Here is a 72,089-nt window from a genome sequence, read left to right on the forward strand (position 1 = left end):
GTAGAGGGTCACTATTTTCAGCCGCACCCACTTGGAATTCATTCCAGGATGTTGTCAAGGAGTAGTACCACCCTGTCAAAAGCTATGAGGACAAATACATAAAGTGGACCACGCTACGGCAGGGAAGGGACTAAGATGTGCCATAGTTCACAAACATTTTTCATACCCTTTGCACACAGTTGGGTATTAAGGACTCTGAGCTACATTTGGTACTCAAGTACTGCGGCTGCCTACACAGATACATCCAAGAAGAGATGGAGTTCCTGAACATCTTCTCGCTCGGCACGGTGTACTGATACGCTGTCAAAATTGAGCAGAAGTTCAAACAAAAGAAGTGAGACTTTGGATCTGCAAATCTAAAGCAAGGGAAAGGCTTCCCCAAATCGCAGAACCAAGGACAAAGCCAAGACAGGGCAACCCAAGACAACCCATCGAAGCTGCAAGAAAAGAACAACACCACGAAGTCGAAGAAGGACATAGGAAAGTGGTGTGAGTTCCGCAAGAGCCCCACTCACAACACAAGTGAGTGTCGGACCAAGCAGTCGCTAGTGGCCAAGTTGAAGGCTTCAGAATCAGATGCATGTTTCGACCCTCAGTTAGAACCCTACAAGGGGAATGGAAAAGGGAAGCAGATCATTGATACAGAGCCCAGCGTCATTGTTTCCACCACCAAGATCCAAAAGAATGCGCTTGAAGATCCAGAGGAGGGGGAACGTCTTTTCCACTCACAGATGTGGGTGAAGGGTTCACCGCTACAATTCATTATTGACAGTGGAAGCCAAAAGAACCTCATTTCAACAGAGGTCGTGAAGTGGTTTGGCCTACCGACTACACCACAACCGCAACCGTACAGTATCGGGTGGCTTCACGAAGGATGAGATCTCCGAGTTTGCCAACAGTGCCACCTTCCCTACAGCATCAAACCCTTCACAGTCGAGGTATTGTGTGATGTTACACCTCTGGATGTTTTTGATGTATCATTAGGCCAGCCATACTTGTGGAGGAGACATGTTGTGTATGAGTCAAGGCCTCGCTCTATTATTATTTCTTTGGGTAATTCATTATACAAGATACTATAGGTAGCCCCACCTACTACCACCTCTTTGATCGCTGCTAAGAAAGGCAGCAAGCTCATCTCACAAATTAGGAAATTTATTTTCTGTCTGGTTTGCTCCCAAAGTAAGGGGAATATCGTTGCCACATCCATGACCCCCGCGAAGGGTTCCTTCACGCAGCAGTAGCAGCAAAGGGATATGGTCATGATAGAACATAGGAACATCTTCTCCTCACCCACAGGGACACCATTTCATTATCAGGTACCACGCAAGTTTCAAGTGGGCGACAAAGTCTGGTTGCATATACAGAAAGAATGCCTTACAAGAGCCCATCAGAAGCTCAGACCATTCCGACATGGTCCTTACAGCATTACCAAGGTTATGGGAAACAATTCTTTGGAGAACAACATTCCTCCATTCCTTCACTTGCACCGAGTGTTCAATGTGGAATGCCCTCAACCATGCTTCCCACCATTACTGGACACGTCAAAGATTGCAGAACAACACACTAGGGACCAAGTTCAACAGATGGAGGAACTCAACACAATGGGGACCATTTCTTCCTAAGGGGGGAGGAATGATCTAGGTGGATGTTTGTGGCCACCCACCTATCCCACTTGGACCCCCACAACTATTTCTTTCATTTTTTTAGTTTCTGTAATTGTAGCACAATTTACTATTTTTAGTAGGTTTTCGGGTCTTGAACTTCCAGAGTCGTTTTGAGGCCCTAAACGATGTTTTTTGGAAAATATGGGAGCAACATGGGTCCATCGAATCATTTTTCTCTTCCCAAAGTTGTAATGCTCGAATATATCTTTCTAACGAGCTATTGTATGCATCAAACTGAGATCAGGTACCAAAGTTACGACCCCGGGAAGTTGATGTACCAACTTACCCAAAACGGGGCCCACAATTTTGGCGTTTCATCTTATAGGGTTAGGTTTCTAGATGTTTAGGGTTTTCCATTGTTTCTCAACAATAAATAGGCCTTCCAGCCTCATTGTAACACAGTTCAGAGGCATGTAGCTGACACATCTCTTCTAAGAGATAAACTACCATCGCCCTAACTAGTTCATTTCCATTTCTATTTGTAAGCATATTTCAGTATTTTACATTAATGAAATGAAGTATTATTTCCACTGCATCTCTGTATTTATGGTTATTTCTGTAATTTATTGCGTTCCTACTTAAATCTGGATTAGTGGTATCAAAGCGGTCTGCTTTTCCTCTGTTTTTCTTTGCATGTCCCCAACGAGGTTAGGATATGAGTTAGGGCTTGAACTGGTCGAACCTTTGCAAGACCAACCTCGCAAATCCCGAAAACCTCCCATGGAGAATGAAAAGAAAGACAAGGGGCAGGAGATCCTATCAAAATCTTGCTCGAAGAAGCCCTCAAGTGACAAAGGAACGTGATGATGGACAGTTTTGCCCAGATCCTTCAGCGGCTACCCAGGGGCGATGCATTGACTTCCAACAGCTACTCTGGAAACGCCACACCATTTAAGGTACAAGTTAATTTTTAAATCCCCATATTCGAGGGTCAGATAGACACAGATGCCATAGATAAATGGTTAAATCTGCTAGAGGGTTATTTTTTTGTTCATGATTTTTCCAGTCGAGAAAAGATTATTTTCGCTCTTCTCAAAGCAGCCCCCCATGTCAAGAACTAGTGGGAAACCTACTGCGAGCAGAAGGATGAAAGTACAGGCTCACTATTTTTAGTCACTCCCACTTGGAATTCATTATGGGATGCCATCAAGGAGCAGTACTACCCTGTCAAAAGTTATGAGGACAAATACATAAAGTGGACTACGCTGCGACAAGGAAGGGACCAAGATGTGCCAGAGTTCACAAACATTTTCATACCCTTCGCACACAGTTGGGTATCAAGAATTATGAGCTTCATTTGGTACTCAAGTATCGTGGCTGCCTACATAGATACATCCAGGAAGAGATGGAGTTCCTGAACATCTCCTCGCACGGCGTACCGATACGCTGTCAAAATCGAGTAGAAGTTCAAACAAAAGAAGAGAGACTTTGGATCTGCGAATCCGAATCAAGGGAAAGGCTTCCCCAAATCACAAAACCAAGGACAAGGCCAAGATGGGGCAACCCAAGACAACCCGTCGAAGCCACAAGAAAAGAACAACACCATGAAGTCAAAGAAGGACACGGGAAAGTGGTGTGAGTTCCACAACAGCCCCACTCACAATACAAGTGAGTGTCGGACCAAGCAATCATTGGTGGCCGAGTTGAAGGCTTCATAATTATATGCATGTTCCGACACTGAGTCAGAACCCGACAAGGGGAATGGAAAATGGAAGTAGATCATTGACCCTTTAACGGATTTCTTTTCAAATGCTCTGGTGACTCATAAGCTGATTGATGTGAATATCATAAAAGCCAAACCTACTTGGAGAAACAGGAGGACTGGAGAGTATAGAATTGCAAAAAGGTTGGATAGATTTCTCATCAGTGAAAAACTGGCAGCTTTGGTTCCTCTATTCAGGCAGTGGGTCGGGGAAGGTGGAAACTCAGATCACTTTCCTATCCTCCTTGAATTCTCAAAACCTCCAAAAAAGCCGGCCTCGCCTTTCAAATTCAATGCCCACTGGCTCCAGGAGGAATCATACAAAAAGCTGTTCCATGATACTTGGATTCATCCGAGGCCGGAGTACGAGGGAAGTTTAGCTGGGAGACTCATGGAAAATTTAAAAAGACTGAAAAAAGCAACCATTGATTGGGCATCTGAAAGAAGAAGGAAACAATCTGAGGTTTTAGAAAGCATTGATGAAGCTTTGAGGGTCCTTGAAGAACCTGAGACTGATGCCTATGCAAATCCAGAATCAAAAGAGAAAATATTGGAGTTGGAAAAGAAAAGGGCGAAGATATTACTGGATAAAGAAGAAGAGTGGAGACTGAAAAGCAGAGCTATCTGGTTAAAAGCAGGGGACGAAAACACAAAATTCTTTCACAACTATGCAAAAGGGAGGAGGAATGCAAACACTATTTGGAAGCTGAGGGACTCGGAAGGTAGAGAGGCTTCTTCTTTTGAAGAGTTGTCCAATATGGGGAAAAATCACTTTCAGTCCCTTTTTGCGGATCCAGGGGATATCAACTTACCAGAAATCATCAGAGCTGCTCAGGCTTTTCCCCGCTTTGTGGAAGAGGAGGAGGCAGAAGACCTTTTCAGGGAAGTGACAAAAGAAGAGGTTGAGGGTGTTATAAAGTCTATGGCCAAAGACAAAAGCCCTGGTCCTGATGGATGGACTATAGAACTTTTCACCCATTTCTTTGAATCCATTGGGGCAGAACTCACTGAGGTGGTGGAGGAGTCCAGATTAAAAGGGGAAATTTATGGGCCTTTCAATGCAACTTTCATTGCTCTCATCCCGAAAAAAGAGGACCCTGGTTCGTTCGAAGATTTTAGGCCTATATCCCTATGTAACACCATTTACAAGATTATTGCAAAGATTATCGCGGTTAGATTGAAACCTATCCTTTCCTGCCATATATCCAAGGAACAATTTGGTTTCCTGGATGGGAGGCAGATTCATGAGGCTATAGGGGTAGCTCAAGAAACAATACATAGCCTCAGGCAGGCAAAGAAAAAAGGAGCAGTACTAAAACTTGACCTAGCAAAAGCTTATGACAGGGTCAATTGGACTTATCTCAAGTTGCTCTTGATGCACCTTGGTTTTCAAGCTGGTTTCATTAGATGGATCATGGGATGCATTACAAATGTAACTTTTGCTGTTCTGATAAATGGTGCTGCTTTCCGCTTCTTCAAAAGTCAAAGAGGACTTCGTCAAGGGTGTCCACTTTCCCCTCTGCTTTTTCTTCTTGCGGCTGAAGGTCTTAGTCGACTCATCTCAAAGGCAAAAAGTACAGGTTTGATCAAAGGTTTGGAGGTTGCTGTCAACCTTTTCATTACCCATTTGCTTTTCGTTGATGATATCTTATTGTTTACAAATGGGAATATTACCGAAATCTTAGAGCTAAAGTCTATTCTAGATCTATTTCTGAAAGCAACAGGGCTCAAAGTAAATGATAGAAAGTCTCAGTTGATTTTTGAAGGCTTCAGTAGACAAGAGGAGATGGCAATTGAGACCCAGCTGCCCTTTGGCACTTGTAATATGGAGCATCCCTTTAAATATCTTGGCTTTTGGCTCAAGCCATCTTCTTACAGGAAGCAAGACTGGAATTGGTTGGTTGCGAAAATTGAGCAGAAAATCGCTCACTGGAGCTATAAATGGTTGTCGAGGGCTGGAAGATTAACTTTGGTGAACTCCGTGTTACAGGCTATACCAGTTTTCTGGGCAGCTTTAACATGGATACCCAAAGGAATACTCCACAAAATAAAACAACTCTGCAGCAGATTTCTCTGGTCTGGGTCCAAGGAGGAAACTGTTCTCCCTTGGGTGGCTTGGGACAAAATTGCAAGGCCAAAAGAATGGGGTGGTTGGGGGCTAAAAAACCTTGTGGATTTTAGTCAGGCCTTAGCTGCAAAAGCAGGATGGCGTATCATTACTTCTGAGAACCTCTGGACGAAGGTGGTTACTAGGAAATATATTGATCCCACTCCGATTGAAGATTGGATAAGAAAGCCCATTAAGAAAGGGAGGAATTGTTCGGTCATCTGGAAAGCCACCACGGAGGCTTTCAAGATAATTGAGCGAGGACTGGCATGGAGGGTTGGGAATGGAGAATGCTTGAGGATTGGCAGAGACCCATGGGTGGGTTGCAATGAAGATTTTGCCCTACATCCGGATTTGGTTGCTCATTTGGAAGGCATAGGCATAAATAGATTAAACCAGATAGCTAACTTGGAGCAGACCTCTATTTGGGGCCAAGCCTGGAAGGCTGGAGAGGATATTGGCCTAAACGCCTTTTGGGGTGATGATTGGCAGCGCTATATTCAGGAGTTGAAAAGATCAAATGTCAGATTATTGGATAGGCCAGATAGTCTGGTGTGGGCACATGCCGATTCTGGGCTTTACTCCCCAAAGGCAGGCTATTCTTTTCTGGTGAAAAACAAGGGGTGGACCATTCCTGCTTGGTGGTCAAAGCCCCTGTTAAAGCTAAAGTGCCCAAAAAAAGCTCGTATCTTCTTCTGGTGTGCATTAAATCACAAAATCCCATCCTGGGATGTTCTTCAGGGCCGGTTTAAACAGGGACCTGGCAGATGCCCTCTGTGTTGTGCGGATGAAGAAACCATCAACCACCTCTTTCTGTTTTGCCCGTTCACCAAACAGACTTGGCTAGAGGCGGAAAAGCTTCTGAATACAAAGCTAAAATGGGAAGGGGTCGATCTAATGGCATGTTGGGAATACTGGTGGAACAACTTTCAGGGGAGGAATCTGAGGAATTTACCCCCCATCATATGCTGGGGTATCTGGATTGCAAGAAACCGCAGCATATTCAGAGAGAAGCTATCACCCGAGACTGCGGTGGCCATTCAGAGCATTGCCATTTTTGACAGCATCCCACTGGATGAGGAGAAAAAAAATCAACAACAGAGGTCAGCCCCATGTATACGGGAAGGGGTCCCTTGGGCTTTTTTCGATGGGGCTGCTCAAAACAACATCGTGGGTGCCGGGATCTGCATTCATCTCAATAGCTCACACTCTCTTAAGGCCTCGGTTGGCATTGGAACGGGCACAAATAATTTTGCCGAGCTCTCGGCTTTAAAGCTTCTGCTGTGCTGGCTTATTCAAAAGAACATCCTCACCATTCAGATTTATGGAGACTCATTGAATGTTATAAACTGGGTTATTGGGAAGTACAGATGTCAAAATTATATGCTGCTGCCTCTTTTAGAAGAAATACAAATCTTAAAACAGAGGTTTAATGTTTTTTTCATTGAACACATTTACAGGGAATTCAATGAAGTCGCAGATGGGCTTTCTAAGGCAGGTTTACAACAAGATATGGGCTCGTGGAGAATAGCTGAACAGATACAGGATCAGATCCGTGTGTCGGATCTCCCTCCATACCCATAATTCCATCCTTTGTTTTCAGACGATAGTTTTTTCCTATTACTGTTTTCTTAAACTGTTAGTCATAGAAAAACTCGGGTTATATACTGTTTTCAGATACTTTTCTGCTCCTTTTTGATGAGCTGTGTGGCTATGATGCTGGTTTTTGCATGTGTGGGTCGTTTTCCTCTTGTAAGGAGGCCCAACAGAACCCAGATCAAACTTGTTAATATCTCTCTGCTTTTGGTTCGGCTGTCTAGGCCGAATGTTTTAGTCTGTTCTCACATGCTGCAAGCGTTAGTTGCGCTGTTGTCTCTCTTTAGAGGGGCTGGCCTAGTTATTAGGCGGTCATTACAGAATGTTAACTCATCTGCATGTAACCTTTTTTATTTCTTATAAAAAAAGTTCGTTTTTTTCTGTGGAAAAAAAAAACATTAGGGATCATTGAAAAAATGGAATATATTTCAGACCAGAAATAAATTGATTGCAATAATAATTCTTTCGACATTCTCATATTTTCTTTAATTCTATCTATATTCTACAATAATTCAACCTTTTCTTCCAGGCAGAATTTTATGTTATGATCTACCTGAATGGATCTTTCCCATACATCAGCGTCAATTTCTATGTTTTTTAAATTTGAGAGCTTCTCGATTCCTACCGACAATCTCTTGAGTGTCGGGCAACCCTGTATCAGCAAGAATTGAAGCTTGGGCATTGTACCCTCCGTCCACACAACATTCGATGATGATGAGGATCTTGATATACTCTCTAACACGGGCATGTTCTGTATCTCCAAGTGCTCCAACATCGAAAATCCACCAACGCTTCCCCTGATCCCTAACTCCCTCACTTTATTTAACACCTATAATTTCAATACCCTCAAATTTGGCAATCTCTCCAATGGTGGAAGCTCTTCCAGTTGGTCACAACTGATCAACCATAGGTGTTCCAGTCGTTCAAAGTCACAAATACAATTGGGCAAACTTATTCCCTGATATCTTAAGAGACCAAATGTCTGCAGGTTCTTCACGTTTTGCATGTCCGGGGGAAGATCCTCCATTACCTTAAGCTCATTCCTATAAAATTGCAATACCAAATGCTTCATCTGCAACCAAGTTCCCATTGGACCCACTTTTATTCCCCACCTTTTTCCATCTACTATCTTTCTCGCTTTGACATGTACACTGAGCTCCATCAAATTTGGAAAATTTGTAAAATCCTTCAAACTGCACATACCATTCTCAGCTTCGTCCATGCCCAGCACAGCCTTTCCCATTAACAAGAAAAAGCCTAGCTTGTTCAATGACGTAAGTTGAGAGATCCCACATGGAATCCCCGCTAACCTCTCACAATAATTTAGATCTAACTGCTTGAGATTTTTCAACTCTCCTATTGTACATGGAAACGATTTTAGCTCTCGACAGTGTCGAAGATGCACAAATTGCAATCAAGAAAGATTGCATACCTCAGCGGGCAGAGTACTGATGTTGGTGCCATTCAACCCTAGAAACTCAAGCTGTTTGAGTTGCCACATCAACTCTGGCAATGATGTTATATTGGTGTCGCTAAGATCCAAAACCCTTAGAGAGGGGAGATTGAGCAAGAAAGCATTTGGAACTTCTCTTAAACCCTTATTTTGGGCTTAGATCAAAGTTCCAAGTGTTGGACATCTGAAATCTGTGGGCAGAAATGCGGTATTATTATAATAGCGAATTGCTATTCTCTTGCAATTGTCCATCACTTGTTCTGCAGGAAACTGGTCCAGCATTTGACTTGTTCTAAATAAACATTTCTCTTCCTTTTCACCAATATGGACCGCCATATCACGAATAATGTCATGAACTTTATCCACTTCTTTTGGCCAATAACAGTGTCATTGCTAACATGCTCAAACAAGCAACGTTCTACTAAAATATTTACATACCTGCCTCCTACTACCATTAATTGGCTTTTGTCTGTGCTACTAACCAATCCCTCCCCTATCCACATCTCCACCAATTGCTCCACTCGAATGCTTTCATATTCAACAAAGAAAACACTAGCAATACACGTAGATGTCAAAGAGAATTGCCACAAATGCAATACACTACATGGAACACAAATCATGAATCATACCACTTGAGCTAAATTCCTTTGACTATTATTTAAATAAAATGAAAGATATAAAAACATCAACGTTTTAAATTATAATATAAAATAAATATAATTTTAAAATAAATATTGGTTAATATATTATTATTTATAAAATCATTTAAATAAATAAAATTACATTTTCAAATATTTATTTATTTATATTAATAAAGAAAACAATACTTCACTTTATTAAAATTCAAATTTTTTCTATCATTATTTAAATGGATGAAAATCACAAATCTAATTAGATTTTTTTTATCACTTATTATTTAATAAATTATTAAATATAAACATGTTTTTTATATTTTTACATATAAAAATTTGAATCCAATTTCCTTTCCAAATATTAAGTATTCTAACATTCTATATTAAGTAAATTCCTTATGTAAATAACACATATAAATATAAATAACTTCTTTATATTTTGAATGCAACGTGAAAAATGTAAATACACATTAAATATGAAAAATTTAAATACACATTCAATTTTATTTTGGCATATTAATTCCTCTCTCATTTTAGATTAAATAAATGTTCATAAATAAAGAAAATCATTTTTATGGAGTTAATAACCTATTAAAAAAAGTTATAAAATATTAATTAAGATAGAAAAATTAATAAAATCATTTTTACAGAGTTGATAACATATTAAAAAAGAGTTATAAAATATTAATCAAAATAGAAAAATTAATAAGAAGTAATATGATTTATATATAGAATAATTAAACTATTTTATTAAAATATAAAATAAAGAGTAAAAACAGAAATTAATATTAAATATAATATTTAAAATATTTATTAAAAAATTTAAATGAAAAACTTAATAGTGATTTTTTTAACAACCTTTTTCTTTAATAACATTAAGGATAATTGTGAAAATGGAATATATTCCATGCCAAAAATAAATGAGTTAAAATAATAATTCTTTCTTTAATTATTCATTTACATATGACATTCTCATATTTTCTTTAATTCTAACTATTAATAACATTTATTATAAATGTTATTATTACAATAATTTGAGCTTTTCTTCCAGGCAGATTTTTATGTTATGATTTGCCTGAATGGATCTTTCCCATACACCAGCGTCAATTTCTATGTCTTTTAAATTTGAAAGCTTCTTGATTCCTACCAGCAATCTCTTGAGTGCGCTGCAATATTGTATATTCAAGAGTTGAAGCTTGGGCATTGTACCCTCCATCCACGCAACATTTGATGATGAGGAGGAGCTTGATATATTCTCTAACACCGGCATTTTCCACATCTGCAAGTGCTCCAACATCGGAAATCCACCAACGCTTCCCCTAATCCCCAACTCCCTCACTTTATTTAACATCTCTAATCTCAATACCCTTAAATTTGGAAATCTCTACAATGGTGGAAGCTCCTCCAGACGGTTACAACTGAACAAGCATAGCTGCTCTAGTCGTTCAAAGTCACAAATACAATTGGGCAAACTTGTCCCTTCATAACTAAAGAGACCAAATGTCTGCAGGTTCTTCATGTTTTGCATGTCGGGGGAAGATCCTCCATTACCTCATGTTCATTCCTATCAAATTGCAATACCAAATGCTTCATCTACAACCAAGTTCCCATTGGACCCACTTTTATTCCCCACCTTTTTCCGTCTACTGTCTTTCCCGCTTTGACATATATACGGAGCTCCATCAAATTTGGAAAATTTGTAAAATCCTTCAAACTGCACATACAACTCTCACCTTCGTCCACGCCCAGCACAACCTTTCCTGTCAACAAGCCTAGCTTGTTCAATGACGTAAATTGAGAGATCCCACGTGGAATCCCCGCTAATCTCTCACACTCATTTAGATCTAAATGCTTTGAGATTTTTCAGGTCTCCTATTGTACATGGCAACGATTTTAGCCATCGACAGTCTCGAAGATGCAAAAATTACAATCGAGAAAGATTGCATACCTCAACGGGCAGAGCACTGATTTTGGTGCCATTCAACCCTAGAAACTCAAGTTGTATGAGTTGCCACATCGACTCTAGCAACGATGTTATATTGGTGTCGCTAAGATCCAGAACCCTTAAGAGGGGAGATTGAGTAAGAAGCCATTTGGAACTTCTCTTAAACCCTCATTTTGGGCTAAGATCAAAGTTCCTAGTGTTGCTGGACATCTAAAATCTGTGGGCAGAAATGCAGTATCATTATAATAGCGAATTACTTTTCTCTTATAATCGTCCATCACTTGTTCTACAGGAAACCGGTCCAGCTTTTGACTTGTTCTAAATAAACATTTCTCTTCCTTTTCACCAATATGGAGTGCCATATCACGAATAATGTCATGAACTTTTATCCACTTCTTTTGGCCAATAACAATATCATTGCTAACATTTCGGCGGAGCTCTGCTAGGGTTCGAGACAGTTCGGCGGCCTCGGCCCTCTGCGGCTGAACCGGCTTCCTCCCCGTGTCCGCTACTCTCTGTAGCGCTGCGTCTTCAGCTGGGTGCATATCTGAGCAGCGTAGATTGTTTTCTTGGAGTTGAAAGGGCGCTGGGGTATCTGAGATCCCAGGTTGCGCTCCTGTGTGGCAGTCATGGGTGATCCTGGGGGTGGGGAATCCTCTCCCACCCCTCCACTATCCTCTGAAGAAGCCTTCCGGCGATTATTAACGCAGAAAGGAAAGAAACGCCCTGCCCCAGATATCCCAAAATTCATTAAAAAACTCGAGGAAGTGCCTGAGATAGCCCTGCAAGAAGATCAGCCGATCAAAATTGCTCTTGCCCTTGCTGATAGAGGATTGGTCGGGCAATTCATGGGGCGTTGGCCCTCTACTAAAACCACGGACGATTGGATTCAACGCAACTGGAGGCCTCAGCTGAAGAACAGTGTGATCTGTTATCCGGTAGGGAGAGGTTTCTTCATTTTCGAGTTCACCACCAAAGAAGACCGGGATCTGGTTTTCAGGAATGGACCGTATTTCATGGGAAACCAGGGTCTGTACCTCAATAAATGGACCCCGGACTTTGATCCCTCAGTAGATGTTCCGAAGGAAGTTCCAGTCTAGGTTAGGCTCCCTAACCTTCCGATCCACTGCTGGAGCTATCAGTCACTGCAAAAGATTGGGAACGGTCTGGGCAGATTCATTGACAAAGCAGACACTAAAGGCCAATACACTTGTGCAAGAATCTGTGTGGAGGTTGACTTAGAGGCTGGGCTTCCCGAAGCGATTAAAATCACAGTGGGAGAATGGCATCACTATCAAAAGCTGGACTACGAACAACTTCCGTTCAAGTGCAGAACATGTCATGAACACGGACACTTCCAACGGAATTGCCCCAAATCCCAAGCCGGGACTAAGGAAGACGAGGAGGGATGGAAAGAAATCAAAAGAGGAAAGGCTATCCCAAGACCAACAGAAAAGAAAAATTCTGGTTCAGGGGAGAAGCCGAAGTCCAATCTGAAGAACAATGAAGATCCAAAAGTGGGAACCTCCTCTGGAGGGAACGCAGAAACCATCGAGACTCAAGAAGCACCTGAAAACTCAATGAAGGAAGCAAAAGAAACAGGTACTGAAACAATCACCCCCCCAGCCTCAGGAGGCATTGAAGGAAATAAAGATAATGAAGATCACATAAGCCTGGCCTCCGAATCGGATGAAGACTCAGAAGGAAGAACCGATGAGTCAGACAGCTCTCAAGTCACTCCTATCAAGTCAACCAGGGGTCGAAAATCCAAGAAGAAACTAAGAGAGGAGAAAACCTATAGGGATGTTCTCCAAGGATCCCAAAAAACTCTCAAGGGAATGATGAATACAAGGTCTGGGCGCAAGCATGGCTCGGCTCCAAAAGGAGCCACATTCCCCCAAGCCAATAAATAATGAAGTACGTCTCCTGGAATTGCAGAGGATTAGGCAGCAAGCTAAAAGAAGATGCCCTCAAAGATATAGTCAGAATGTACTCGCCTGAAATCCTACTAATCCAGGAGACAAAGATGGAGGAAAATTTCCTCCTTAATGCCAGCAAATCCTTCTGGCGAAAAGGTATTGGTTGTGCTGTCAGTGCAAGAGGCGCCTCCGGTGGAATCGCTACCTTCTGGGACAGCACTATCTATGACCTGATTCAAAAAGAGAACTCCACCCACTGGATATTCACGAAGCTCCTCCACAAAGACTCCGGTCATCAAGTAAGTTTGTTCAATATTTATGCTCCTGTTCTTCCTTCTGAGAAAAAACTATGCTGGGACTCAATTTCGTCCTATCTCTCGCTGAACAACCCTGAAAACATTATCATAGCTGGGGATATGAATGTTACTCTTGCTGCAAATGAGAAAAGGGGAGGGTCCCCGGTCAGGGACCCAGCAAGAGAATGGGTTGAAGATCTCATATTGGGATGGGATCTAGAGGATATCAAGCCCTCATCTGGGAAGTTCACATGGTCCAACAAAAGGGTGGGTCCAAATCATATCGCAGCTCGGTTAGACCGTTTTCTGGTTCAATCCTCTTTCCTGACCTGTGGTCTCATGGCTTCGTCCAAAATTCTGCCAAACAGCACATCGGATCACAAACCCATTATTCTTGAGCTTTCCACGGAGGAAAATCTTGGGCCCATTCCCTTCAGATTCAGCTCATTATGGCTTCAGCATGAGGGGTTCCAAGAGATGGTTTCAGAAGCCTGGAATAGACCGGTTCAAGGTTCCCCCTTCTATGTATGGGAAGAAAAGCTGAGGAGGCTCAAAAGAAGACTCAAGGACTGGGCAAGAACGCTGAAATCCCCCTCCTCCAACAGAAAGGCGGCCCTGGACAATCTAGCTATCCATCAAATGTCTTTGGAAAATACTGTAGTCACCCAAGACCTTCTTCAGAGAGAAATTGACCTGCAAAAAGATTTTCACAAAGCAAGCAGGGAAGAAGAAGAATTCTGGCGGCAGAAATCCAGAGCTCTCTGGTTACAAGCTGGGGACAAAAATACCAGCTTTTTCCACAAGCAAGCTGAAGCCCGCAAGCAATTCAAATCAGTTAAAGAAATTCACCAACAAGATGTGGTGGTCAAAGACTTCGAAGAAATAAAGCGGGCAGCTCACACTTACTTCAAAGATCTTTACTCAGCCCCGGATGAACCACCATTGGATCCTCAGGTCTATCCGATGAATTTGATCCCTCATTGTGTCCAAGATCCTACCAACGCTATGCTGACGGCTCCGATCAGCATGAATGAGCTCAGAAATGCCTTGGATAGTATGGAACCGGACAAAGCTCCGGGTCCGGATGGGTTCCCTGTTAGATTCTATCTTTCCTGTTGGGACATAATCAAATCTGACCTACTGAGAATGGTTAAGAAATCCCAATCTTGTGCAAAGATCGGAGGCGGCATCAATTCAGCGTTTCTGGCCTTGATACCAAAGGAGAAAGGAGCAGCTAATTTCAGCAGATTCAGGCCAATCTCGTTGTGTAACTCCAGCTACAAGCTTATAACCAAAATTATAGCCAACCGCCTCAAAAAAATCCTACCTGCCATTATTCCTGAAAATCAAGGTGGTTTCATCAAAGGGAGGAAAATTCTTGACAATATAGTGCTGGTGCAAGAAGCTGTTCATTCAAGCTATCATCGAAAGGAGAAAGGTATGGTGATTAAGCTTGACCTGGCAAATGCGTTTGACAGGGTAAAGCATGAATTCCTGTTTATGGTTATGGAAAAAATGGGCTTTTCTCCAGCTATCATTAACTGGATAAAAGCCTGCATTGCCTCTCCTTGGATTGCGCCTTTAGTAAATGGGCGACCTTCAGATTTCTTCCAAGCCTCTAGGGGCCTCAGACAAGGTTGCCCTTTGTCCCCGCTTCTTTACGCGATCCAAGCCTCAGTTCTCAGCTTTCAACTGGACCATAACCTCCAGACTCAAATCCTTCCTGGACTCCGAATGGTTCATCAGGTCAAAGACATAAATCATGCTCAATTTGCCGATGATACGCTTTTGTTGGGTGGGGCAAGCATAAACTCTGCAAAATCCTTCAAGAAGGAGCTGGACAGCTACAGAGAAGTCTCGGGCAGCAAGATCAATTATACAAAAAGCACAGTCTATAGCTGGAATTGCTCGGTCAAGGAACTATCTGATATTGCAAGGATTCTCCATATGGAAGGGTCCTGGGACTGGGACTCCTTCAAATACCTGGGGATCCCTATCTTCAGGACCATTTCCAAAGTTGCCCATTGGATGCCCTTGCTGGACAAGATCAAAAACAGAATTCATGCCTGGGGAGCTTCATGGCTGAATAACGCGGGGAAGATCATTTTGATGAAAGCGGTCCTCTCAAGTCTTCCGTTATATCAGCACTCTATCCTCCTGGCCCCTAAAACCTTCATCAACAAGATGGAAGTTCTTCTCAGGCGCTTCCTGTGGGAAGGGGGGAAAAACAACGAAAGAAGGCTGCACCTTGTTAAATGGGATACTATTAAAAAACCATTTATGGAAGGAGGATTACAAATCCGCGATCTGGCTGCTCAAAATCTGGCCTTGGGAACCAAGCTGCTCTGGGACATTGTCTCTGGGAAAATTAGTTGGAGCAAGAAGGTCCTGTGGAGAAAATATTTCCATGGGAAGCGCCTCAGATGTCTGGATCATCCGCCTCGCTCCACCAAAGGTTCTCCTGTTTTTAATCTCTGCATCAAAGCTTGGGAACATTTTAGTCATAAACTGTATTGGATTCCAGGTAATGGGCGAAAAATAAGAATTTGGGATGATCCTATTCTAGGTGACCAACCGTTGAATCAGGAGGAAGAAATCTCCAATATCAGAGACTGGCTTCAAGATCGCAACCTGAACACTCTTTGGGATATCTCCTCTTGGTCGGAGGATGGTCTCTGGGAAAGCTGGCATTTGGGGGAGGTCCCTCAGTGGCTGGAGGGTGAAGCCTCTGTTCTATTGGATAAGCTACAAGGGAAAGCCCCTGTAAAAGCTTCAGCAAAAGACAAACGAGGGTGGGGATCTGTCACAGGCTCGTATTCTGCTGCTGAAGGATACAAAAGCATCATGGCCATCCCGAATGTTCCCCCAAACCCGGCTCAATGGCATTTTATTTGGGATTCCCCCTCTCTTCCCAAAATTGATTTCTTCTGCTGGACATTAGCCCACAATAGTATTCTCACTCGAGATAATCTCCGTAGGCGCGGAATGGAAGGACCATCCTGGTGTAATCTGTGTAAGTCAGAGGAAGAAACAGCTGATCACTTGTTCTTAACATGCCCTTTTGCATCAGAAGTCTGGAGGGGAGTCCTCATGCTAAATGCTGATAATTTCGAGCTCCCCAGGAACATCCAAAACCTTTTCCAGTCCTGGAGCAAATTGTCGCCGTATGGTCTCTCCAAAAATATCCTCCTCAAAAACTGCTGGCTCTGGATCCCCAAGTTCGTTTGTTGGAAGCTGTGGCTGGAAAGGAATAACAGACTTTTCAGAAATGAAAGCTGCAATCCGCTCAAAGTCATCACCAAAATTAAAGCTCTTTTAGGAGAAACTCTGGATGCCAACACTGCCAAAAAATCTGGGAAAGCCCTGAATAGAGAAGAGGAACTCTGGCTGAATGGTTTGGTCCCAAATCATAAAGATTGTGCTACCATCGCTATCAACGTTCCCTCCAATTGGGAAATCAGGCTGGAGGAGCAAGAGTTCATTAAATGGAGGTCGGCTCTGAATGAGCATTGCCTGTTTTTTGATGGGGCCTCCAAAGGCAACCCCGGTTTCGCAGGAGGAGGCGGAGTTCTATTGTGTCCGGATGGCTCTGAGAAGTTAAGGTTTGCTTGGGGATTAGGCAAGGAATCCAACAACAGAGCGGAGGCTCTGGCTCTGTGGCAGGGGCTCTCACAAGCGATCAAAGGCAACGTCCGTTCCATTTCAGTCTTCGGGGACTCCAGAATTATTATCCAGGCTCTGCATTCCAAAAAGAATCCTTCTCAGCTCCACTTATCAACCATCCTCAGGAGAATCAGATTTATTTTGCCCAAATTCCACAAGATCTCCTTCTATCACATCCTCAGGAATTTAAACTCCCAAGCAGATATGGAAGCCAACCAAGGCGTTTTGCGAAGCAAATGTTCGCTGTCAGTTAACCAGGTCGATTGTTTCTGCAACATCCCCTAAAAAGAGCTCTCTGGATTTTTGCTGCTGACTTATCGCCCTGCGTTTTTTCTCTGCTGTAAGGGCATCCAAAGGATTAATAAGAAGAACGATTATTGAGGAGTTCTGGGACTGATGAATCCGACTGCGGCTATGGAGAGAGCTATTGCCTCCGGGCCCATTCAGCAACCAGCGAACGGCTACAAATCCGAAAGGGCAGCGCTATTGGATCCGTTGATTTCTAACAGTGTTGTGTAATAGCTGGAGAAACAGGTCCTCGGTTATTCTCCAGGAAAGCGTTGTATACACCAATTGCCTTATTGCTGGCGCCTGATAATAAAATTAACCGTTTTTGTCTAAAAAAAAACAATATCATTGCTAACATGCTCAAACAAGTAATGTTCTACTAAAATATTTACATACCTGCCTCCTACTACCATTATTTGGCTTTTGTCTGTGCTACTAACCAATCTATCCCCTATCCACATCTCCACCAATTGCTCCACCTCAATCTCTGTGTCTTCGGCAAAGGCACGACAATATAGAAAATAGTTCTGTAAGTTACGATTGTAACTCCATTTGAGTCACCCATAGATATCTTCATCAATAGCACTATACAACTTTAGAAAATCAGGATCTACATTTTTCATTTGAGTTAGAGCAAAACTCCACTCATCAGCAGAAGTATTACCTTTCATTGCTGCTGCAACAACATTTATTGCCAATAGTAGACCTTTACACTCTTCTGCAATTTCTCTAGCAATATCCTCTACAATTTTCTTAGGAGCATGGCTTGCATTGAAGGAAACTTTGCCAAACAATCCCCATCCTTCTTCCATGGATAGGGGTTTTATCTGTATGGAGTAGTCATCATTTGCCCCCATTTTTCGAATCACTTCTTTGCTGCGGGTAGAGATTACCACTCTACTACCTTTATAATTTCCCAAGGGGATTCCCAGTTCTTCTTCCATGTGGATTTGATTCCACACATCGTCCAGAATGAGCAAAACTTTCTTCTCCTTGAGATAATTAGAAAGTTCCCTCTTTCGCATATCAAGAACAGCAGAAGTGCTCTCAGCATTAGAACTGCCCATCCCCAAGTTTAAACTGATTTCTTTCACAATAACACTCTGCAACTCCTGAATGTTAAACTTTTCTGAAACAGTTAACCAAATCACGTTTTCAAACACATTACCTTTCTTGTGGGTGTTAAAGACCATTCTCAGCAATGTCATCTTGCCAACGCCACCCATCCTAATGATGCCTATTACCTGAAATTGATGATCTTCCACATCTTCAAGCCTTCTATTCAGCCACATCTCCGCTTCTTTTATCCTAGAGCCCACAAAGCCAGACTCCGGTACTGGCTGAAGGAATGCCCCTGCTTCTAGTGGCTCAGAAGAAATAATCCCTTGAGTAGAACTTCTAGTTGAAATGGCATCTTCAAGATTGATGCGGCGCTCAATGATATTTAATTTGCATTCTCTAATTTTCCCACACAGTCTGGGCTTGCAGAATCGGCAATCTAAGCAACCTTTCCGTTGTTGGGAGCGTTGTATGACGCTCTCCGCATCTTGCAGGGAAATTCGGAGCCTTTCCAACCCATCATTCAAAGGGGGAGGAATAATGCTTTGCTGATGTTGAAATTGGTTGACCATGTCATCTAAGAAGACTCTGGCACTACTTAGCTTTTCTTGCAGAAACTATGTGTTTCTTTCCAAGTGAATAACATCATCTATGGTTTGGACTAGTGGAGAAATAACAACACTAACAACGCTGCTTATGATGTTGGCTACTGCTACAGTGCAAACGACCTCCATGGCTTTTGCAACGACGAAGCAAGCAAAGGGAAAAAGCAGAAAAAATATGGAAAATAAATTTTGAAAATAGAGAAAAAGCAAAAACAATATGAAAAATCAGTAGATATTTGCAGATAAAATAATATGTATGGAAGGCGAGGTGAATAGGTACAACAATGAATCCAATAAATATAGAGCAAGCAGTGGTCGTTTCTCCTGATTTTCTTTGGGCAGAATGTGACGGAAAAAAGGAAAAGTGAGAATAAAAGGAAGGAAGGAAGCAGTATGAGTGTGACCAAAGGAAAGAAAAAGCAGGAGAGTTGAAAACCATGAAGGCACATGAGTGCGACCGAAGAAAGAAAAGGGGGAGAATAATAAACAGGCAAGGCTAGCAATGCAACGAAAAACAAACTTGCAAACAGAGCAAAAGCAAAACGAATATCGAAGGAAGGAAGGAAGGAAGCAAGGAAGGAAGCAATATGAGTGTGACCAAAGAAAAGAAAAAGAAGGAGAGCTGAAAACCATGAAGGCACATGAGGGTGACAAAAGAAAGAAAGAAACAAGCACATCTTGAGATGGACAAGGAAGGAAGGAAGCAGTATGAGTGTGACCAAAGAAAAGAAAAAGCAGGAGAGTTGAAAACCATGAAGGCACATGAGTGTGACTGAAGAAAGAAAAGTGGGAGAATAATAAACAGGCAAGGCTAGCAATGCAGCGGAAAACAAACTTCTTATACATACATACATACATACATATATATATATATATATATATATATATATATATATATATAGGAAGGAGGCGCGATGGCTCTGAAACCGCGCTCCACAGAAGACCGTGATGGTTTCGGGAAAAGCGACGCATCGGACGCAGGACCACAGAACGGTTGTTTTCGGTCGGGAGTTAGGGTTTCTTGAACAGGTGACAGCTCGACGTCGACGGTTGCTATTCGCTCTCGGCCGCTATGGAGGACTTTCCGGTAACGGACCTCGTGGATTATTCCGAGGATCCGCTATCCGGACAGGCGGTGTTCACCGACCCTATATTCTCATCCCCGTTTCAGGCAACTGTTACAGATACCGACCTCCTGTCTAGGGCAAACTTGTCGTCATTCTCCACTGCTGATCAGGGTCTCGAGGCACCTCCCCTATCTCCTGCTACCGCTTACTTGCTCGCATCTTCTTACCCAGAGACTCTGACTCTGGATGACATCCCCCCCACACCGATTATTCTTCCTTCCTCGCTCCCGGATCCTAGGGTTTCTGTGCCCCCGCTGTCGACCCCGGCTACCCCTCTTGCGTCATCCGGGCCAAAGCCCTCTGGATGTTTTGGCACACCAGTGATAAATTCTAGCGCTCCGGGGTCCTCCTCGGCGGGCATTACAAATCCCCTCTCTGAACACCCATCCGCCCCGCGAACAAAGAAGCCGAAGGCAAGATGTGTTAGGGCTATCAGGAAGGACACCACCGTTACTTTTGGGAATTCGACAAGCTTCGAAGAGACCATGGCGCTCGCCTGTACCGTCTTGGTGGGTCACGTGCGTGGGCGCACATTCTCGGTTGATCGTTTGATTCGATGGGTGAAGGAAATCTGGGGCTCTATGCTTCCAAAGCTCCCAGAGGTTGAGGTACTCCCACGGGGATGGTTTACACTCCAGTTTGCGAACGAAGATCACACGAACATCGTACTTGAGAACTATTGGCACATAGAAACAGCTCCTGTACTCCTAAAACGTTGGACCCCGCTATTTGACCCTGAAAGGGAGCAGATCGCTGCTGGACCTCTATGGGTAAGGTTGCCTGGACTCCCTAGGCAATATTGGAATGAGGAGGCGTTCATCAAAATTGGAAACGCTCTGGGGACATACCTGGATCATGACCGCTCATACATAGACACTCGGCGTAGAACTTTGGCTCGCATCCTGGTACATCTTGACACCAGGGAAGGATTGGAGGAGGACATCACCCTGCAATGGGGAAGGCACAAGCGCATCCAGATTCTGGACTACGAGGGTGTCCCATTTCGGTGCAACAGATGCCACCAGGTAGGGCATCTCTATAAGGATTGCCCTCTCAACAATCGTGGGATCAGTCCTCCAAAGCATACTCCTATTGTTTCTCGAAGATCGGCGCCACAGATCTCCCCGCCTCAGATGGCTTCATCAGCACCACAGGGAGGGCTTCAACATCCACCGTCTTCTGCAAAGGGCACAGCCACTCCTCCCATGACAAGGACAAGGGCAGCTGCGGCAGCTTATCAGAAATCGGGTACTGACTTACCTCCCTTATCTCATTCTCTTTCCTTTACATCTGATTGCATTCACTCTATCTCTGTATCTAAGGCTCAATGCTCAATTCCGCCGCCCCCTCCTACTAATGCCGCTATCCCCCCTTCCCTTACCCTTGATCGCTCCCTGTCCCCATCTCGCCCTAATGTGCCTCTTTCTGGATCAAATCCGCCTCACCATTATTCTCTCCGGCCCCGTCCCTCTCAATCTGTATCTGAGGGTACCTCGGGGTTGTGCATTATTCCCCCTGAACCTGGTCACACCTCAACCAGGGGTCGCAAATCCAATTTGAATAAAGCCATTAGGCGTGCTGGGGCTGAAGTTGCTTCGGGACGTCAATCCACCATTGTCGGGGCCCTTAGAGCTACAAACCCCCCTCGGAGGGTTCCCCCATGAAGTGTCTCTCATTCAACTGCAGGGGTCTAGCTAGCACCCCGAAAAAGCTAGCCCTAAAACGACTTTTTCAGGTCGAAAATCCCGACATCATCCTCCTGCAAGAAACCCTGGGTTCTGCAGAAGCCATATCTCTTGCCTTGAAATCGATTGCGCCAAAGTGGCAATACATAGGGTCGGATGCTATGGGCCGTTCGGGTGGTTTGGCCATTGGACTTAACCCTCTCTCCATCAGATTGGACTCCTCATGGGGCGGACCAGGATATTTGGGTGCTGACATTTTTTCAAAAGACCTTGGGATGCCACTGCGCATCATCAATATTTATGGTCCTTGTCAGCAGAGGGAAGGATTCTGGCGCACCCTCCTTGATCGTTCTTTGCTGCAAGAGGAAAACCTGATCATTGGAGGCGACCTAAACTTCTCCTTGGGATATGGTGAATCATGGGGCTCATCTGCTCAATCAGATCCCATATCAGACTTCATGAGGAATCTGCTTGAACAGCACGATCTCATCGACATCCCTATGCAACACCCTCTTCCCACTTGGAGGAACCGAAGGATCGGATCAGCAGCCTTGGCCCGTCGGCTCGATCGTTATCTGATCAAGGGACCGTTGCTCCGCAATCTCCATCACTATAAACAGTGGGTAGTTTCGGGGGGAATCTCGGATCACTCTCCCATCATAATGGAAATTCTGGGCCCTCTCCCTAAACCAAAAGCTCCTTTTAAATTCAACCATCATTGGTTACAGGACCCTGGTTTCTCTAAGCTGGTCACTGACTTCTGGGCAGCTCACCCTATTGACAGAGAACCCTCTTTGGCTAGGGGATTTGTAAAAAATTTGACGGAACTCAAGCATATTGTGATTGAATGGGCCAAGAGGAAAAAGGCAAGGGAAGATGAACTGCTCACCTCGATAGAAGCAGACATACACGCTCTGTTGGATGAACAAAACCTGGGCTTTATCTCTGTGGAAAGCAAGCATAGGCTGGTTGATCTAGAAGAGCAGAAGTCCAACATTCTCAGACTCAGAGAAGAATCGATCAGGCTGAGGAGTAGAGCTACTTGGCTCAAGGCTGGGGATGAAAACTCCAGATTCTTCCATAATTTTGCAAATGGGCGGAGGGTTGCAAATACCATCTGGAACCTCCCCTATCCGGATGGGGGTCTGGCAGACTCTTTCAACAAGCTCTCTAGCCTGGGTACCTCCTATTTCAAAGGCATCTTCAAATGCCCTGAGGGCTCCAACCTGGCTGAAATCTTCCGTGTTGCTTCCCATTTCCCGAGGTTCGTTAACAATGAAGACTTGGAGGATCTTAATGCACCTGTCTCCATGAATGAATTGGAGAATACCATTAAATGGTTTCAGAAGGAAAAGAGCCCGGGCCCTGATGGATGGACCATTGAATTCTACCTGGCCTTTTTTGACATCTTGGGTGAGGACATTTTAAGGGTGGTAGAGGAGAGCAGAACCTCAGGTCAGATCTATCATGCTATAAATTCTACCTTCATTGCACTTATTCCCAAGTCCGACTCTCCATCATCCTTTGCTGACTTTCGTCCCATTTCGCTATGCAATGTACTCTACAAGATCATATCCAAGATCATAGCCAACAGGATCAGACCCATCCTTTCCAATCACATTGCTCCTCAGCAATTTGCTTTCTTGGAAAACAGGCAGATTCATGAAGCCATTGGCTCTGCCCAGGAAGCCATTCACTCTATCTGGACCAAGCACCTCAAGAGTATTCTTCTCAAAATCGATCTCTCAAAGGCTTTCGATAGAGTCAGCTGGCTTTACATCAAAATGATTCTCATTCACCTGGGCTTTCCACACCAGCTTATCACTTGGATTATGGCATGCATTACCACTCCTACTTATAGTATTCTAATAAATGGTGCTGCATCCCATTTCTTCCACTCTGAAAGGGGACTTCGTCAGGGATGTCCCCTTTCCCCCCTCTTGTTCCTATTGGTCACAGAAGCGCTCAGTCGTCTCATCATTGATGCAAAGAGGGAAGGATCTATCCGGGGCCTAAAGATCTCAGAAGCCTGCTTCCTAACTCACCTTCTATTCGTGGACGATGTCCTTATACTTCTCGATGGAAGTATTCGGGATACCTCATCTTTCAACAGAATCCTTAACCTTTTTTCACATGCCACGGGCATGGTGGTCAACCATGAGAAGTCTTCCATCACTATGGCTGGTACATCTGTAACTGAATCTCAATCGGCTATGCAGGCTTTTCCATTTATCACACAACCTCTGGATCGAGGTCTTAAATACCTTGGATATTGGCTAAAGCCTACAAACCAAAAAATTGCCGACTGGGTATGGCTTGTCACCAAGATTGAAAAGAAAATAACATGTTGGTACTTCAGATATCTATCCAGAGCAGGCAGATTAACTCTGATCAAATCAGTGCTGGAAGCAACTCCCGTATTTTGGATGGCTTTAGCATGGATTCCCCGAAACATTCTCTCAAAGATTCAAAGACTCTGCAACAGATATTTGTGGGCTGGAAAGGAAGAGAAGCGCACCTTTGCTTGGATCTCCTGGAGTAAGATTGCCCTCCCCAAGAAGTGGGGGGGCTGGGGACTAAAGGACTTGGCATCCTTTGCAAAAGCCCTCGCTGCTAAAATGGGTTGGGCATTGCTGACTTCCCACAGTTTATGGACAGAGATTGTATACCATAAGTACATCTGGCCTCTCGACATCATCGATTGGGCCAGACTCCCAAGCTGGAACAGAACGGGCATCTCTTCCATTTGGAAAGCCCTCCTACACTCCCTCCCCCTCCTCAGGAGCAACATCATATGGCGTATAAAAAGTGGGAACAGAGCACGCATCGGAATGGATCCATGGAGTGGATGTGGAGGAAGACACAGACTTCACACAGACCTGATTGCCCTCCTAAACTCCCGTGGCATTAGAGTGCTTGCGCAGATCGCTGACCATGAAGGCTCGGACATATTGCATCAGGCTTGGAAATCTGGCACACAGTTGGACATCCCGATCAGATGGCACGAACCATGGAAAGCATACTGTGATGCCCTCTCAGAATCCCATATCAGAATTGTGGAAGGACCGGATGAACTCATCTGGCAGATTGCTGATAGTGGGGTTTACTCTCCTCGTGAGGGATACAAAGTCATTATTTCTCACAGAAAGCCGGAGGTGCTTGATAGATGGTGGCACCAGATTTGGAAGCTTAGTGCATCGCCCAGGTCTAAGTTATTTACTTGGTGTGTCCTTCGAAACCGCATTCCCACTGACGAACACCTCAAGCGCAGGGCGGTATCCGGTCCTTCGCGTTGTGTGCTGTGCAAAGCAGACACAGAGACCACCGAACACCTATTCTTAAGATGCCCCATTGTAAAACAATTATGGCATCATATCAAACATCACATTCAGTTCTCGGGCGATTGGTCTGGTACAGACCTTATCAACGCGTGGATGGATTGGGGGAACAGACACAGTGGTTCGAAATCTGTAAACCTTCCGATCATAGTAATTTGGTCTATATGGAAGACTAGGAACAGAATGATATTCGATGGATGGGAGCCTAGATGGACTCTCGTTGAAGCTGGTATCATTACAGCATATAACGTACTACCGAATCCCCCTCCTCCAAAACAGCGTCGGCCGTCCCCTCCTCCCAATATAGACATGAGCTCACCATGGGCTTACTTCGATGGGGCTGCAAACGAACATGGCTGTGGAGGGGGCATCATTATACACAAATCCTTGAGGCACTTCTATCACATCAAAGTAGGACTGGGGGCTGGCACAAACAATTACTCTGAGCTCATATCTCTCCGCCATTTACTTCATTTCGCACTCAGCCATCATTGCACCAGCATCAACATCTACGGAGATTCTCAGATTGTAGTAAATTGGGTCAATAGAGTTACCACATGTCACTCACACACTCTCAACATACTGCTTGATGAAGTCTTTATACTAAAGGATGCTTTTAACTCATTTCACATATCTCATATATACAGAGAACATAACCAGACTGCTGACAAGCTTTCCAAGGAGGCCGCGGTGATGGAAAATGGCTTATGGGAAATCACTGAATATTTGGATCAGCAGGAGCAGAAATACTTCCACCGGCCTTATATAGACCCGTCATATCCTACTGCGGGTCTACAGGCGACATAACAAACAGTCTTTTTTGTTTTTTGACTGCACAATATGATATATATGTAAATAGATCGAGGTTTGCCTAAAAATGGCACCTTTTTTGCACAATTTTTGTAAATGTAACAGACAGATATACAGCACTGATCTGCAATATCTTGAAAATGTACTGAACAGTTTTGGCATATGCGACAAAGCATCTACATATGTAATCTTTCATATTTATAATGAAATATTACGGATTTTTCCAGTGGGAAAAAAATATATATATATATATATATATATATATATATATATATATATATATAACTATATATATATAATTATATTTTTATATATATATTATATTTATTATAATATATATAAATATGCTCAAGATAACCATCACAAATATATATATATATATATATATATATATATATATATATATATATATATATATATGAACAAAAAGTATATGTTCTACACAAGTGAAACAAACACTCAAGTAGAAATTTTACTAGTTATATTGGTTTTTTTTTTCCAAAAAATAAAAATTTGTAAGTATCAATTTAACATAGTGCTATTCTTTTTCAAGAAAAATATTACAAATTTGCAAGTATCAATTTTAACATAGTCCCTAAGCATATAGATATTTTTTGAAAAATCATGTAAAAACAAAGCTACACATGTTTGATATCTATGTCCATATTGTTCTAATGGACTATGTCAATGGCTGAAATTTGGAGTTGCTTGAATCAATTCACCATCACTCTATACAATTGACCATGCAATTAAATGCATCTAGTTTTGAATCATGCTTTGAAAGCTCTATATCTCATCTATAGTCTTTTAGAGAAGGTGATTCCATTATTATGGAAGGTTCCCTATCTAGTGTATCTTCTTGAGTTCTAGGCTTTCACAATGACAATGGCATTTTTGTATAAGTCCAATCTTTTGAATCTTCAATTATTTTTTGACCTCTTAAATTTCACATGTAAAATATTTGTCATCATGCTTACACCCAAACAATACCTATTTGATAAAGGAGTCTTATTAGTCCATGCATAAAGCTTTGACTTCTGACTCAAAGTCTAATGTAAATTACTAAACTCAAGTAATTCTAATAATAATCTCGATGATTTCCATTGGGTTCTTTCCTTTCTCGGCTAGTGCCTTGTACCTTTGTTAAGGTACAACCCTATTACTAGGGAATTTTCGCTTGTTGTATCTCTTCTCTAGTGAAGATTTAACCCATTCAAATATAAGGTGTCATTACTAAGGATTAGACTAGTTTTTTGTACGCTATGCCATAATAAATTTCTAACAGTGATTTTTTGCATTATAGTATTTCATTTTACGAATTCGATAATCCAAAGTCAAAGTTATTTCTACCATTTCCCTTATCTCATGTCTCTATTGTAATTAATAACCTCTTCACATAAGCCTGGGAAGGGTTTGACACTTAAACCCTATCAATGTATTTTGGGCACCTAAATTGTGTCAAACAATGTTTTTATTTTCTAACACCTAATTGTATCAATCGATACCCCAAGGGTTAACTAGGGTGCCTACTGCACTATCACTATTTTCAAGTCTCTGCTAGTATACATTTACTTTGGATTTCTCGTCACAACCTACAAGATTTATTTTTTCCACCTTTACTTACCATGTCTTATCATTTCAGAAGGGGAATTTTGGTATACTCTTGTTTATAACTACATCAACGAAGGCTCCCATAGGCACCCTGATCTCATTAGAGAATTGAAGTATCCTATTTTCATATACCATATAGGTTACATATTTAACAAAACCCTATAAGCATTCGGTTCTTTATTAGAGAATTGAGGTATCCCACTTTCATATAACATGTAGGTTGTACCTTGAATTCAAGCACACCTTGCCTATACCTATTTTATTTGTCAAGATCTCATATTCCCATGTACAAATATTATGAATTGTTAAATGTTTAAAATTTTGTACCGTAATGGTTGTTTGAAAATTTAAATGCATTCTAATACCTAAATAGCCAACTCTCAAATAGAACCAAATGGAATCCAAATAAACATATAATTTTACAGTCAATGAACACTATCAAATAGAACATGCATGCTAGTGAAACATGTAACGCAAAAAAAACCCATGAAAGTTATATTTAAAATTCAAATAAAAACAGATATGCTCACTGTATCCATTGGATATTCTCATTGTACCCATTGTTGGAACTGTACTTGAGAAAAATACATTGTCCTCCATCCATGAACCAATCCACCAGTCTCCCCACACCCAAGTCGAGATTCAATTGCCAAGGAATCCCTTTGTGTTTCCAGATCAAGTATTTTATCCTTTCCTCCCTAGTAGATCTTTCCTCAGCGGCGTCCCACTTTTCAGGGTTTTCCAATCCAATATCCTAGGCTTTTCTATTTTTTCTTTTTCTTTTTTCAGAAAAAAAAGGTGTCTTTTCATTTTTATTTAAAGCTTTCCTTTTTCTCCCGTGACGATTTATTCGCCCTTACTCAATGTTTTTCCTTATACTGAGTGATTTAATAGATTTTCTCTCCAATCGTATTAAATCTTATTAACCAACCCCTAGGGATTTTTTTGGAGTGATATAAGGGAAGATTTTTCTTCATCTTATCAATCAACCTTTATTACATCATCGTACTTTATGCCAAATTCATAATGGCATCTATCATTCAGTCTTAATGTAGAAACATATTAACTTAAAGGTTGAGGGGTGTTATATATGTGTGTGTGTGTGTAGCACGTGATCTGATTTGAAATTGGGAATAGATGGAGTATCATTTACGGATATGAATCTAAGGAATTGTTTTTATTTTTATTTTTATTTTTTAATCAAAATATTTTTATAATAAATAAAATAAAAATCATATATAAAAATGTATTATATTTTTTATTGATTAACAAGACAAGGGGATGAAGCTAGGAGTATGGAGCATTATGCTTGAGTAGATAAAAAATTGTTCTATAATTCTAGAGGCTCGCCTTCGTTTGGTGATCGTAGGATTGTTACGGGCCTTCTTTCTAATTGTTAGAAAACCCTCCATTAACATGGAACACGACATTTTTGAGATGGTTTAGGGGTGTAAAAGAAGGGGTTGACACCTAGAGGAAGACTGTATACAAATCAACAACCTTCCTCACACAAGAGAAAGACAGGGGATGTGAAATTTTCATAACTACTATGCACGCATTGGAGCATTCTATATCATCTCCACCTCTTTTTGGAAAACAATAAAATGCTCGAATGGGTGCATACTGGTCATGGAAATTTCACATCCCTTGTCTTTCTCTTGTGCAAGGAAGGTTGTTGATTTGCATAAAGTCTTCCTCTAGGTGTCAACCCCTTCTTTAATTCCCCTAAACCATCTCAAAAATATATTGCTTCATGCTAATGAAGGGTTTTCAAACAATTAGAAAAGAGGTCCCTAACAAACCTAGGATCACCAAACTAAGGCCAACCTCTAGAATTATCTAACATTGTTCGATCTACTCAAGGACAATGCTTCATACTCCAAGCTTCATCCCATTGTCTTGTATTTCATCATCATTGATAATGAATGTATGGGAATTACAATAAATGTTGCAATATTGTCCTTATGCTTCATGTAGAACCACTAATATCACTTGATCCAAAAGTGATAAAACCCTCCTTACCTTTACTTTAATAACTTAATACTTGGTGTGAGACTATGTTGATTAGTAATATGCACTATTGTTTGCAAATAATAATTATAGAAATTATAATAGGAAAATAAAAATTAAAAACTCCAATAAAAATAATATATTTTCTTTTTTTAAGAAAAAAATATTAAAAATAATGTATTCACTTAAAAAAATATAAACTCTTTATTAAATAAGAGCCCAAGAAACTAATATAAGATTTTATAATACTTAAAAACTTATTCCCGAAAAAATAATATAATTAAATATGTCATAAGTAAATTAATTCCACTCAATTTTATTTGAAACATTGTGAAATCTTTTTAAAATTATAAGTTTGCATTGTGTAATTCATAAAATTCAAATATTTTAAAATATTTAAACATTAATTGTATTTATATATAAAAAAAATGAAAAACAAAATATCAAAATATCACAATATACCCAAAAATAAAAATAAAAATTTAAACAACTTTATTATGATATATAGTTAACATCTTAACTCTTATCTTTATCATGATATATTCTTAATATCACAAGTCCTATGACATTTCTAACAACTTAATTTACAATCTATAATTTATTTGATTTATTGTGAAGATTTATGTGTACTTGTCCAAAAGTTTCTCTATTTTACTTTGGTGGAATAGCTCTTTTAAAAAAATTGTGCATGATTATCTATAGATATTTTATCTAAATTTCTTAAATTAAATTATATGTGACATAAAATTTCATTTTTTTCATTTATATAATCTGTTAACATGGATTTAATTTTTATAACTGTGATATTAATATGGAGATTTAAAATTTATTAATACCATATGCATATACATACTAAATTATAAATTGTCGCTTTATAAATTATAAATACTAATGTAATTTATATTTATTTTAAAAAGTTTGAAAATTGTAATATAAATATTTAAGCTATGGTAGTTTCATTTAAAATATTCTTCATTAAAAAAGTATCTTACTAGTAAAAAGGTTGCTTCAAGAATAGAGATAAAAATAATCTCATAAATATAAACGGAATCTTAAATCGTCTTTCAAATAAGCATTTCAAGAGGGAAAGATTTATTAAGTTATTTTCTAAGTTTAAACACTCCAACATCGAAATTTCAATGAAATGATGAAAACAAATTATCATAAAAGTAAGTGCCCGTAAACTTTACACACTTCAAGCATTATCCCATCGAAATTTGAATAAAATTAAGTACTTCAGTGAAATTGAATATATAAACCAAATTTGGATACAAACTAAAATGAAGTATTCAAACCCAATTTTGTTACAAAATTATGTACAGAGATATTCCTTGGCAGAGTCTATGAAAGCTGAAAATTTACTCCCATTTTCCTGTGTACTTGACATGATATTATACAAATTCCTGTCCAAACCACGGTTCGGCCCTTTCAAATGATTGATATCTATAAAGTAATATCGTGATTTCAAATGTTGTAAACATCTCAGATGTCGTAAAGTAAAATTTTAATAAGACTATGGTGGCAGACATATCGTTAAAAAAGTTTAGACTCCCCGGACGCAAATATTCCATCATGGCACTCCACTTCGAACCCACAGAACGTAGGAAAGTAGAGAGTAAAAGGCCATCGGTGAGCTCGCCATCACTGAGAATCTGCGATAGTGAGCAATGTTTTCTCTAAAGGTTGCCGTCTTCCGAGGCATACCCTCAGTGGAAGGGCGATTTCCATCCATTTTAGATCAATTTTTGTCGTCTTCGTAATTGCCATTAGCAGGCTCAAGGTCTCGCTGGAACATAAAATATTCAAGGAAACCATTACTTTCTTCCACAAAACCTAAGGGCAACTATTTGTCAAATTGCGATACAGACTTTGTTCAAATGTCTTTCATAACAAACCATTGCTTGAAGAGCACGAAAGTCAAAGATCTGTGAGATGAAATAAGTTGTGAGCTCCACGATGCCTTGTGCTTGAGTGATGCGCTGTATTTATGCTACAGATTCCCATAGATCTACCTGGTACAAGATTTAGTGGGGTCAAACAAGGAGCTAATGCCACTTGGGAACAACTTGATGCCATCATTCATGAGGAAAGTTGCATTAAAAAGAGGGAAACGCTTCTCCGGAGATAGCTTTATCTTTCCTGCTCTCTAATGGTGACGAATGAGGTGAAGCTCTCACACACGACGAGAATAAGGATAACATCCTTATGCTCTTAATAAAATACCTTCACAACCAGCTCTGGATTGTCGAGGTTCAATAAGTACCTGGAGGAGAATCCTCACTCCTACGAAGGAGTACCCAGGGACATGTCTAGAAATGCCCCATTTTCAATTGATCGCATGTCTCGTAGTTTGCTCCATACCTGATTTACGATGTATTTCGACTTCTCTGGAAGAGGATGATACTAGGAGAGATCCCTGTCGATTTTCCAAATTTCTGCCATGGATTCATTTCATCTCATTTTAGATCCAAATTTCTGCCATGGATTCATTTCATCTCATTTTAGATCCAAATTTCTGCCATGGATTCATTTCATCTCATTTAAGAAATTTCGCGGGCACCCGCGGAGATAACATTTGAATTTTGAATTTTTTCTGTACCAAGGCTGCATTGAATGATTATGGTAGATTGTCTTGTCAACCAAGGCGGAGATAACATTTGAATTTTGAATTTTTCCTGTACCCAAGTTGCATTGAATGATTATGGTAGACTGTCTTATCGACCAGGGCGGAGAAATGCACGGATGTCGGCGAATGTTCGCATGGAAGCCCATGGTCTTGCCCATGGGCATGCATGGTGAAGGGGCCTCCATAGGGGCATTTAATGCCCTATGGCAGGCTGGTTAGCTCTTGCCCAAACCGACGTTATGGGGAAGAGTTAAGAAAACATAGGTGTCGGGAAATTAAGATACCCCGTAATATTTGCCATGCTATGGCATGACCATCATCCATGGCAACATCCAACCCTCTCCAAAAAGTCACATTATAGACTCTTCCATTGGGGAATGTTGTAGAGATTTGAGAGTTAAAATTAAATGTCATCCGAAGAAAAAACGCGCAGCTGGAGAACGCGGGAGCGCTGAAGACCTTCTGAGAGCAGCTGCAGCACCGCCGCCTCGGCCTGGGCCGCGAGGCCTGCCTTCCAGGGCATGGCTTCAGCCATGGCCCATATAGATCCTTCTCTTGGGGACGCAGAGAAAGCTTTTTCTGACCTGGTAAAGTCTCTGCCCCCTGCCCGACCGAAACCAGCAACTTCAAAATTCGTCAAGAAACTGGATATTCTCCAAGAAGTTCAGCTACCTCCATCTCTTCCTCGAATGGCAGCTCTATCATTAGCAGAAAAAGGACTCATAGGGCAGTTTACAGGCTTATGGCCTTCACCAAAGACAGTCCAGCGATGGGTGGAAAGGAATTGGTCCGACAAAATACAAGGAAAGATCTCGATTCGCTTCTGTGGCAAAGGCTACTATACCTTTCATTTTGAAACCAAGGCAGACAAGGATTTGATATTCAGGAACGGGCCCTATTTTATGGACTCTCGAGGGTTATATCTGAACAAGTGGACCCCTGACTTCGACCCTGAGCTAGATATTCCTAATGCGGTTCCGGTTTGGGTCCGTCTTCCTCATCTGCCCTTGCATTGTTGGGGAGACGAATCGGTCAAAGCAATTGGGAATGCAGTAGGTAAATACATTGACAGAAGCGAGCCCAAAGATAACATGCAAGCCTGTGCAAGGATTTGCGTAGAAGTGGACCTCGGAAAAGGCCTGCCAGAAGCCATCAAGCTGAAGGTGGATGACTGGAGCTACATACAGCAGCTGGACTACGAGCAAATACCCTTTAAATGCAAGGTATGTCACGAATACGGTCACTTTGCTAATAGATGCACTAAAGTAACTAATCTGGAATCTGAAGACCAAGGAGGACAATGGGAAACTGTGAAAAAAAAGAAAGCAGCACCTTAGTCAAAACAAGATCCATCTTCTGAACATCCGGGCTCCTCCTCCCCCCGCCCCTCCTCTCCTTCTCTCAATCCTCCTGGACCTTCCCAAGAACCCTCCTTCCCCTCATCCTCCAACCCTTTCCTTATTTTATCCTCTGATGATCCTCAGACTGATCAGCCCTCTCTGGAACTGACCGATCCTCCCTTGATTTCCTCGACCCCCTCCCAGCCCTTCATCGACCCCCCCCTCCCAGAACCACCAGAAGTTCTTCAAAAGACATTGGCGCCTCCAGTGACATCCACAAGAAGCCGGGACCAGGAAGAAAGTCAACCAAACAGCATCGGGAAGAAAGCACGCAAAAGGATATAGCTCTAGGGATCCAAACCCCTATGGACTCTTTCATTACAGGATCCCAAGAAAAAGAAACAGTAGGAAAAGACCATGAGAGGCGAGCACCTCCTCGCTCGAATGCCTCATGATGAAGCTTTTATCTTGGAACAGCAGGGGTATGGGGCACCCCTCTAAATCAGCTGCCCTACGAGATCTTCTTCAAACAGAAAGACCTGAAATTGTTCTGATTCAGGAAACCAAACAAAGTCAGAGCGAAATGCAAAAAATTGTAGATGCCCAAAAAAACTTCTCAGGGGCCAGTAGCAACTCCAGAGGAGCTTCTGGAGGTATTACAACCATGTGGAACAATCAGTACTGGGACTGTAAGTCTTCCGTCCTCAATCAAAACTGGGTAAGGACTAATCTTAGTAACAAGGAAGAGAGTTGTGACCTCATCATTTATAATGTTTATATCCCCAATCATTATCGGGAAAAGGAACAGTGCTGGAAGGAACTGAAGGAAGATATAGACAACGAGCAGAATACAAATGTCATTCTAGCTAGAGACTTCAATTTAGTCCTCCATGCGAATGAGAAAAGAGGGGGCAATTTCACCCCCGACTCCTTCAGAAGACATATGGAAGTGATAATGTCCGAACATGAACTGATGGATATCATCCCAAAAAACAGAAAATACACCTGGAATAACAGAAGGTTGGGGCCAGGCAATATCATGGAAAGATTGGACAGAATTTTGGTTAATGTCTCCCTCCTTTCCTCCTTTGCTGCAGGCCACACAAAAATTCTCAGTGCCACAGCTTCAGACCACTTTCCCATTCTCTTAACGCTGGACTCCCATTCTCAATTGGGACCAATTCCGTTCAGGTACAATCCTTTGTGGAGAGACAATGCTGAGGCCGAAGCTATCATAGAAGCAACATGGAAGCATCATGTAGAAGGCTCCCCAAGCCATATATGGGAAACAAAAATCAGAAATACAAGGAAAGCTCTCAAGGACTGGGCAAAAGGTAGCTATCAAGAGCCAGAAAAAATTAGGAAAAAAATACAGCAGGACTTGGAGGAAATCCAAAAACAAATAGAAGATCAAGGATTCACCCACCAGCTGAAAAGCAAAGAATGGGAAGCTCAAGGGCAGCTAATGCAAATCAAGAGAGCGGAAGAAATTAAGTGGAGAATTAAATCGAGACAACTATGGCTGAAAGAAGGTGACAAAAACACGGCTTACTTCCACAAGCAAGCCACTGCCAGAAAAACAAGAAACAATGTAAACACTATAATGGATAGTCAAGGCAACCAACATAACGACCAAGAATCCATCAAAATAGCTGCCTCCCTTCACTACAAAAGCCTCCTCACGGAAAATCAAGGAGAAGCTGACTATTCGGCGCTTTTACAGCATCTACCGGAAAGAATCTCTTCAGCGGAGAATGATAGTCTAAATCGAGAAATAACAGAGGAGGAAATCAGAAAAGCTATCTGGACCCTGCAACCGGACAAGTCTCCAGGTCCAGATGGGTTCCCAATCAATTTTTACAGGGATCATTGGCACTTGATTAAAAAAGACCTTGCAAAGATGATAAGGGGAATTCAAAGAAAAGGGAAAATGGGGGGCTTCACAAACTCAACATTCCTTGCCCTCATTCCCAAGGAAAACCGCCCCACTTCCTTCTCCAGGTTTCGACCAATTTCATTGTGTAACTCCTCTTATAAGATCTTCACAAAAATTATAGCTACTAGGCTCCAACCCCTTCTTCCTTCCCTTATATCCGAAAATCAAGGAGGTTTCATGTCAAACAGGAAAATTCATGACACCATCACCTTGGTTCAAGAAGCCATTCATTCCAGCACATCAAGGCAAGAGAAAGGTTTTGTTCTTAAGCTCGACTTAGCCAATGCCTTTGATCGAGTAAGACACTCCTTCTTGTTTGTTGTCTTGAGGAAAATGGGGTTCAATTCTGCCTTCATTAGCACCATTGCTGCTTGTATCTCAGGTCCCTGGATTTCGCCTCTCATAAATGGGCGCCCTTGTGAAGCATTTCAATCCTCAAGAGGGTTAAGGCAAGGTTGCCCTCTTTCCCCTTATCTTTTTATTATTATGGCTGAGTCATTCAGCAGTACTCTAGATCACAATAGAAGAGCTGGCCTCGTCTCTGGTATCAAATTCGGAAACGGAGTTAAGAACATCAATCACTCCCAATTTGCTGATGACACTCTGCTCATCGGAGGAGCTTCCACTACTATCGCAAGGCGCTTCAAGACCCTTCTCAACCAATTCATGGAATACTCAGGGGGAGAGATCAACTTTCAAAAAAGCTGCATCTATGGATGGAATATCTCCAATCAAACTGCTCACAGCATAGCTAACATTTTTGGAGTTGCCTACAAATCAAAATGGGACCACTTCACCTATCTTGGGATGCCGGTCACCCTAGGTTCTTTAAAAGCCGCTACCTGGAATGAAATAATAGACAAAGTCAAAAGGAAGATTCAGCAATGGGGAACTCAATGGCTTAATCCAGCAGGCAGATTAATTCTGCTCAAATCAGGTATATCCTCCTTACCTCTATATCGATTTACTCTTTACCAAGCTCCTGCCACATTTTATCACAAGCTGGAAACTGCCCTCCGCAATTTCTTATGGCAAGGAGGGAAAAAAGAAAAAAATAGATTCAATTTGGTCAGTTGGAAAAGCGTAATCCAATCTCAGGATAGAGGTGGTCTGGGAATTAGAGCACCTAAAATACTAAATCTAGCATTTGGGATCAAAATGGCCTGGAGGTTAATTAATGAGCCAAAAGCTTGGTGGAAACAGGTCATAGAAAGCAAATACCTTACCGGCAAAAGGCAAAGACTTCTTGAAATTGACATTCCCAGCAGAGACTCCACTAAGATTTGGCATCTCTGCAAGAAAGCAATTCCCATCCTCAAGCAAAACATCTCAAAGATCCCTGGGGGAGGGGACAGCATCAATTATGCTACTGACAAGATAATGGGTCTTCAACCTCTAAACACAATTGAAGAAGCCATCCCTTACATTCTCCATCTCAATAGTAAAGGCATTCAGAGGCTTGATCAAATATCAAAATGGGATGCAGATACAGGAGCTTGGATTAGTTGGGAATTTCCAGTCATCCCTTCAAATCTAGAACCAAGCTTCAAAGTCCTTCAAAAAAATCTCCAGAATAGAGCACCCATCAAAAAAGGAGCAGCAGATGGATTTCGATGGGATCCCACGGGTTCAAGCTACACCATCAAGTCTGGCTATCAATATATCTGCAACAGTATCTATCAGACTCCTATTTGGAACCAATGGAGAACAATCTGGAAATCCGAGGCCATTCCCAAAGTTAAATTTTTCATATGGCTGTTGTTAAAAGGCAAAGTCCTCACTTCTGAAAATTTAAGAAAGAGAGGGATCAATGGACCTTCAATTTGCCCCAACTGCTGCTCAGCAGAGGAAACCATCCATCATCTGTTCCTCGATTGTCCCTTCGCGAAGAGATGCTGGATCAACTTGTCCAACTTGGGCAATATAAATTGGCAACCCCAACAGAACATTGCAGAGGCAATTCAAGAATGGAAAAGGAACTGCCCATGGAAAGACAAGAGGAGCAAGATTGTCAAAAGAATTTGGGCTATCATACCTCACAATCTTCTATGGAAAATTTGGCTCACAAGAAATAAAAAAATCTTCCGAAACAAAGAGAGAAATGTCCGGATGACATGCAACAAAGCTCACATCTTGGCGCAAGAGACAATTGCAGCAAAATACACAGGAAAAATTAAAGCAGCAGATTACTCAGTGGAAGAGAGATCAGTTATCAGGCACATTATAGATCAACCAGGTCATCAGCAGGATACCCAGAGAACAGATAGACAGCATCAGGATCAGATTAGGGAGTGGGAAATTAGACTCCCAACCCAGGACTATAAGATGTGGATCCAGAGCAACAATTGTCCAATTTTATACTTCAATGTTGCCTCAAAGTCCAACCCAGGACCAGCAGGAGCGGGAGGAGTAATATTAAACAAATCAGGGGAAGAAATTTGCAGTTATGAATGGAGCCTAGGGAAAAAAAAAAACAACATTGCAGAGGCCTTAGCTCTCTATCAAGGTCTGTTGCAATTAAAAAATCTGGGTATTAGAAAAGCTTTAGTTTTTGGAGACTCTTCTATAATAATTCGCCTCATGAATCGTAACCAGAGATCTCCGAACAGCAGCCTCCAGCAACATATTAGACGTATTAAACTCCTCCTCCAATTTTTTGAAAACATCAAACTTTATCATATCCTTCGCACGCTCAACATGGAAGCAGATAAGCATGCGAATAACGCAGTGGGAAAGCAGGAAGGTGCGTTGAGGCACAACAAAAGAGACACCTTCCAATCTCTGCCATGACTCAGGAAAATCCTGACTTTGCCCAGATTCGCAGGTCCATCAAGTGTGCGAAGGGCATGGCTTCTACAGCATCAGGACAATTTGCAGAGAGCATGAAATGCACAAGCAGTCAAATCCAAGCATCGATCCAAAGAATAATCTACCATCCAAGGAAAACAAATCAATACAGTGCTGGCCTGAAGATAGAAAACACTGCAACAGGAGATTGCATAAGAGATTCCGAAAAATATCTCATCACTTCCGAGGGTCCGGTTCCAGCTAGGCATTCAGTCTATCGTTGGATTCACTCTATAAATATGGGCAGAAGCAAGCCAAGAATTGTCACTCAAGGTTATGCGAAAGAGCAGCTACATCGGCCTGACGCAGGAGCTCTTGTTCAGAATCTCAGAAGAAACCAGTCTCTGGTATTGTTTCATTTTGCTTTGTTTAACTCCACTTTAACTTCTGTTGTGGTGTTTTACAGGAACCGTCTTTGCAGGGTGGCTCGTTTAGCTGTTCCACCATCCCTGCTCTCTTCGCTCTCCCCTCATCGCCTCTGCCAGCCGCTCTCAATATCCTCCTCTCGCCCCTGCAGCAAGCTTCCTCCCGCCTCCCTCTTCTCCACCGTTCCCTTCTCTTATTCTCCCCTCTGCCCCATCTGCCCCTATAGTCTTCTAGTTCTTTCTGGCTTGCGCGCCTATTCCCCGCCCAATCTACCTTCTAACCTTGTCGCTCAGGAAGTGGGAATTATTACCTTCTCTGACAGCGTCTCCAATCTCCGTCTCCAAGACAGCAATTTCAACATCATTCTAATCTCTCCCGCCTTCTGGACTTTTTTCCCTTATTATATCTTCCTTTCTATGGCGCGCAGTGAGGATTGTTTACACTGTGCTGACCTTCAAGCTGAGCTTGAAGAAATAAGGACTCAGCAGTCACTGATAGAGGAAAAGCAGGGTCTGCTAGCTGCAAGATTAGAAGAGCACGATAGGCGCCTTGATGAGCACAGTAGGAGACTTTATGAACAGGACCGCATCAATACCGAGAAGTATAAAGCAGAAATCCAGCTCTTCATGCATAGGGTGTCCTCCCTCCAAGAGCAATTTGAGCAGCTCTCAAACCGCTGTGGCCATGTCGAGGAATCGCTCTCCACTCTGAAATTCTGGCTGGAAAAGCACACCATCGCCACCAGCTCCTCCAGTGCAAATCATGGAGCCAAAGATGAGAAGCCCGAAGAATCAACAGCAAGACACATACAACACATAATGATTGACTGAATGAATTTTAAATGTATTTTTCTGTTATCTTCCTTTATTAGAATCTATACTAGCGCTACCTTTAGCAGTAGTAGGGAAAAAAGTAATCTAAGGATCAAGGGGGCAGCCTCATTTTGTAAACCCCTTGCCTCCTCTCAGTCTGCGCAATCTATGTACAAGAGGATTCTACATCCTCGTTTTTTTCAGAATATAATATATAGCAACCGACCATTTCAAAAAAAAAAAAAAAATTAAATGTCATCCCTTTTTCTATGCACATGATGAAGAATATGCTATGTTTATCAAATTTCATCTTTAATATTAGTTAGGCTGAAAACAAAACTTCCAAAACCCTCATTCTATAATAAACGTATCTGTTAATATAAATATTTTAATTTTAATAATACTTTCATCATATATAAATGAAATATGCATATGTATATCATCATTATAAAAATATAAAATATAAATTAAGTAATATATATTTTTATCAACATTAAATTATTTTTATTTTCTTTTATTGATCAGGAGCTCAGGACCAAGTGTCGTAAAATGGTAAAAAATGAAAGTGCTCAGAACTGATTGGAACCTGAACAACCAGATAGAGCTCATCTTCCTGATTCCGACGCCGCAAACGGTTCGAAAAACGGTCGCCATATGAGAAAGTTATGCCAAAAAAAAGAATTGCCTAATAACATTAGAATTTTGAATTTTGAAAAAAAAAAAAAAAATATATATATATATATATATATATATATATATTCCACAGAATATTCCAGGGAATATTCATTTTCAACAACCAATCACAGGCTGCCACGTGGCAAGCCCGGAGGCCGCCACGTGGCCCATGATGACGTCAGCAAAGGTTGTTGGGTGCGTTTAAAAGTTTGGTCGGATGGAGGATCGAACCCACAACCTCCATATTACAAGCGAATTAACTTACCGTTGGTCCACAACGCCAAACGTTGAATGGATGGCGGACCGAAATTTATTTAAACGTTTAAATTGTCATTGGCGGGAAAGGAAGGGGGCCAGCCCCTAAGGGCCAGCCTCGCATGCCATATGACCTCAGGCCGAGAACTAAGGGCTTAAGCCCCAAGCACCAGCACCAACCGCCAGCCCAAACGGTCAGCACGAAATCCGAGGCCAGAATTTAATATAACTGCAGTTAAGTTGGCGGATTCTTGGCGGACCGCCAAATTTGGCGGACTTATCTGGACCTCCACTACAGTTAGCTGGAGTTTTTCTAGGGACAGACTGGAGAAACATTAAATGGCCATAACGTTGGCTAGGAAAGTCGGTTTTGGACGAATTTTTTTTTATTTTGGGTCTCTTCGACCTTCTGAAGCCATTGGCACAGGTTTCACAGTCATCTAAGGTCATTTGCAGGTGTTTTTGCTTCGTGGAAGTTCCAGGAGCCACTAGGGCCAAATCAGTTTGGGAGCTGCATTGGGAATTGTGCAGCCAGTGAATGTGGAACGAAGGTCATTCCTGAAGGTTTTCAGCATTCTGAATCCATTTCTACAGCTCTTTTTTCCTTCTGAGGCATTATTCTCACTGTTTAGGTTCAGGGAAGCTTTCAGGGCCACTAGGGCCATTTCAGTGCATGAGCTGTTTGGGGGCTATGTTCATCCGTTTTTGGTGATTCAAAAGCTTATGTCTACAATTTTCGACCTTCTGAGTCTAATGGCAGAGGTTTCAAAACCATTTGAGGTCATCTTCACCTCGAAATTCTCCATGCAAGTTTAAAGAGCCATCAGGGCCAATTGGGGAAAGTACTGTATAAGGTACAAAATTCACTGTTTAGTGTTTGGGAAAGAGCATGTTTGGCTAATTCCTATCTTTTGATTATGTATTTACAGTCAGATCTGTCCTTTGAGACACCCATATTCTTGTATTAGCCTTTGTAGCAATTTTAATACAAGAGGACAAGCCTAGTTGGAGAGGCTTGGTCCAGCAGATGTAACCCAGGAGGGGGTGAACTGCTTTATCATTTTGATGTATTTATTTGTTGAAGATGATATGCTAAACAAAACTGATATAAAGTATTAAACACCAAATAAATATAACTTACATACACACATAATCACCTTTTCAGCTACAGAAAGTTACTTGTCTCATTCCGCAAGACCTTAACCTTCAAGTATGTGTATGTCAAAGACTTCTAAGTGTTTACTTTGTTATTTCTTTAGGCAGAGCCTGTAGAGGGCCAGGTAGCCTCTGGAACTCATCCTCTTTTTAGAGGTGACATGTCCGGTGAATGCCCCTACAGTCTATCTCTGTATAAGAAATAAGAAGTTTATACATTTTTAGAGGTCATTTGGAGTGTCTAGCTCACAGTTGAAATTATTGGAAATGGATACCTTGCACCCTTAAACAAGTACATTCCATTTTCAGATCATTTATAAATATTATAGAAAAAAAAAAAATACCGTGCGTGTGTATTTAATTCTAAGTATCATATATATAATTTAAAATGAATCTAAAATATATCGCGCGTGTTTTTAATTCTAAGTATCATGTATATGTATAAAATTTATTATGAAACTAAAATATATCTTTATTTTTATTATGAGTACTAATTATTAGTAAATACCAAACTATAGTTACTGAAATTCCTTAAAATTAATTACATTAAGCTTTTGTAAAATATATTTTACATATCTGTTCAAAAGAAGGGAAGTTGCGAAGCAGCAAGTCCTTGCATTGAGTGGGGTAGAATGCTTTTCTGTGCTAGCGCGACCAAGTCAGTAAAAGAAGTGGTTGCTGAAGCGACGTTCCCCACATAGACCTCGAGGACCCTGGGACGACAGACCTTCGTGAACCAAAAGTGAACTGACCTTATGAACATTTTTTTCGCAGTCCATTCACTTGTTTACCAATATCAGTCTCCTGGAAACTCTATTATTCTGCAGGTAGGGATGGCATAAATGTTGTCATGACCTGCAAAGAAGTAGGTGTTAGTGAAATCATACACAATAAAATTATAGTTTAAACAAAGTAAGATGAAGCAAATAAACCCAAGCCAAAGGCAGCCCACAAGGCATGACAACAAACTCGCTGTGATGTTAATACTGAAGTGGGGTGAGACCATATGCAATCATACTAGCAAACACTAGATATTTTGAAGATCATGAACTCTCAAGGTATCTACCCTGGATCATTCATGATGAAAGCAGATGACCATGTAATAATATTTGTAAAACCCACTAAGATATAGTGAAATATTATCGGTGCTCTTATTTGTCACTTCTGCAAAGTCATGCAATAAAACGAACAAGAACCTTTGTGAACCAAAAGTGAACTGACCTTATGAGCTCGTTTACTAGCTTTCAAATGTCAACAGAAGAATTTTTTCGCAGTCCATTCACTTGTCTACCAATATCAGTCTCCTGGAAACTCAAAGAAGAAGTCAATAACTAAAATAGAAATAAGCTAAAACTAACAAGAACAAGCATAATATTTTAACAAGAAGATAATAAGGTCGGTTATTCTACCTTCAAAGCCTCCACAGAAATATGCATGTTAAACAAACTCTGCGATGACTCTAGCAAGACTTCCTGAGGCTGAAACAAATGCAAAAATAATGTAAGAATGAGCATATGATGCGATATCTCCAATTCAAAGAAAACTAAAATCACTTTCATGGGCAATACTAATATAGCCACCACCAAAATAGAAAATCAAGTGCAGACTGAGTAGCAACATATGATTTAAAAAATGGACAAAATACTCCCTATATCACTGTGTGGCAGCATACTAGAATAGAATATCAATGCCTCACGAAACTTGAAAAAATCCGTTCCCCTGAGAATCATACTAGCAAAACACTGGATATTCTAAAGATCATGAACTCTCGAGGTATCTACCCTGGATCATTCATGATGAAAGCAGATGACCATGTAATAATATTTTCTCTTTTACTAGCTTTCGAATGTCAGCAAAAGAATGTTTTCGCAGTCCATTCACTTGTATACCAATATCAATCTCCTGGAAACTCAAAGAGGAAGTCAATAACTAAAATAGAAATAAGCTAAAATTACGAAGAACAAGTATAATATTTTAACAAGAAGCTAATAAGGTCTGTTATTCTACAGGTGGGGATGACATAAATGTTGTCATGACCTACAAAGAAGTAGGTGTAAGTGGCCTGAAAATCTCTCATGAAGCTAATTAAAATAAAATGAATTTCAAACACAAAACTGCTTTATATCAAATAATGCACTAATTCAAATAGCGCGCTTTGTAACATTCTTTGAAAATGATTTAACAACCTGAACTTTTGTTTTGTCATGATTCCTTAATAAATATAATAGCATACCTAAAAAAAAGCACAACCACTTTTACAAATGGGCTGCGTTTGGCCACATAGTGAATGGATGTTACAGGTGAACAACAGAAGGTATCGACTACCATATAGAGAGCTGAGTTTCCAGTTAGCGAAAGATTCTTCTCTTAACTGTCATTTTAATTCTTGCATAATTTGGCCACAAATCCCCATCATGATTACTTTGGCATTGATATGAGAACTTACACAAGGGAGAGAATAATGAGGCTTTCGATTCATCCCATGGTTGTATATGTTTATATTACAGAGTAGAACAGATGTGTGGATGAGCTGTGGCAGATGTATAGCAACCATACCCTACTTACCATTGAACTATAAGCTAATGGACTGCTAAATGGAAGTGTTGTGATAAACATTTAAGATATTGAATGTTAGCGTTGTGCCAAGTAGTTAAAATATTGAAAAATATTTGCATAATTTAAACATCGAAATTCATAAACTGAAATCCACTTTCGAAATGGTTAATTTGTTTTCTTGTTTAAATGTTGACATCTGTATAATCTATACAGGAAGAAAAAAAAGGTATTTGAATTTCAGATCAAGGGATTTGAAGGATCCCTAAGTGTTAATGAATGTTTCAAGTAATGCAAAACCTTTTACATTGAGTACTCCTTTCCAAGAGTTATATCAATGAATTCATCCAGCCTCCCAGATTTTACAAGAGGCCTTATTGAAGAAGATTTTATCCTTGTTTCTCCAGTGAGAAGTTGTAGCAGTATGATTCCAAAAGCATACACATCACTTTTCTCTGTAATATGACCAACTGTGGTGTATTCTAGGGCCAAATATCCCATGCCTGTAGAAGATTTTAGGATTGAATACACTATGTCATCCGCTAAAAGTTTATGCAGACCACAATCTGAAAGAAGAGGATTTAAGTTGATCAAGAAGAATCTTCTCAGCTGAGATGTTTTGATGCACAACAGCTTTTCTTATGCATTCATGCAGATACTCAATGCCTGCGTCGATTGATACCAGTTAACAAAACCAAACAGCGAGTGACTATCAGCATAAATAAATGGCAGGCTTAACATATACCATACCAATGATCTATCTATCCCATTTACAAGTTATTTTATCAAAACATGTTCGTTTCGTGGAGAATTTTGATTAGAAATGCAGGAAATACTCCAAATACTTAAATGTGGGTATGTTTTCCATGAACCTATGGAGTTGGTTGTTGCTCAATATTTTTGTGCCCTAGACATCTATCTACACTTCTTGTTTTTTGTATGTAGCCCTAGTGTGAATGTGTTATTATAAATATGTTCTCTGTCCAGTTATTATATACAGGGAGGTAATGTCAATCTCTATTTTTTTGCCTCCATAGGATACGCTTTAAGCAGTTGTAGGAAAACATTATCGGACAAATTTCTGCCAGTTTACATAACCTTAAATACCACCAGTTTAATGATTTCAAAAAGTCCCAAAGGGCTGGGAAGTGTGTTTGAAAATGTGGAACATTGGTTGAACATGTTTATATGATGATGCACCATCATTTGCTTGCCTGCACTGCATATGTGGCAACTTCTCTTTGCGAGGGGAATTTTGTATAACATTCCACTAGTTAGTATTCTTATGATCAAAGAAAGTTGGTTGTGGCTTATGCATATGCCCAAAGCTTATTTTCATTAGTTGGTGCACCTAGAGAAATGTAGTGCGTTGTCAGCTCAGGTGAGGATGAGATAATTCATTAACTCTTTCTGTTTGTGTGTACCTCTATGCAGCAGAGTATTGAATTTAGACAACATATTGGGTGCATTGGATGTGGACAATAACATAGACCCATCTAAAACCAGGTCGGAAGAGCACCTCAAGGTTGTGAAGATTGAGGATGCATCTCCTGACTCCACAACTTGGGACAAAATGTTAGAATTGAACCCAGAGTTAGATGGATCTATACTAGTTTCTAGTCATGGCCAGAGATTCAAGAAGTGAGCTCAGATTAAATGAGGGTGGGTCGATCCATCAATTCAGTGATCCATCAATTCTTTATATCTTTGTGTGTTTGCATTTAGTATCAGTGCATTAAATCTAGATGGCAAAGTAGCAGTGCAAGTTTAGTTCTAATGAGAGTGAGAGTGATCCATCAATTTTGTGAGCGAGTTTGTCCTCCCTACCTGACCTCTAAAAGAGAAAAGACTTGTGCCATTCCTTTTTGTGTGTGTACATGTGTATAGAAGCTAGATGCATTAAATCTATAAAATCTAGATGGTGCCTAGATGCATTGTGTTTGTGCAAAATGGCCTATATATATGAAATATTGGGATGGACATACGTGAAGTTGGGCTTGGCTATCTGAAGATGCATATCTGATCTGGGTTAATAACTTAATACAGGTCTTCCCTAGTAAAGTTTCTTGAAGATATTTGGGGATGTGTTAGTTAAGGCAAAATACGTATGATTCATAAGCGCACTGACATATGAAAACAAACCAAAATCTAACCAACAAGGAAATCCCCTGCAAAGAACGGTTAGACTTACCTTTCGCAACACCATGTGCAATCCTTACCCTGACAGGCCATTCGAGTACCCTCCCATCTTTTGCATCCTGAAACTATGATAGATTGTCGTTGGGTGCAAAATCATACACAAGAAAGCACTCGCCTCTACCTCAAGAACAACAAAAGCCTCTTAACCTCACCACATTTTCATGCCTAAGTAGCGAAAGAGTCTTGAGACCCTCTTGTAATTCTAATTCCTCTATCTTGCAACTCATTTTACTGATGATTTTGATGACCACAAAAGACCCGTCTCTCAATACCCCCTTGTAAGCAGCACAATATTTGTTTCTCCCCAGCGGATTCTTTTCAGAGAAATACCGTGTTGCAAATTCAATTTCCTCGAGGTTAAATCTAGAGCTCTGGAAGCGTTCACATCCTGTTCCGTCATCTGCCAAAGGATTCCAACCATTTGAGTACTCTAGACTAATCAAAGGAGTGATAGATTTCCTTCCAAAATCTTTCGAATTATTGATACTTAGTCCTGTCTATTGTCTCATAACCACTACTAATCTTCTGTTTTCGTCTTGGAAACCATGAGAATGTGAAAACGGTTGCCAGGATTCCTCCACCTATCAAAGCAATCACAACCACAACAATCGCAATGCTTGGGGTTTTAAACATTTTGGAGCAATTTTGGCAACTTCTTGAGAAAACTGCAGATTTTGGAATTTTCTGCAACAGAGGCACAGAGGAGTCTGTAGGAGATTTGGCAGTTAGATTTGGTGCCCGTGGGCCGAAAGTTTCTGGCCTTATTAATGGAGAACTTCCATTACACATTGCAAGCCCAGCAAACTCTTCTCCACAGAGCTTTGAATTGTTTCCATACCTGAATCCTTCTTGCATTCGTTTAAAACCTGCAACATGCAAGAAAAACCACACTATATCAGCCCATTTTTGGCATAAAAATACACTGGAAACAATTCTTACACTCAAACATTATAATTGCAGCAAGAAAAACGGGGTTCAACAACCTGGGTAATAGAAGGACATGTTCATCAACATTTTGCATTTGTGTGGGCTAATATCTAAAACAATGCATTGTATCTATGGTAAACAAACTCCTCACTACAGAAATCCAGAAGCAAGGCCATGCCCGAAGAAGAAGCCATAAGCAAGCCCCATGAAGATTGAACCAAGCCATTAGATATGAGAATGTTAAAAAATAAAAATAAAAAAGTGAATTAAATTAAATTAAAAAGAGACATTGCCACGCCAACAGCATGCTTCCTAGGTGTCGGAGGTATGGAGATCAAGTGTTGCCTGTCTTATCTCGAATGCATACCTCACTTCCAATTTCTTCTCCTGCACAGACTTCGCCAGTGGCTGAGCCCAGATGGGTTGTTGTTGTTGTTGTTGTTACCATTTCCATTGCCAGCGCCACCACCACTGCCTCCATCTTTTTCATTGACAGTATAAACTATCAGCCCAATGTCCCCCGCAGCCATTACTACACAACTCGGCTAATTCCCCTCGAACACAGCACTGTGATTCCCCCTTCTACCCCCTTATCTCCGCCCCCTCCTCTTGCTATAGCGAAGGCACCTGCCTTCATTTATAACCCTGCACCTTCCTTCCACAAGAGCTCTAGCCATATTTATGTACCAATTATTGCATCCGTAGGAGGAGCGCTACTTCTTTGACTAGGGCTTTTGGGAGCCATTTGCTTTTCAAGAAAAAGGTGAAGCAAACCAGAGACAATAAAGCCAGACACATGGGATGCGGAGGATTTCGAGATTGAATCGAGCCTTCTTTCGAACATGTCGGAATTGCTGGCATCTGACAGATTGATACGCTTTTCCTTCAAAGAACTTCAGGAGGCCACCGACAATTTCAGCGAGGCGCACAGAATCAAGAATTCCATCTTCCACGCGATTTTGCGCAGAAACAAAGTGAAGATCAAACAGATGAGAGGGCAGGTATCAAAGGAGATCAACGCCCTTCACAAATTCCACCACACGAGTCTCGTCACTCTGCTTGGCATCTGCGTTGAAGAATCGTCGGACTAGGACTCATACCTCGTCTTCGAGTACGCCGAAAATGAGTCCCTTAGCGACTATATCCATAACGCACAGTCACATGCAGGGAGTTCGAACTTGTCATGAAACCAGAGGTTGTAGATCGCTCTGGACATCGCAGAGGGGTTGGAGTATCTGCATCACAACACGACTCCCACTTGCGTTCACAAGGACCTTAATAGCCGCAATATTCTTCTGGACAAGAATTTTCGAGCAAAGATCACCAATTTCAGATTGGCCAAATGCGAAGCAGATACGGGTTCTTGTCCGTAGAAGTGGTTCCAGGTTGAAGACAGAAGGAGAAAGGCTCCCGGGTAAAGGCTTATTCCTTCATTCTCCTTCCTTCCCCTTCAGAGCCAACCCTGTACTAGTCAATGACACAATTAGATGAACCCTGGAATATTCCAAGGCTGTAGGGTTGCATTCAACAGTTGAGCAGGGTCAATCACAGAGCACTCGTGATGGGTAGAAGCAGGAGGTAACTTCTGTATTTTTTTATTCACGATTCATTTCCCTTTCTTCATGAATCATTCCCCTGTATGGCGAGTTTCCAGTGCTGCCAGTCTTGCAATAAGATTTGGAATAAGATTACACCTGGTTACATGCAAACATAAGAGATGGCACCTGGAAGTTGTGGCAATTGTGGTAGGCGTACAAGCGGCGATAAGTAGTGGTGGCAAGCGTACTTTGGCATACGAGCAGGGTTGATGCTTTCTCTATTATACCATGCAGTCCATGGAAATCCAAAATAGTGGAGCTAACATTTAGTGCTGTCGACTAATGCCAGCATTAGATTAGGTAGTATTTTTACCAGTGTCAAAATATCAAGAAAACACAAAATTATAACATATGCTTTAGCTTCGAATTAGCTTCGGTCCTCAGGAAGAGGCCAAATAGCCAAATAACATATTGACATGATTTATCAATATATGTCTACAAACTTGGTTTATAATTGATAAGCGAGGAGTAAAAGCAGCACTAATAATGTTAAAGTGCTCATTTCCGTTTCCGATTACTATAGTCCATGCCGGGACGACAGGGACTAATAAGGAAGCTTAGATGTTCTTCATTTAGCTCTTTATTACATTAGAAAATATTAATATAGTAAATCCATGTATACATATTTGATATAAACATGATCAATATTTGTAATTTTATTATCTAATTAAACATGGTATATAAAAAAAATCAAGATAAGTTACAACTTAATGACTTTTCTTATTGCATAAGTGAATTGCAAAGCTATAATAGTGATTGAGGATGTAAATTTTAAATTGACAAAGAATAATTTATAATAAAAGTAAAATAAAATATTGCATAAATGAATTGCAGTGGTACAGTAGTGATTGAGGATGTAAATTGACACAAAAAAAAAATACCATTATAATTTATAATAAAAATAAAATAAAATATATGTTAAGTTTTATTATGATTAGTATAAAACCATGTAATTGAAGTATTTTAAAATTAATTTTATATTAAGTGTTTGTAAAATAAATTTTATATATTTTTTTAGAATTTAGATATTCTTCATTTTGTTCTCGATTATTTTATGAAATACTAATACGATGTACAAAAGTGTAAATATTTGATACAACACATGTCTAATATTTGTAATTGTATCATTTAATTAAATATGGCATATATAGAATTATTTCGAGAATGTAAAATAAGTTACAACTTAGTGACTCTCCTTATGGCTTAAGTGAATTGCAAAGGTAGACAAGTGATTGAAGAAGCAAATTTATTCTTCTTTTTGGATGAGACATAGGTAGTACTTTTCATTTTTGCATAACAATTGTAGTAAAATGTTGGTGAAATTTGCATTTTTTCTATAGTTGTGGTGCATGATATCATAAGGAAGGTGTTTCGCTTCACACTGTACACAATTTATCATAACTAGTAACTTATTTACTTTCTAGAATTCCTTCATAAAATTTGCAATAGAGCATAAGACTACTAGCATTTTATTTTCCATGCAAAAAAGGAGAGGCAACAAAGCTTCAAGAGAAGAAGACAAAATCTATACTACCAAACTGTAACACCCTATTTTGGCATAGGCAATTACATGTATTTATGACTTAATTATATTTTCATTACACACTATATGTTTTCATATTTGGAAAATATAATTCCTACTTGTCTTTGGTGTGCTCATCAATTTTGGAATGAGTTTGTTCCTATTCTCTAGGAGTATTTTGGCATAGGCAATTACATGTACTTATGGCTTAATTATATTTTCATTACACACTATATGTTATCACACTTAGAAAATATGATTCCTACTTGTCTTTGGTGTGCTCATCAATTCTAGAATGAGTTTGTTCTTATTCTCTAGGAGTTTTTTTAGATCTAATTGTTTCCTAGATTGGTGTGTGGTTGAAATATTCTCTCAACCAACTAATTGTGTTGAATTGAGGCTTTTGTGATCCATAACCATTATAAGAATAAATTTCGGCGTAAATCACATTCAGAAAATCATTATCGACGCGTTTCTAAGCAACCAGTGTGGTTCATCGTAGGACAAGTTGAAGAAACCACACTGGTTGGTTCTAAACGCGTCGACAATAATTTTCTAAATGTGATTTACGCCGAAATTTCTTCTTATAACAACTAATTGTGTGTCAAAGACAATTTTCCTATCTTGAGATAATTCTTCATGTATATATGTAATATTATTTTATCAATATAATTTAGTGTGCATTATCAAAATTTAACTTGGTATCAGAGCAGGTCTGGGTCTGACTCCTCACGTCTGGGTAGAGTGCCACGTAAATCCTAGGAAGAATAAAGTTATGTGTTTGATCACTCGGGGATGAGGCTGCCTGATTCATTGACCGAGTGACTGTTTCAGTCAAAGAGAAGTCTAGCGTTGATGAGTGCCAGACTAAGGTCGAAGGAAGCATCGCCCTGTTGGTCAATTGAGGTCGACTGTGACGAGGCCAATTTGGATGAAGAGGTCAATCAGATCATCGCTGCATGTGTACGATGTGTAAAAGGTGTACTCATAATTGGATAATTGGACAAGATAGAGTGTGGTGTTACGGCCCCACAGCCGCACAGAGGTTGGAGCATCGAGCCACGGTGGGACTAGTAGGTGCCACGACTGAAAGAGATCTGTTTGGGAACTGTTACAGGCTGAGTGCGAGAGTGTTTATAGCCGCGGACTGGAGGTGGAGGTGTTATTCATATCCATAATGAGGGGTCTGCGTTGACATTTGTTGAGCACAAGCGCAATAGTTGCTTTGATATCTGTTGAGAATGTTGAGATTTGAGGTGCACTAGTCCTGTGCCATGTTGGAGCCGATTCTTTTACTGTTTAAAATCGGTACATATTAAGGTGAAGCCTAGTGCAACAGCCTATGTCTGCACTTTGAAGAAACCGACAGCAGCAGGCTGTCTTTGACTGTCTTCCACCAATGTAGGCCCATCCATTCAACTTCTGGTTGGCTCGTGACCGCAACATTTGAGTTGTTAAACAGAGTTGTTGGTATTAATACATTTTTGACTGTCCGTTTTTATTCTGATGAGGTGCACGCAAAGCTTTTGTCCTGCGTCCGACAGAGGAAAGGATTTTGAGTGCCTTACGCAAAGAGATGGTCATTATATCTGAGTGATGTATTGTGTTTGGAAATTCTAACCCCAGCTTCGAAGCTAGCAATGATACTTGGGTAATTGCTGGCAAGCTTTCCATGTTTGAATTCATTGCAACAGACATAGTGGATATTTGTTCCCATGGATATCCAAAAAGGAATAACGTGTGTTAGCGCTTGGAATTCACCTAGGCTGAGATAGACAAACTCTCAAGGCTACATCAAACCATTTCACCTCGTAGCTAGCCCTACGAGGTATGAGAAGGCTCTCTCGGGTCAGATTCGATAGATCTTTCAATATGATTACGCTGACCAATTAATAATAAAGATTTTAGGCTAGTAAATTGATAAGGGGGTTGATTTAATGATTTTTGGGGTTTTTGGAATGACGGGGCTTTTCTGGGCTGCATGGGCAAAATCACAGCTTGAAACAGAGAAGTATAATGACTACACAGGTTATCAACTGAGGCAAGGTAGGCATGCAATTTAACACCAAATCTGGTTTCAAATGGGTTGGCAAGACCGGTGAGGAGCTAAGGAGGGCAAATAATACTTCGAATCCTCCTTAAACAGAAGAAAACATAGAATTGAACAAACTTATAGGAGGAGCATATAATACTATGAATTCCTACCTAATCACTTCATTTGCTCAATAGATATGATCATGAGGTGTATGAAACAAACAGTTTACATATGAGACAAAGGGAAAAACTTATGTTAAATCAACATACCACATGAATCTCAGCAAACAGAGCTGTGAAATTCCATTAAATTCTCTGCAGAAAACTGTACAATGAAAGCTCTCTGCTTCTCCAGCAGCTCCCAGCACTCAGAAAAACTCTCTACTCCCTCTCTCCTTACAAAATGAATTTGTTTTTATAATAAATACATTAAAAGTAAACTGCTGCCCAAAACAGAGGCGCTGTTTTAACTAAAGCCATAAAAATAGAGGAGAATCCTCCATCTGCTCCTAAAGATAGAAAAGCCTTCCATTATTCCAGCGACAACTAGCTGATGATAGAAATAGGTAATCGCACTTTTGAATGCCACTTTGCAACGATTGCCACGTAACTGATAGCTTTAATTCATATGCAGAAGGTTCTATAAAACAACGACTTATGTATAAACAACTCAATGCGGTTTAAAATCCTCTGATGGCCATTTAAAGATATCAACTGGGGCGTAGATCCACCTGGAGATTTAACTAAAGCTATTAATAGAAGATCGAATCTTATTTCTCTATTACGCAGGCTCCCATTGATGACACAATTCTCCCATGTTCACAACTGGCCAGCCACGCGGTCTTCTACGGTTTCAACACTTGTAAGGCATTTTGAAATGCTTGTATCTGGAAAGCAAGCTGTAGTTTCCCTAAAGATAACACCATTATCTTCTCGGCTATCTGATCCATTAGTCTCCAGTCGTTGTTTTGAGGGAGTAAATTCTCTTTCATCAAAATTATTGATTTGCTCTTCCTTTTTGGATAAGAAAGAAGGCATATTGTCGTGACTATGTTCTTCAGTGTCATTAAGTGCATCAGCATAGCACTGAAACAAATTCAGTTAAGAACTGGTCTATCAAATCTGGGCACAGCATTTGATTCCATAATACTAGAACCCACTCTCCCGATTGGTTCAAGTTATATGCCTCTGCCATAATCAGCGCTTCCTGAAATCGGCACTGTTCAACAAGAGTTCGCCGTGCATTTGTTTCAGAACGATTAAGCCACATGGTATCTGGCATTCGTATTTGGAGGGAAACTAATGATGCTTGTGCACAAGACCATCTTGCTTTATTTCCTGCATCTATGCTTGAGTAAACTTCAGCGGCTTCTACATAGAAGCGCATCATTTCTAACAACTCCTCACTCTGTTCTTTATCACGACGCTGAAGCCATTGATCTAGGGCCTTCTGTGCACATGACTCCAACAGAGCCGACATTTCATGTTTCATATCAAAATGATTGTATACCATGGCAAATGCATCAAGATCATCAGGGTTGAAATGCTTCAGAGCTGAAAGAACAGCCATCCGGAAACCTCTGATAGCTTCTGCCGATTCTGTTGTTGCATCTGCCACGGCATATTTTTGAAGAAGGAGCTCAAGCTGACCATTTTCAATGAGAATATCCAGCATGAAATACAGAGCATGGAAATTCCCAACTCCTGTCACCAAGCGAGCCAAACACGAAAAATCCCCTTCTGCAACATATGACTCAACTCGTGTTGCTGCAAGGGCCACAAGAACATCCACTCCATCAAGACATGCAGATGTCTTGTAGAAATGGTACGCCAAAATGAGCAACTCAACCTCACAGGCATGAGGCATGTCATGACCAGTTATGACCAACCGCATTAAGGCATGCCCAAGTTCTGGCTCAGAAGGACACAATTCTGCCCACTTTAAGAAATCAGAGGCTCTCCATAAAAGAGGAGCAGGTCCTTCCTCTCTTTGTGATGATTCCATGTATCCACCACGGTGTGCTGCCAAAAGGCCCTTCAAAAATGATTCTGCAAGAATACGTGCAATGCTTGCTGCAGGCATTGAGTGAGTCTCAACAAGAAGTTTAGCTTCCTCTAGTGAATCTTGGGCTTTGAGAGAAAGAAGCTGAAGAAGTTCAATTGGCTGCTTCTGGAATGCTTCAGAAAATGACAGCTCTAGAAAATTGGCAATCTTCACCACCGCTATTATCCTCTTGCATAAACCTCTTCCACATCCTTCACAGCATTTAGTTGCAATCACTTCTAATACCTCTAAAGGTGTCCTCATATTGATGTTTTCTGTTACATTCAAAAACTGGAGTAATGCAAATGCCGGACACTTGGTCATTGGCAATGTAACATATCCATTCATATTAGGATTGGAAATCTCTGCAACTTTCAAAGCTTCCTCTATAAGTAAGAGCTCTGATGGTACATATGTTGGTGAAAGTTTGTGTTGGAGCTGTTTTGCTGCAGCTATTTGACCAACCTCTAGAAGTGATAACACAGCCCTTTCAAGTTCTGCTGCTACGACCCTTTCTTCCCATCCTGCAAGAGCTGCCTCTATCTTTATATTTTCCTCAAATGATGGAAAAACACCCCCATGTTCATTACTTCTGATAGGAGATATAGAAGATAATAGATTATCTTCAGTGTCACTCTGACCTCTTTCTGCACTATCAAGTGGAGCTCGTTTATGAAGTACATACCCTCTGTTCCTTCGTTTTGGTTTTGAGCCACCACCAGACACATTAGTGAAACTAATGTCTACTATGTGTGGATTACGATTATCTGACTTGCTAATTTCCTTGTTATCAATTTGATCTGTAGATCTTGCTCTGATGATGTTCAAGTGACTATCCATTATTGCAATGATACTTGCTGTGTGGTCAATGACACTAGCATTATTTCCTATATTACATTCCTGGTTTGACCTCAAATAAACATTTGGAATCTGAAAAATGGCCTTTCCATTCTTCATCTCTGCTTCAGATTCCACAGCTAGAAGCCACACTCTAGTTTCAATTTCTCGAAGCAAATGTAAGGGATAGACCGGCTGCGACTGTGTCATGCTGCCACTTAACCACTGTAATGCAAGCAACAGCATTCCATGCAGCTCTAATGCTGGAACATCCTTTTCAATAGCTTCTGCATGCTTCAGGAAGAACATACCCGCCTGCAATGGGGGAAAGGAGTATTTTTTAAAAAAGATCTTGACAGTGGCCCCACAAAGCAGCCTGTTCTTCTGGCACATCCCATAAAAACTCTTTCCACTCTGCCACCATGGCCTCAGCCACATGAATCTCTTCACTGTCATCCAACTGCAATGGAGCTGTAACACCATAAAGACAACCAAAATATATACCTGCATTTTGCAATACCTGCTCTCCACAAAATATATATAAATGATGCTTTGAAATTGTGTTTGTGCAGGTAGGAGTTTTTGAAGTTTGCTGCTGCCTTAAGAAGAGCTGAAGATAAATTACATAATCTGAAAAGCAACATTAATGATTTCTTCTTCAAAACCCGGTTTTGAAGAAGAATCAATCTCTGATATAAGACAGAGTCTAACAACGTGCAAAATGGTGAACTATACCACTATGATTGTGACATAAAAGGTGCTTTCGTACAACCTGGGATAAGATCTCCAACGCTAGTATGTTGACGTGCTAAGAATGATGTTGCCAGAAGGATCATGGAGCCAAACTATGAAAGAATCGAGCGCGCTGAATTGGAGCTGTTAAACAACTGTTGTGTTAGTGTTGAAGTGTTTCTAAATTCTAATTGATGAGATAGCTTAGTAGGTATGGTAAGCCTATTGGAGCTATCACAACATGTGGACATTAGGGTGAGAATTTTTTTTTTTCTTTGAAATTCTTGAACTTATTGAGCCTAGTTAATTCAATAGAGGTGAATGTATTTATTTAGTTAGAATTTGCGATTCTAATTGCTGACAGGTAAAGCATGGAGATCCAAGATTAATATGTCAAAGTTAAAAATGAAGATGTCACAAAATCAAAAGTACAAAGCCTATGATGAGTGATACTATGATACAAGTGAGAAAGCAGTGGTGTGCTCAAGCATATGAATGGTGAAGTGTATCCAAAATGAGTGGCAAAGGATCCAAAGGGCAGCATAATGCAAGTTACGGTTTGAGTTTGTAGATTAGGCTCATGACAATGATAAAGTATGAGTCACACATTGTAATTATAACAAATCTACATGTCATATATTGCTTTGTAATAGTCCGGCGGTAAGACTGAGAGAGGCATGCATACCCCTTTGTTATGTGTTCCCTCTATTAGAGAGCTTTTAACACCATGGAAGAGTGTGTCATGTAGAATGGATGCACTTGGGTGGACCATATTGGTTGTAGAGTCCATAAGGTGATATTTTATATTTAGGGAGAGTTCATCGAGACGTTGGATGAAACATATATGTTAAGGGCTTCCTAGTAGATTGACAGTTGCAGCGGTTGGGAACCCATGTATCACAGTAGATGGTTGTTCCTTTATATGGACGTCGACAACCTGATGAGGATGAGGTCTGCATGAATAAGACACAAGGTGTAATTTCTAGATTGGACCAGATGTATATCTTTGCTAATTGATATTAAGACAAGTAGTCATGAAGGGGGCGACTTGGAAAATATAATTCCTAGTTGTCTTTGGTGTGCTCATCAATTCTATAATGAATTTGTTCATATTCTCCACGAGTTGTTTAGATATAGTTTTTTCCTATATTGTTGTGTGATTGAAATACTCTCTCAACTAACTGATTATGTGTCCAAAACAATTTCCCTATCTTAAAACAACACTTCATGTATATGCATAATATTATTTGATCAATATAATTCAGTGTGCATTATCAAAATTTAACTATCACTATTTAATATTTCATTACACATTATATGTTATCACTATTTGATCTTCTGCCATCCAATTTATGAACATGTAGACATATGTACATTAAAACATTAAATTGATCATTGTTATCACTATTTGATCTTTTGAAATCCAATTTATTAACATGTGGACATATGTACATTAAAACATTAAATTGATCATTGTTAGGCTGTTAATGCTAAATGTTGTAGGATTTACTTTTATTGAAATATCTTGATATGTGATATGTTTTTATGGACTCACAGGTCAATATCATATTAACATACATGAACTTGTGTTATAAACTAATGTATAGTTTTAATGGCAATGTAATAGCTAAAGAAGATAAACAGTAAGTGGTTAATGTTGGGGACATCCAGTGATCTATGGTGGATAGAAATTATCCTTAAACCCTTTTTTTTTAATTTTCTTTATATGCATTGTTATGATCTTAGGCATGTGTAGGCTTTTCAGGTGATATCACTATTTGACTTGATAGTTCGATGATGAAGCACCTAAAAGCAATTTTGCAATATGATCCATGATATGGTGTGGACTTTAGGTCTATTAAGAAGTGTGATGCATTTCTCACCATTTATCATATAAAACTAGAGTCATGGGAGTGGCATTAAGTCACTTTATCTTAGATGTAATGGTGATTACTAGTTTCTTATTACAGAAATTTGGTCAATATGTTGGCACTTCCACTTACATGGCTTATCTATAGTCAGGTTAATATAGTTAATGCACCAAGATAATCCAAAAGAGGAGGAATTTGACTTGGAGTATAGAAGTAGGCTAAGGAGATAAGGTGCTTTGAGTAGTTAAGAGTGTTATTATGTTTTAGTCATCTAAATATAGTGTCTATCTTATTCTCTTTTGGGTGTTAAATTCCTAGTTTATATGTGATGAAATAGAAGAAATATTTAATTCATTGAATTGTCGCAAACTAATAATTGAATTATTACTTTGCTTGTATGTGTTATGCATTGGTAATATCTATTGGTTGGGAGTATATAAGAATTATACTTAGATGCATTAATAGTATGTGTATGAATTATGTATGTATATACATGTTATTATTAGTACTCATACAACTATATAAATTAAATGACTATAAATATTGATAGGCATCAAAACACTACCTCATGATACATTTCATGTTGCAAATATTATAAAAAATCATAAAAATTAACTAATTTATAACTTTATTTTAAATTATTATTATTATTATTATTATTATTAATTATAACTGAAATTAATATATGATTTAAACATATATAGGTTTAGAAAAACATGTAACAAGATTTTTAACCATGGAGATTCACCTCTACTTTACCATGAAGATTTTTAACCTATAAATATGCTTTGTTACAATACCATGGGCCAATACCATGTACTAATACCATATGCCCAAAAAACCATAACTAATATTCACATGACAATTTGTTTTAATTAATCAATTTAATTAAAAGGTGAGAAATGACATAACTACTTTTGATAGAAATTTCAACCTTTGATTTATGTATACTATTAAGAATATTTTAAAATATTCTATTTAGGTTAAATTCCTACTGTGGCATAATAATAATTATTAAATAAATTAAAATTATAGAATCTCTATTCCAAAATAGTGTGGTTTTATGTAATATTAAATTTAATATGAATATTAATTATTAGTTATTAAGGTTAAAGTTAAAACCTAACATTCTATTTAATGTTAATGAGTGATGATTAGTAATTAATGTAATGTTAAAATGTAATGTAAATAGAGTTATACCAACAAAAAGATGCTTGATCAATTGAAGAAAGGGATATGCCAGTTTTTCACTTCCAACTCCAAAGTAGTTGACCCTCTAAGGATATATTAGTCTCATACCATTGATATAAAGCTCCTTTGTGAAGGAAATCCATTCATTTTCTAAGGATCCCTTTAGATAGAATTTGATAGGAATTAGCCAATGGACAATTGAGGAAGGCTCCTCTCTTTTGACACTATTCAAGGAGTAAAGAACTTTTTAATTTAAGACATGAATTAGATTTAAGGATAATTTATAACAACGAGCACCTCCAATAAAAGGGTTCTTTCCAAGGATAACCTGTGCACCATCCCCAACTTTCTTAGTAATCCAATTAAAAAGAAAAGGAAAAGGGTCTATCACGGGTTTCCAGATAATGGAGCACCTCATGGTAGGTTTATCACCCCATGAAACCACTTCCATTCCAAAACTGATCCAGACCTGATCAACATAACATCATCTAAAAAAGGACATGGGTGATGAACTATTTAGGGGAGACATTAATATCTTTGATGTTTCCTTTCTGCTTTTCCTCTAGGAAAAGGAGGGGAGAGAGGAAACCCCTGTCTAATACCTCTAGAGTAGGGAAAGTTACGAGAGGGGGACCCATGATTAAAACTAATGAATTTACAGAGGTTACGCATCCCATGATCCAATTAGTGATCTCCAAGTTAAATCTAATATACAATAGGACTAGTCTAAGGAAGGTCCAATTGACTTTATCAAAAGCCTTATTAAGATCCATTTTTAGAACTAAAGCCTTCATATTTTTTGTCTTAATAGAGTGGATAACCTCTTCCATAATGCCAATTACATCGTGAATTTGTCTCTCTGCAAGAAAACCAAATTGATTGAGGCTCATTTTCTTTGTTAATTTTTTTCTTAATTATGTTTATAATCATCTTTGAAATGCTTTTACACACCAAGTTAAAAAGTGAATAGGCCTATAGTCTAGAAAATTATTTGCGTTTGAGCTTTTTGGAATTAGGGCTATATAGGTGGCATTCATAGAAGATGAGACTTTCCCCTTTATTTTTTATTCCTCTACCTATTTTCAGAGGCCAAGCCCATGAGATCGAAGAAATAAAGAAATAAAGAGTTTAATTGTCTAACCATTCCAACCTTAACTTTTATCTTTTGAGAAATGCTTTAAGACCCCTTTGATTTCTTCATAGGAGATGGGGTTGCTTATCATATCAGAATCCTTTGAGTTGAAAAGTCTGGGATATCTCTAGATGAGTTAAAGTCGAGGGACAATATTGTTATGACCAACATCTCTAAACAAGGAATAAAAATGGGTAAGCACTGCTTTATTTTAAATATGATTGGTTTGAAACAAATTTTACATCCTCCACCTTTATGGCCCAAATAGAATTTATGTTTCTTAAGTGGGTGGCATAATTATCAAATAATTTTGTATTACCATCCCCCAACTTTATCCATGTTGCTATGCTCTTCAGCCTCCATGACTCCTCAAGTCTCAAAATATGTATTTTTCTAGCTTCTAAAGAGCTCGTCCTATTAGATAACTCCACTGAGTAGTTTGTGTTAAAAAAAATCTTATGAGAGTTGATCATATACTTTCTCCAAGTCATACAGGGCATTTATGAGATCAAATTTCCTGTTATGAAACCAGCTCACAAAAAGATAGAAAAGATAGATCAATGCCTTAGAATTCTGCCTCTTCGAGGGGGCAACCTCCTTTACATTACATAAATGAACAATTCTTGGATGATTCAAATGAAAAAACCTCCTTTCTATATAAAGGAATCTAAGGAGTCACAATATAACCAATCCGACCTAACAATAATAATATAAAGGCACATAAATAACAATAGAGGGATTCTACGGGACACAGTAATAATAATATGGGGACAATAGGGGAACACCAATATTAATAAGGGATACAACTACAATAGTAATGGGGGCATCATTATTATTATAGGGACCTAACATGCGCCTCTCCTTAAAAAAAAAGTGTTGTCCTTAACGCTTGAGTAGTTTTGGATGCTTCTGTATAAAATTCTCATCCTCCCATGTGGAATCTTCAGCGGATAAGTTCTTCCACTTGATGAGATACTCCGAAATGGATCGATTTCGTAGCTTTCGAGTTCTTGTTTCTATGACTGCTTCCGGTTCCAATATAATTTTTCCTTCCTCGTCAAGTTCTGGAAATATTGTTTGAACTGGGAGCTTGTTGCCTATAACCTTCTTTAAACATGAAACATGGAAAACTGGGTGCACTCAAGAAGCTGCAGGAAGCTCCAATTTGTATGCCATAGTACCAATCTTTTGCAACACCTTGTACGGACCATAATACTTTGGTGATAATTTATTATCCTTCTTACCTTGCTTGAGGGACATTTTTTTATATGGCTGTAGCCGTAGGAATACCCAGTCATCTACATCAAAACTTCTTTCACTACGATGTTGATCTGCTTTTTGTTTCATTCTATTCTGTGCCAACACAAGGTTATCCTTTAAGAGTTGGAGAACTTGTTGTTAATGCTCGATGTGACGTTCCACTGCTTGAACCTTAGAATTTTCTATTAAATATGATGTGATGGATGGTGGCTGATATCCATAAAGTGCCATAAATGGGGTCATTTTTGTTGCAGTATGGAAGGAAGTGTTATACCACCATTCAGCTAGAGGCAACCATTTGACCCATTATGTTTGTTTATCGGATACAAAGCAACAAAGATATCCTTCCAAACATTTGTTTACTAACTTAGTTTTCCCATCAGATTGAGGATGATAAGATGAGCTATGAGCTAACTGAGTACCAAGACAAGAAAATAATTATGTCCAAAAATTTCCAGTAAAAATGGGATCTCTATCACTTACAATAATCTTTGGGTTTCCATGTAGCTTTTGAATTGTTTCTATAAATGCAGTAGAAACTATACTAGCTTTAAATGAACGTGATAATGCACAAAAGTGAGCATACTTGGTAAGTCTGTCAGCTACCACCATGATGACACTCTTTCCCTCAGACCTGGGTAAACCTGTGATAAAATCCATTGAAACCTCCTCCCAACATTGGCTTGGAATGGATAAAGGTTGTAATAGACCTAGTGTCTTAATTGTTTCAGCTTTATTTTGTTGGAAAACCAAACATTCTGCCACAAAATATTGAATATCTGATTTAAGGCCATCCCAAAAAAATTCCTTCTTAACCCAGTGGTAAGCTTTTAAAAATCTCGAGTGCCCTCCTAAGGTAGAAGCGTGCAATTCCAGAAGAATATTTTGTTTGAGTTGGGAAATCTTACAAAGGTATAAGTGATCTTTGTACCATAACGAATCATTTTTCCAGCTAAATGTATCAGATGTACTGGAATCTTGTTGTAACTTTCGAATAAGTGCCCACACTTCTTCGTCATTCTTCCATTCTCCCCTTGCTTTGTTTATCTAATCTGGTTGGATAATAGAAATGGCGCACAACAATGCTTCCACATCCTCATCCTTTCATGAGAGTGCATCTACCACAACATTTTGCTTCCCTTTTTTGTAGATGATTTCAAAGTCATAACCCAACATCTTTGTGACCCACTTTTGTTGTTCTTCAGAGGATAATCTTTGTTCTAAAAAGTATTTAAGGCTATCATGATCCGTTTTTACCTTGAAGTGTCTTCCCATTAGGTAGGGTCGCCATTTCTTAAGTGCATGTAGTATTGCCAACATTTCCTTCTCATAAATAGCTTTGTGTAAATACTTTCCCTTGATTGGACGACTTTCGAAAGCAATGGGTCTTTCATCTTGCATTAAAACAACACCAATTCCATTTCCTAAAGCATCAAATTCCACAATAAAGGTTTTTGTGAAGTCTGGCGTAGCTAAGATTGGTGCATGGCACATTGCCTCTTTAAGATGTTCGAAGGCCTTTGTTGCTTCTGGAGTCCATGAAAATGCATCTTTCTTCAATAATGTTGTTAGAGGTGTTGCTATTTTCCCATATTTCTTAATGAACTTGCGATAATACCCTGTCAACCCGAGAAATCCTCGCAAATGTTTTATGGATGTGGGGATTTTCCATTCCTTAATGGCTTTAATTTTGCTAGGGTCTACCTTAACTCCTTCATGAGATACAATATGACCCAGATATTCCACCTCTTGTACTCCAAAGAAACATTTGGATCTTTTTGCATATAATTGTTTCTCCTCCAATAGTTGTAGCACCCTGTCAACATGTTCAACGTGATCCTTCCAAGACTTGTTGTAGATTAGTATATCATCAAAAAATACTAACAAAATTTTTCTAAGGAAGGGTTTGAAAATGGAATTCATCAAACCTTGAAATGTAGAAGGTGCATTGGTAAGGCCAAAAGGCATGACCAAAAATTCATAGTGACCCTCATGAGTTTTAAATGTTGTTTTCAAAATGTCTTCAGTCTTCATTCTGATTTGATGATATCCTGAACGAAGATCCAACTTGGTGAAGTAAATTGATCCATTGAATTCATCCAATAATTCGTCAATGACAGGAATGGGAAACTTATCTTTAATACTGAGCTTGTTGAGCTCCCTATAATCCGGACACATGCGCCATGACCCATCCTTCTTGTGCACCAATACTACTGGAGCAGAGAAAGAATTTTGGCTAGGTTGAATTATACCAGCCTCTAGCATTTCTGCAACCATACGTTCAATTTCACTCTTTTGGGAATAGGGATATCTGTACGGCCTGATGTTTGGAGGAACACTTCCTGGAATCAAATGAATAGCATGATCATGATCATGAATAGGTGGGAGACCTTTGGGAGTCTCAAATACCTTGGAATGATTGTCCAAGACTTTTTGGAGATCTAGAGAAATAGATGATTTCGATGTGGAAACATCTAGCGAACATAATTGTGCAATTACACCTCGTTGTTCGTTTTTTAGAAGCTTTGTCATACCGTTAGAGTTGATTATCTTTCCCGGTTTCCCTGCAATACCCCTTAATTCAACTTCCTTTCCTTCCACATAAAATTTCATAAAAATTTCTTGAAAGTTAAAAGCTATTGTACCCAAGGATTGTAGCCATTGAACTCCTAGTACAACATCAGCACCTCCCATTGGAATGGAAAGCATTGGGCTATTCAATACATATTCTCCCATTGATAGCTTGATATTATGGCACTTTCCAGAGCAATTTATTGTTCCTCCACTTGCAGCCATCATTTGACACTCTGGTGCTGGATATAGGAAGCAATTCAATTCTTTTGCTATCTTACAATGAATAAAATTGTGGGTACTTCCTGAATCAATCAACACTATTACCTTTTTCTTCTTGATATGTCCTTCTATCTTGATGGTTTGAGGAGTGGTAATTCCAGCCAATGCATTACAAGATATGGTCGGATTCATTTCTTCTTTATCTAGGCTTTGTTCCTGGAGTATATCCTCTTCTTTTGACCTTTCTTGTTCATTTTCTTCAGACTTTCTCTTCACAATCTATGTAAAATAATTTCTTCTCAGCACACTTATGACCTCTAGTGTATTTTCTATCACAACTGTAACAAAGCCCTTTTGCTCTTTTTCTTCCAATTGTTGTGGTGTGAACCTTATAGGTTGTGGAAGGCTAGGGGCAACAACACTTCCATCTTTATAGTTGTGAGTGGTAGGCTTCCTGGTTGCCATAATTTTGCTTTCCATTTTTCTTACTAACCTGAATGCCTTCTCCAATGAATCAAGTTCCCAAAGGCGAACATCACGTTGGATATTCTCCTTTAAAGTCCATATGAACACATCAATCTATGCTACTCTAGAATATTTTTTACCCTTATGTTCAATTTGTGGAACTCCTCAATGTGCTCCATCATTGAGCCCTTTTGTTTGAGACTTATCAATTGGCTAAAAAAGGTGTTGCTTTTTGTATCCTCATAATGTGCTGTCATTTCTTCCGTAAAAATTGCCCAAGTGATAATTTGTTTACGAGAGAAAAGCCATTGATACCATACAAACTAATTTGGTTCCAAATATAAAGTTGCAATATGTACCTTTTGTGTGTTTTTCACATTATTGAGATCGAAAAATTGCTCCATTTGTAGTATCCATGTTGTGGGATCCTTGCCATCAAACTTTCTCATATCGATTTTTGGAATATGGTGGGTCTTCGATCCAACATTAGAGTCTATGAAATCATGATTAACATTTCTTTTGTTCTCATCATGAGTTTCCTTTACTACCCTTTCACCATTAGTGACCATTTCTTGTAGCAACTTATTCAAATTTATCTTCAATTCTTCCATCTTATCATCCATGCCATCCATCTTAGCGTCCATGTCATTCATCTTAGCTTCCATGCCATTGATATTAGTTTCCACACCATTCATCTTAGCTTCCACGCCATTCATCTTAGCTTCCACACCCTTTATCATAGATTCCACACCATTTATCTTAGCTTCTATTAGCTTTTGTGAGAGTGACATTTGTTGCACTTGGTCTTGTAATTTTGATATATCATGTAGCATTTCTTCCTCTTCTTCATGAGTCATGCTAGAGATTTCAGGTTGTTACTAGGTGTTTCCATTTTCTTTCTTCAGGGCATCAATTACCGATAATAATTCTTCACTATTCCCTTTGAATTCCTTCAAACTAATTTTTCAAACCAAGCTTATGCAAATATTAAAAAAATACACACCTTTTTTCACTTTGTAGGCACTCGATATTAAATTTGATGTATCTCTGTAATTTCAGATCTTTCAATTCTGAAATTGTGACCTGCAGTAGCCCTCTATGTCCTCTTTCCAATGCCACCAGTCTGATCGAATTTAGATTCTCCAAGGAATATTTATGCACAATGTCCCAAGATGACCTCAGATTATATACCTTTTCAGAAGAGCGAACTTGTATGAAGTGACACGTGTCACTGTTTTGACCTTCGAGTCTAAAAAATATATACAGGAAACTACAGTCCGTCCTCTTTCTGTAACATCTTACGAAATTGCAATCTGATGCTCAAAACAAAGGTTATGACGATTTTCCCAAGGTCACTTGTTTGGAATTTAATTCAGGAGTTTGCAAAAATACCAACTTCCTCATATCATATCTCCACGAATATAGCGCGAAAAGCTCTAAAATTTGAACCCGAGGTTCAACGCGATTTCGTCTCAAATGGGTTTCTTTTGTTCGCTTCTGAAACATCGTAGAAAAAAGTTATAGCGAAAATGCCACGATGACCTATTTGGAGCAACGAAACCCTAGAATCCAAACCTCTGATACCAAATGTTATGAAACCAGCTCACAAAAAGATAGAAAAGATAGATCAACGCCTTAGAATTCAGCCTCTTCGAGGGGCCAACCTCCTTTACATTACATAAATGAACAATTCTTGGATGATTCAAATGACAAAACCTCCTTTCTATATATAGGAGTCTAAGGAGTCACAATATAACCAAGCCAACCTAACAATAATAATATAAAGGCACAAAAATAACAATAGAGGGATTCTATGGGGCGCAGTAATAACAATATGGGGACAATAGGGGCACAACAATATTAATAAGGGTACAACTACAATAGTAATGGGGACATCATTAGTATTATAGGGACCTAACATTGCATTTTTTTTTCCCATTTTACAATAATCTTCTTGAGTTAGTATAAATTCTTAACTAAGGAGTCCATAGTTGATGAGAAACTAAGAGTTGAACTATTCCACGATAACTCAGAAATTAGGGATTTGAAAGAGACCTCTTCCATCCATGTGTGATTAAATTAGAAAGGTTAATAATTCTTGTGATCCTCAAAGTGTAATTCAAGAAGTATAGGAAGGCAGTATGATATTTTGTCTTGAAATATCCTTGATTTGAATCTTCCAATATTTTTTGACACCTAACAAGCCATCAAGAATCTATTAATATACTTTTTTGTACCACACCCCCCGCAGTATTTCCATTTCTCCAAGTAGGGGCAAGGTGAAAAGGAGAGATATTATCGAGGTCATTAATCTAAAGAATCTCCAAAAAAAAATGTGGCCATGGGGTAAAAATGGGTGCAGGACTCCCAAGATTCACCAAGAAAGATAATAAAATTTAAGTCTTCGGCCAATAGGAGAGAGGGTTCTAATATAAGTCCACTCACTTTGACTTTATCCCATAAATCAGGCCTCCTCCTATAAGGCCCATATCAGTTTACCAACTTGATTAGACACAAAAATCCTTTACAACACCTTCATGAATAATTCCAACGAAAGAGGAGAAATATTGAAAGGACCTCAATTTGGGATTTGAAAGGGAGAGAAGTTCTCCCAACAATCCTACAAAGTCCATAAAGTAGGAAAACTAGCCGGGAAAAAGATGGTGGAAAGAATCCTTATCCTTTTCCCCTGGGACCATGGTCTCTTAAAGCATGATAATTGAGGGGTGATGGATGTCCACTAGTCTCTTACGGAAGATGAATTTGAGGCTCCCACAATCCCCCTTAATATTGAGATATATGACGATTATTAGGAAGAGGTCAAAGAGGGATTATGTTCTTTAAGGGCCCTAACAACATTCTTAGAGTGAACAAGTGGAGATTCACATAGCCCTCCCTAGATTACTTGATGTGAAGGACCTTCTCTTGCCAAGAATTTTTCATTGTGTTTATTTTTTTGTATAGTTACATTATGAAAAGGAGAGTGAGGTTCCTTTAGAGGAATCAAGATATAAAGGTAAGGCGATGATATTTAAAACACCCTTATAGGATTGAATAATGGAGGGAAAGATATGATCAGAAGGGGTAGGGGAGGGTTCAAATTGGGGCACAATGTTTAGGGTGGGATAGGAGCAGAAATAGAACCAGGGACTATAGTTGTAGGAGAGGTGGGATGTAGGGTATACTTCCTTTGAGGTTCGGTCTCATGTGAGAAGGGAAAGTGAATGTTGGCATGAAAAAGGGAAGTCATGGGATGACCGTTCCTCTATAGAGCAGGGTTTCGACAAGGATCACGAGATTTTCTCTCTACCCGATTAGAAGATGAGGTTACACAGAGTTTGGACACCACATAAATAGGTGCAGGGTCTGGGAGGATGGAGATTGTAGGGTTTGGAAGATGTTTTGAAAATTTTGAAAAAGTTATAGGAGAGCATGTAATGTTTTCAAGTTGTTTGATCATAAAAGAATCCTTTGGAGAAATATATTGAATAAGAGATGGAAAAGAGGAGAAGAAATTAGTGGTGAAATCATCTCTTCCTTGTTAGAGGTCCTCCAAAGAGGAAACGTCCAGTATGATGGAAGAAATAAGGTCCAAGTTCGATCTATCGATCTCCAATATTGATGTTGTATCACGTTCAGAAGAAGTTCAATGGATGTACATTGTTTCAGGTAGCAGTCCATTTACATCCCCCTAAACCAATTAGAGTCCATCCACATATACATCCACAAAAAAATAGGAATTAGTATGATAACGTAGCTCGATAGGGGGATTTTGGCGTCCAATATTTCCACCGTCCTCAGATATACAAGCCTCCTTTCAAATTGTGCCCAATCGCTGGGTCACACCTAGGATGGGAAATGTGGGAATTTGGAGATCTTGTTGGTCCAATACATACGCCTCAGAAAAATTGGCGCCATATTTATATAAAGCTTGATCAATTTTTTTGTATTGAAGCCTTTGTTAAGGAGGAGAATTACAAGAATTCACCACGTGCCCCACTTCTATGTAGTTTAGGAATTTGAAGGGAGTGTTCAAATAATCCAGAGGCTGGATTTTAACTTTTTCCTTCCACCTAATTTTTAGTGTCCTAAGGATCCCCTCAGAAACATCCATCTCCACTAGAACCCATGTCATTCATTTGTCAACAATGATTAGGGAAACCTCCACAAGAAAAAAATCTTCCAGGGGAATTTGCGATGTTTATGAAGACACGTTTTTACCATAGCTCCAAAGGAAAACTTGGAATCATGACCCATATGTTTTGGCGAGGTTGTAGCTCAATACTTGGATAGAAGGTCGGATGCTAACATTGAAGCCACAAGGAATCCTTGCCTAACACCCAAGCCTTACTAAGAATAAACTCAAGATCAATTTTTGTTAGAAAATGGAAATGGATCCATTTATGGACTAAAATTCTCATCATTGCAATGTAACCAACTAGTGGCTTCCAGGTCACCTTTATCAAGGATAAAATCTTCGCATGGGACAAGGTGATGTAATCAAAGTTACCAACGAGGGTTTGATGGGCTAGAGATTCAACCCTGTCTAAGTTTACATCTACCCCCAGGGTTAGCTCTTTCAATGTGGAAAGGCCCTTAAAAGTTTTATGAGATGCTTTTCTCCGTGCCTTTTCCCCTAATCACTTTGGATTTTTCCATGTTTCTCCTGCTCCTCACTCCCTTATGGATACATAGTAAAGTTGTTCAGTGTTGACACACTTGTTAGATGGTAGTTCCATACCCTTGGAAGCCCATGACAGGAAAGAGTGTTGTTTTTTGGGCCCACAGTAAGTTGGAAACCCTAGCTCCTTAAGAAAGTAACCCTAGTTCCAAAATAATTTTAATATACATCCATTACATAGATTTCCAACTGATGGTCACATGGAAAAACTTCTCATAGAAAAACATAATAAGGAAAAAGAGGTAGTGTGCTACAAGGTTTCATAGATATCAAGCGTCTAAAAAATTCCAAGTAAAATATTTTGAGCCATGTAGAATGCTCAAGGCCTGGCCTTATCTAAACCCTTATGGAGATTTCACTTTGTCCCACTTTAGTTCTATATCACTAACTTGAAAATGATTTGCCACACAGTGCATGTTTATTGAACCATTACTTAACAATTTTCTAGTGACCTACACTTTTTTGTTTGGTTTTATTTATGTCCTCTTTTAAATTCAACAAAGTCCCAATTTTATTTTGTATTGTTGCTAAGAACTTACCACTTTTTTCTTATTATGATTGCAAAGAAGGTAGAAATATGTTAGATGGTAAAATTGTCTCTTTTTTATATATCAAAAAGTATGGTGATGTGCCAAATAGTACATTACACATAATTAACCCATAATGTGTTGGAGATTAAATTATGACTGATAATCTTGATCAAGTTTTTGTTTGTTGATTCAAAGAAAACATTCCCTTAGTAATAATAGCTAGCTTAAAAGCATAAGAAAAATCCTTTCCTGGTTACATCTACTAATGAAAAGTATGATACAATATCAAATAATAGTATAGATGGGACACAAAGCCTAGTGATGATATGTTTTTATAAGAATTGAATCATTGTCATGTGATTGAAATTTATTACTGTAACTTTTTTTACAATGTGAAGGAATTTATTGGAATCAATATGTGCTCGTGTTTCTTTGAGGAGTTAGGATTAATATTTACCATTACATCGAATCCCCATTTCTCAAAAGGTTATCAATAGCAAAAATGTTGCAATGATATCACTAGTTGGAATCAATATGTGCTCGTGTTTCTTTGAGGAGTTAGGATTAATATTTACCATTACATCGAATCCCCATTTCTCAAAAGGTTATCAATAGCAAAAGTGTTGCAATGATATCACTAGTTTTTTTCGTTTTAATCCCTTCTTGCACATTTTTGACATATTCAACACTATTGGACATGTGCATGCACATATTAGAATAACATTGGTTATTAGTGCCCAACTTTTAAAACCTAATGTGTGGTGGTATCTCCAAATGATGTCCACCTATTGAACCATGATGTAAATCAATGAATACTTTCTCAACATCATTGTCCTCCAAAACATCTCAATAACATGTTGTCATAGTTCTTCCTATAAATAATTATGTTGACTAGATAGTGTTGAATAGATTTCAATCTTAATGCTATTCATTTCTTTACAGCTAGGTGACTCGGACTAGATCCATGTTGCAAATAGTGTTTCAAAACATGATATCATGAATTTGTCTATAGGTACAAAAAGGACATTAGTTGTAAAAAAATATTCTTCCAATCCACTTTGTCAGTGTAAGCTTGATCTTAAGCTCTGACTTCTAGTTTTCCTTAGAATCCTTGTGCTTGAACTATGGTTGTAAGTTTAATATCTATATTATATTCCTAGAAAGCCATCATCTAGTTCCTACACTTTCACCGAGTTCCTTCTTCATAAATATAAATCTCATAACTGAATGTGGAACAATAACTTTTTTATGTCTATTTAGAACATAAAGTTTGAGTTATTTCACTACTTTGACTACAACTTATGCTTGTTTTTCAACTTCCAAATAATTTAGTTCAACACCTTGTAGTATGATGCTCATAAACAATTTTACAAATTCACTCCCTTCTTCATCCTTCTAAGTGAGCACAACATCAAGGGAGTGGTCATATTCAAATTTATGGAGATAAAAATATTTTCTCAAGCCCATATTGCTCAAGGATGGAGTGGCATTAATAACTATCTTGATTTCCTCAAAAGTTCCTTTCTCAACCTTATCATATTAAAAGAGTACATCTTACTTCATCATCTTTTATAGGGATTTAATGATTTCAATAATCATAGATGTATCAACTTATGAAATTAATATTCCTAGAAAAGGATTACATCAATTTCTTATTACATGTTAGTGGAATTTGCATGGCTTTTGTTCTTTATAGATCTACTAATATTTCATATTTTGAAATGATATTCCAAAACAATTTTATTTTTGCAAGAAAGAAAATGTTCTTGGAATTTAGTTAGGTCCATATTTTCTGCACCTATCAAACATTTGATTCAATTGTCATACATGATCAAAGAACCTCTTCTATTAAATGTTGACATTGTATATATAAAAACCATGCTTTGATTAACAAGGTTGTTGAAAGCTATAACTTTCACATATTGTAAAGTGGCATTGGCATTTATTAGTCGAAATGACTTCCATTTAGATGTGTACTTTTATGTGTCCCATTTGTTCTTGAAAGTGGTTTTCAATCTATCCTCATTAGAATAAGAACCTAATTCTATCCCAAAGAAAAGTGGCATTAACATTCACTAGTAAAATGACTTCCATTTAGATGTGTATTTTTATGTGTCCCATTTGGTCTTGAAAGTTGTTTTCAATCTATCCTCATTAGAAATAAGAACCTAATTGTATCCCAAAGATCCATCCAAGAA

The 72,089-nt window shown here is 39.4% G+C and overlaps 2 protein-coding genes and 2 pseudogenes across 2 annotated transcripts; 2 read left to right on the plus strand and 2 right to left on the minus strand.

Annotated features, from left to right (window-relative positions):
* Positions 1–11,728: 11,728 nt before the first annotated feature.
* On the plus strand, positions 11,729–17,262 carry LOC149221811 (uncharacterized). Its single transcript, XM_089387479.1, has 3 exons — positions 11,729–12,108; positions 12,274–12,951; positions 13,038–17,262. The coding sequence occupies exons 1-3, from the start codon at positions 11,729–11,731 to the stop codon at positions 17,260–17,262; spliced, it is 5,283 nt and encodes a 1,760-aa protein (XP_089243605.1).
* A 15,407-nt stretch (positions 17,263–32,669) lies between these two features.
* LOC149221812 (uncharacterized) lies at positions 32,670–38,202 on the plus strand. The gene is made up of 2 exons (XM_089387480.1): positions 32,670–33,299; positions 34,036–38,202. The coding sequence occupies exons 1-2, from the start codon at positions 32,670–32,672 to the stop codon at positions 38,200–38,202; spliced, it is 4,797 nt and encodes a 1,598-aa protein (XP_089243606.1).
* A 6,176-nt stretch (positions 38,203–44,378) lies between these two features.
* On the minus strand, positions 44,379–47,731 carry LOC149221813 (proline-rich receptor-like protein kinase PERK8; annotated as a pseudogene).
* A 5,699-nt stretch (positions 47,732–53,430) lies between these two features.
* The window catches only part of LOC149221814 (uncharacterized), a 20,082-nt pseudogene continuing 1,423 nt past the window's right edge, over positions 53,431–72,089 (minus strand).

This window comes from Pinus tabuliformis, chromosome Q (genome assembly GCF_031772625.1).
Source record: "Pinus tabuliformis cultivar Carrire ecotype Pingquan chromosome Q, CPIR1, whole genome shotgun sequence".
Taxonomy (NCBI): Eukaryota; Viridiplantae; Streptophyta; class Pinopsida; order Pinales; family Pinaceae; genus Pinus; species Pinus tabuliformis.

What these genes read in the sequence shown, in the direction of transcription:
- LOC149221811 (XM_089387479.1), top strand. Translation starts at nt 11,729, where the DNA reads ATGGGTGATCCTGGGGGTGGGGAATCCTCTCCCACCCCTCCACTATCC. An exon ending in CTGGTTTTCAGGAATGGACC is followed by an intron (nt 12,109 to 12,273) that starts GTATTTCATGGG and finishes CGGTCTGGGCAG; the next exon opens with ATTCATTGACAAAGCAGACA. An exon ending in AAGGGAATGATGAATACAAG is followed by an intron (nt 12,952 to 13,037) that starts GTCTGGGCGCAA and finishes CTGGAATTGCAG; the next exon opens with AGGATTAGGCAGCAAGCTAA.
- LOC149221812 (XM_089387480.1), top strand. Translation starts at nt 32,670, where the DNA reads ATGGCCCATATAGATCCTTCTCTTGGGGACGCAGAGAAAGCTTTTTCT. An exon ending in CAGAAGCCATCAAGCTGAAG is followed by an intron (nt 33,300 to 34,035) that starts GTGGATGACTGG and finishes GTTCTGATTCAG; the next exon opens with GAAACCAAACAAAGTCAGAG.